At 40.1% G+C, this 72089-nt stretch overlaps 1 protein-coding gene and 1 long non-coding RNA gene across 2 annotated transcripts; one reads left to right on the top strand and one right to left on the bottom strand.

Moving 5' to 3' along the window:
- The first annotated feature begins 888 nt into the window (after nt 1–888).
- On the top strand, nt 889–16964 carry LOC126442676 (uncharacterized). Its single transcript, XR_007581598.1, has 4 exons — nt 889–1016; nt 2952–3038; nt 7559–7621; nt 16678–16964. It is a non-coding gene; the product is annotated as an uncharacterized LOC126442676 (long non-coding RNA).
- A 45263-nt stretch (nt 16965–62227) lies between these two features.
- On the bottom strand, nt 62228–63604 carry LOC126442688 (mucin-3A-like). The gene has a single exon (XM_050090741.1). It carries the CDS (start codon nt 63602–63604, stop codon nt 62228–62230), a length of 1377 nt encoding a protein of 458 aa, XP_049946698.1.
- Nucleotides 63605–72089: the final 8485 nt, after the last annotated feature.

Below are 72089 nucleotides of genomic sequence, written 5' to 3'. Positions count from 1 at the left end.
CTGTATACTTTCAATATCTCCTGTTAGCCCTTTGTGGGACAGGTCACACACACTTGAACAATATGCTAGAACCAATCACATGACTAATTTGTAAGCAATTTCCTTTGTAGACTAATTGCACTTCCCCAGTATTCTACCAATAAACTGGAGTCTACCTTCTGCTTTTGCACCGACTGAGCCACCTCATATCCCTACAAAGGGCTATACCCAGGTATTTGTATAGCTCGCCTCATTGGTATTATAGTCATAGGATACTACACTTTTTCGTGTTCAAGTGCACAGTGTTATGTTTCTGATCAGTTAAAGCAAGTTGTCAGTTATTACATGCCTTTGACATCTTATCACGATCTGGCTGAAAATTTACACAGCTTCTTTCAGACAGTACTTCATTATGGATGACTGCATCATCTGCAAAAAGTCTGAAGTTACTGTTAATATTGTATGCAAGGTCATTAATATACGCTATGAACAGCAAGAGCCTAACACACTTCCCTGGGGCACATCTGAAGTTATTAATATATATATATATATATATATATATATATATATATATGCATGTTTCAGTTATTCTTTGTACTCTGTTAGTCATTTGCTGCCACAACCATATCACGTTCACTGATGTGGACATCCTCAAAGAGGTCAGGTCTATTTGTTGCCGTTAGAAACAACATATTTTCATTATGAGTGAGGTTCCTAACTGTCTGTTCTAGTTAGTTTTCAGAGACGGCAACGGGACCGATGACCTCACTGTTTGGTCTCCTCCCCAAAATTAACCAACAAACGACTTTAATTTTTTTCCTAGCAGATATGCAGCTCTGACTCCAAGAATGTTAGAACGACCTCCGTGGTAGGTTCTTTCTTCCGCATTTATTGACTTTGACCACAGCAGCAGACGGCTGTAGAGTTTAGTAGTTCGTGTCATGCGTTTGTAAGGTATTATGTGGCGTTTTCTGTGTAATATATGAGTGATTTGATGGTGGAGACAGGACATCACGGAAAGACGCATATTGAGTGTGGTACTAAGTCAATACTTAATTATCATTACAGCTAACTGCCTCGAATGAAGTAGTTAGCCAATGCCTTGTAATGATGCTATAGTAACTGTTCGTACAGTAATTATATAGGTTTAATATCATTTATTGGGCCCATTTGAATGATAAGTTTGTTCCACATTTAATTCTTGTATCATCTTTGGCGCCTCTGGTTATGGTTTGAGATATCCTTAGAATTTCGTAAGTAATTATTTCAGGTTATGTGTATCAGTACCAAACACTTGTTATTTTCAGTGAGCTTGTGTTTCCGCATTGCGAGCAGGAGGTGACTAGTGTTTAGACAAACATATTAGTGCACATTACGTACCTGTGCTGTTCGGCAGTTACGAAAAATACCAGATCGACGCGTGGGTATGTAATATGCTTGCTGTTCTCGTTCTGTCCGATAAAATTGCAAAATGTTTCCCGTGATGTGGCAAAAGAACCGCCAGAAATTTTGATGTGTTGTCTGTAATTACCGGAAAAGTGTCTATATGCTGTGGTGGTTAGAGAAAGTGAAGGTCAATGTGAAATACTTTGTCATGGACGAAAAAAGGCCCTCATGAAGTTCACACACACGCTGCATTCATATTGTTATATTTACTTGCGTTGTGCATGCGAAGTTCGGTAACAATATTTTTGAAGGAAAGAATAGGGACAGTAAGAGTTTACTGTAATCTGATTTGTAGTTCGCCCGGGTTGTAGCGCAAACAGTTGTACTGCCGATACATCAGATTCGTTAGCACACGTTAATACAGAGTAACAGGGATTGGTTATGTTGGTATGAAAGAGAATGCTATAGAGGGAATTCATTGTGTTGCGTTTTCCATGGATTTTCAATGTGCCTATGTGCTCCATAGTTTAGTAAATAGTGTTAACTGCTGTTTGTAGTAATGTGCACGTTTCAATCTATGGAAGGATATGGGAAATGTAATTGACTCTGTAAGGCCTAATGGGTGTGTGTAATTGCCATCGACAAAGCATCCCAAAACCACAGAACATTGACATGGGTCACTTATGAGAAAGTAATTTCACTAAGTCTTGTTAGAGGAATTTAATCGGTGTTAAATCTTGACAGTCAAGAATCATTTATTTTTCCACGCGACGTTCAGGCAGCAGTGTGTGTTTTTTAGTGACTGGGTACAGATTGCAGCATTGCGCTATATTGATTTGATAATGTTGCATATAGATGACTGTATAAGGAAACAGTTGTTAAAAATACGTACTAAACTGACTGAAAAAGAAGAAAGTTCTGTCTGTATGGGTGGATTTTCGTGTTCTGATTTTCTGAATACCATGAGCAAATATGGGTTTATAGATTGATTTAAAGTGCAGCCAGTATGATTGAGAAATAATTCTTTTCTGTCCTCGCATACGTTGTTAAGAACATAATTATAAACCTCTTACATTATTCTATATATTAAGGAATTTGCAGGATACATTGACAGGCTTCGATATAGCTCGAGACTCATTTTAATCTTTTATTCTTCATATGTAAAATTGTCTACAGTAAATAGATTTGTCTGGTAAATTAACTTTATCTTAGTTGCTTCACATGACACTTAGAAATTTATGTGGAAAAAGCAAGATATGTCAGCTACCATATTCAGAATAGGGTTGTATACTACAAGCAAATGCTACTAAGTAACAGCAGTAACTGTAAGTCATTTGTTTCCATTGTGTGTGATTTTTGTTTTCTGTCAAATTGAGTTGTGTTTTCCATTAATGACAGTGAGGCTTCAGAGTCCTCATAACCAGAAAGTTGTAAATCAGTTCTTTTTATCAGGTTCTTTGTTCCTCAGCCAGTTTTAAATTTTTAATATGCATTGACTCGTTTGCTGCAGCCAGAAAATGCTGCCTGTTAACTATGTTGAATAGTAACAATTTAAACAATATCACTTTCGCTTTCTTGTTTTTCAGTGGATTAGGAGAGCACTCATGGACTCAAAGGGAACTAGTTGGCTGAAAAAAGAGAAGAATGAAGTATATGCTGAACCAGTCTCCTTGGTAAATAGCTTCTTGTGTTTTTTACCATTGTTTCATTAATTTCTCTGTGCAATGTGGTGTGTAAACAAGCAGATTACCTTCCCTGTTGTTTGTCAGAAGAAATATTTGGGGGTCGACAGAAGCGTCCGATCCCACGCGTCGGCTTTGACCCGTGACGTAAGGGTGTTGTCGTGTGACGTCATGACGGCGCGGAGTTTGGTTTGTGAGTGTGGCGTGTTTGTAGATGTCATCGTGTTGTGGTTTGTTGTGCTCTCTGGTGATATGTTTAGGGTTTTCGTTTGTGTGGTGTAATGGGCTCAGTTTGCTTTTGCTCATTATCCGGAATTGTTAGTGACGGCTGTGTTTGTAGTGGAATTCGTTTCAGTGAGTTAATGATTTTGTGTGAAGGTTAATTTAGTGTTGTTCGCTGTACATTGTGTGGCAATTTTAGTAAAATTAATCGGTTGTTGTTTTTGTTCAGGAATGGATATGACGCATAAAATCAACAGTGCGCAGGTCAAGGGAAGTGTTCGATCTGGAGATGTTTATGAGCTATATAGACCAAGGGAAGTGTTTGAGCCTAATTTATGGGATCGGGAGCTGCTGTTGAGCTGTATAGGTCAAGGGAAGTGTCCGATTCCAGAAGATGTGTTTAGTGGTATTTGGGGAGTTTTGTGATGTAGGTTTTTTCGTCCTTTTGTGTGGTTTCGTATGGGGGTGGGTGTCTAAATTTGTTTATATTTAGTTTGACCCCACCCCAAAACACTCCATTTCCCGCGCTTGTCCCGTTAGTGTCGTTAGGCTTTTTGTGGAAAGTGTGTGTGTTTGTTTTTCGATGTATTTGCGTCCTCATTATGTATACGTACCGACTGTATATGCGCCATATTGGAATCGTGGTTTATGGTCGTTTCCGCCATATTTGTGACGTCATGGGTCAAAGCAGACGGGCGGGATCGGACGCTTCCGTTTGGCTGTTGGTTTTGATTCTTGACCAAATGAAGTTGTGACTCTTGGCTGTGCAACATATTTGCAATGGATTGGTATCTTGTAGTATATAATGCTGCTCTCCAATATTTAATTTGTTTTAAAATTTCTGTAGCTTATTGTTAGTGTGATGTTGGCATGCCAGTAGTTAATGATTACAGGTTTGTTGTCTACTAGGAAATTGTCACATGTTCTTGAACTATTGTGGTGTTTGCAATCACTTGTTACAAATTAATTTTCTACTTCGAGATTTAGTTTGGTGTGTTGTTAATGTCTAGATCTGTTCCTTTCTTAGAAAGTGGTATTATTAATGGATATGAGTAGGACTTTACTTGCTAGAGTGCAGATGATTCAGCTGCTACTGTAGATCAGTTGCTGGATGAATTGATCAGATGCTCTATTTGTGGTCAGTTTTTAAGTTGACCATAGTTGCTTTCTGAGACAAGAGGGGATATATATATATATATATATATATGAGGACTTATTGCAAAGATAATAGTTGGTAGTCTATTTGTCATGGTGCCTGATGGTGAAATCTAAACTCATGACGTACAATATTGTTTTCCTGGTGTATTATTTTTGCTATTGCTCATCTAATTGGTTTTATGCACTCAATGTTCTTGTTAGCAATATTACTGTTCGTGATCAGTTTTTGATTTGGGCGTAGGTATTCAGAATATATTAAATTTAGGGAAGTGGTATGTGACAAAGAGCTCTTATTGAAATCCTTTGAGGAGCTTAAATACTATTAAATGAAAGAACAGTTGGTAGTATAATTTACAACCCTAAGAAGGAAATGGTGGTAATGCTGATACTAAAAGAGTAAAGGAGTGTTACAGTTTTAACTACAGAATGTTTGCAATGCTCTTTAACGAGTAGATTTTCACATTACCACTCTAAATATTTGGTAACACATAAATTACTTAAATATTAGTATAATCACAGAGTTCAACTATGTGGGCTGAAATATGACACATCTGTAACACACAACATATGCCTACGGATTTGGTGCTCATAAAAGAAATAATTATAGCAGAATGTCACTGTCAGCTTCTGGCAAATTAAAACATGCTAAAGCTACTGTTAGAGCTCACTTCTTGATTCAGTATTTCTGAGATCAGCTGGATTTGAAGTTCCCAGTGTGTGGCCATCAACATTCTACGGATAATTCTCTCCTCATTGAACTTGTTTTGAAAATATGTTGTTCATTTTTTACTTCATCAAAGTGCTGTAATTTGTATTTTTGTAGCTAGATCAAAACACTGGTGACCCTATAAAGATGTCTTTGCTCTGCATCATTCATCTTGAAAGTTTATCTAGAAGCAGTGAAAACACAAATGTATACCCATGCTAGACAATGTCATGTTATGAAAGTAGCCTTGACAGGTTTTATAAGTGTCAACTGCCAAAGTCTGGGTCAAGTAGGACCCTTCCTCCCCCCCCCCCCCCCCTGAAGGAAGAAAACCTTTGTACTTTCAATGTCTCACTTAACTTTCTTTCTACGAACTTGGTGTTTGTAGTGTCTTGCTCATATTCAGGGTGTTCATTCTTTTAGTGGTACTGTAGGTCTAGCATTGATCTCAAAATGTAAGCAGTTGGTAAAGGCAAGTCATCGTAGATTTAGCACACGTGCCTTCTTATCACTTCTTTTTGGAACAACTAAAGAAGTGATGACTACAATGCACTTTCATATCATGTGTTACATCTATATTGTAAATGTATCTGTTTTTCCATTAGCTCAAAGCTGTAGGACTGTGTGACTGAACAGTCGCTGTTCCAGCTTTTCATGTGACGTTGTATCTGAACTAGTCCAACGGTGAAAAGCAAAACTCAGTTGCCGATAACTCAGGTGCCTCAGTTACATTTTCCAAAGACCAGAGAAAGTAAAATCAAACACAGAAAATGTGGAGGTGATGCTGTGCTGCCTGTGGAATTGGTCAAGGACATAGGGTGACAGAATAGGGCTTCTAGGTGCAGTGTTGGGAGGCTGTACGGGGGGTGGGGGGGAGAGTTGTGGGGTAGGTGTGTGCAGTGCTAGAATGAGAGCAGGGTAGGGAGTAGGTGGGGCGGAGCATACAGACTAGTGAACATTGATGCTATGGGGGGTTATGGGGATGAGTGATATGTTGTAGGAAGAGTTTCCATTTTGTACAATTTAGGGAAGTGCTGTCACCCTCTATGATCACATCCCCTAACACACATGACTTTGTCACTGAACAGTACCTTCCCCAGTGTCTGACTGTCTCCTAACCTACAGCCCATTCCTGGTTGCCATGTCCAACTACATTCTCACACACAATTACTTCTCTATTGAAGGGATTGCCTAGAAACAAATCTGCAGTACATCAAAGGCCAACTGTGTCACCATGTTCTGCAAATTTATTCATAGGCCACCTCGAGGATTCCTTACTAACCACCCAGAATCACAAACCATTCACCAGATCAAGATTCGTTGATGACATTTTTGTAATCTTATTGGTTTGTTTATTGAACCTGATCTGATTAAGTCCATCAGACCCTCTATTAAATTGGACCATGGTTTCCCTTTTTATATCATATTTTTCTGAAACTAAGTTTTAATATGGCAAATAGTATTACAATGATTTGAGTGTCTGAAGTTGCAGTGTCAGTGAATAATACTATGAACTAAAAGTTAATACTGGCAGTTCTTCTACTACTGCAGTTGCTACCACTAGTGGTTCTGGTAGTGGCGGTGATGAAAGAATTTCTAGGTGTGCAAGGTAGACTTTTTCTGATGCACAGTGTTATGGGGAAAGGAAATGTAAGGAGACTCCACCAGCTAAGAATATTGGGAAACAATGTGGTTTGAAGGAAATGCTAAGGGTCACACTGAGGTGTGCACAGCCTAAAATTTCCTTTACAGGCTTTTCCTAGAAACGGAATTCCCATGCCTTGTCTTGTCAGTCACAAATACAGAAGCGTCAGATTCCACCCATCTGCTTTGACCCATGACGTCACAAATATGGTGGAAACGAACATACACTAAGACTACAATATGGCGCCTATGATGTCATTACATAAACATGACCACTAACACGAAAATACAATTAAAAACCAACACACACGTTCCACAAAAACCTAAGGAAACTAACGGGACAAGTGTGGGAAATTGGGGGTTTTTGGGTGGGGACAAAGTAAATACGAACAAATTTAGACACACACCACCATACTAAACGACACAAAACGACAAAAAAGATGGCACAAAACTACTCAAATTCATATAAAATACTTAATGATGAGTAAATAAAGATTATGGAAGTAGGAAATATGATCGAAAAAAAGCAGCATAGGAAAATGAAGTGCAAGATGCTAATAAATTTTCAAATATGTTGTCACTGATAATTCATATAACTTTTTGATCATTACCATTGAAATGCACCTTACTCACTGTCACTGAGAAAGCCATTCTCTGAAAAGAATGTCATTTATTCTTTCGGAGTGTCATAGACTTACAATATGTGATACTTGTTTGTAATATATCTAAAATTGTCTTCTTAAAGAACTTCTTGCAGATATTTTTTTACTATTCACCACAGGTTCAGTTACACACATCTACCATGAAAGTAAAAGAAGAATTGGATGAGCAAGTGAACCAACAGGTAAGTCTAGAATTTGTGTGACTGTATGAAATTAAGCAGTGTTATGTTACGGCTCAGTTTTGGTGAATATAATATAGATTGGCTTGATGCGCTTGTCCATGGCAGTCTACCCTCTATAAACCTCTTAATCTCTGATGACTGTCACCTACTACATCCATTCGAACTTGCTTCTTGTCTTCATGCCATAGTCTCCCTCTACACTTTTTACCCTCACATACCCCTCCATTACCAAACTGACTATCCCTAGATGCCTCAGAATTTGTGCTATTAACAGGTCCCTTGTGTTAGTGAAATTGGTCCCTATGTTCCTCCCTCATTTGTTTCGTCTACCCATCAAATCTTCAGCATTCTTCTGTAGCACATTCCAGATGCTTCCATTCTCATCTTGTCTGAATTGCCTATCATTTATGTTTGACTTCCATACAGGGCTGCACTGCAAATATCTTCAGAAAATACTTCCTAACACTTAAATTTATATTAGATGTGAACAGTCCTCTTTATTAGGCACATGTTCCTTGATATTCCTAGTCTTCACTTTATTTCTTTCTTACTTCAGCCATTGTCAGTTACTTTGGTGCCCAAATAGCAAAAGTTGTCTGCTACTTTTAGTGTCTCATTTTCTAGTTGAAACTCAACATTGACAGATCTATTTCAGCTAGATTATATTGCTTTTATTGATGTTTGTTGTACAATCTCTTCTAGTAGTACTATACAATTTTACTCTTCCAGCTTTTACCTCCCACAAATCCCTTCATTGACAATTGATGCTGGTTTTGTTGATAGAATTACATTGTCATTGGTAAACACACAGTTTCCTTTATCTTCCAGATTTCCTTCATGTCTTCATCGTACAGAGTGCATATCAAATGTGTGCTACAAGCCTGTCTCATTTCCTACTCAATGCTTCCCTTTCATGTCTTTCAGCTCTTACAACTGGAGTCTGGTTTCTGTGAAAGTTGCAAACAAACTTGGGCTTCCTGTCTATTTATTCTGCTGCTGTCCAAACTCCAAAGAGTGCAGTCAACTCCACATTCTCAAAAGTATTTCAGTAAATCTGCAAAAGCTGTAAACACAATTTTGTCTTTCTTTAACTCTTCTAAGGTGAGCCATAGTATCAGTATTGCCTTGTATTACATGTTCCTGGTACCCAAAGTGATCTTATGTAAGGTTAACCCTCTAAAAGCTTTTCCATTCTTGCAAGCATGTCCTATTAATCTGATAATATTCACACCTGTTAGCACCTGCCTTTCTTCAAATTTGAATTATTGCATTCTGGTTGACGTATGACTGTACATCAACTATCTCATATCTTGCACAAAAGTGGAATAATTTTGTCATGGATGGCTTTCCCAAGTATCCCAATAATTCTGAGGGAATGTCAACTGCAATGGCCTTGTTAAGACTTTGCTCTTTCAGTGTTTTATCATTCTGGCCATATTATGATATCTCCAGTCTTGTCTACAACTACTTTCTTTCCCCTTTCTGGAGCAAGTTTGTTCCCCTTTGCCGTACAACCATTCTTGTTTAGCCATATTGCATGTTCTGTTAAAATCATTCCAGTAATGTCTGTATTCCCTTTTGTCTGTTTTAATAGCCACATGTTTGTATTTTCTCTTCTCATCAGTTAAATTCAGCATCTCATGAGTTGTTAAGGTATTCGTACTAGGCCTTACTTTTTACCTATGTTTCCTCCTGCCTTCACTGTTTCATCTCCCAGTGTATAATTACCCTCTATGTATCACTTGTTGCCTAATGCTAATTTTCAAACTATCAATGATTTTTGGTTCATTCAACTTACCCAAATCCCATGTACTTAAATTCTACTTTTACCATTTCAACAACATTACTCTGCAGTTAATAAAAACAACTCTATCCAGAGTCCACATCCATCACTGGAAATGTTTTGTAGTTTACAATCCTGTTTTGAAATCTTTGTTTTTGACATTACATAATCTGCTTGAAACCTTTTGATTTCTCCACGTTATTCCACATACACAAGCTTCTTTCATGATACTTGAAACACGTGTTTGCAGTGACTAATTCATGCAATGTGCAAAATTCTACCAGGCAGCTTCCCCCTTTCAGTCATTTATGCCATTGGATGTTCTCGTAACTATTGTGCATCCTGTTCCTACTATTGAATTTCATTACCTTCTAGAATTGGCTTTCATCTTCCTTAGCTATTGAATAATTACTCATCAAACTTTTTCCTATTCCATTCTTCTCCTGGTCTGGTTGCCATACAAATTTCTACCACTGTTGTATTTCCTTCGTGCCTATTTCAGCTATGGTAATTCATTGACATTGCTGTTGATAATAGCTTACTCATGTTCCTATTTTCTTGCTCATTACTAGAGCTCTCCCTGCATGACTCCTATTTGATTTTTTGTAGATAATCCTGTACTGACCTGACCAGAAGTCTTGTACTTTCTGCCACTGCACTTCAGCTCTTACTACAACTGAATACAACCTATCAATGGTTCCTTTTTAAAGTCTCAAACCTCCCTAGGCTGTTGTCATCATCGTCAGTTCAGAGACTGGTTTCGTGTAGCTCTCCATACTACCCTATCCTCTGCAAGCTTCTTCATCTGAAAGTACGTACTGCACTCTACATCTTTTTGAATCTGCTTAGTGTATTCATCTCTTTGTCTCTCTCTCTCTTTGACTTTTACCCTCCACATAGCCCTCCTATACTAAATGGGGGATCCATTGATGCCTCAGAACATGTCCTACCAACAGATACCTTCTTCTAGTCAAGTTGTGCCACAAATTCCTCATCTCCCCAATTCTATTCAGTACCTCCTCATTAGTTACATGATCTACCTATCTAATCTTCACCATTCCTCCGTAGCACCACATTTCAAAAGCTTCTATTCTCTTACACACACACACACACACACACACACACACACACACACACACACACACACACACACACACACGCGCAGGGAGCTGAGATCACACTGCCAAGCTGTGCTCTCAGCTCTGAGACCGCGTGCGAATGAGTGTCTGCTGCTGACAAAGGCCTTAATGGCCGAAAGCCTTAATTGTGTGAATCTTTTTATTGTGCCTATCATGACTCAGCATCACTGCTGTATCATGAGTAGCGACTTTCCTTCTCTGCTATTGTTACATTCCATTCTGGATTTTCCATTGTTTGATGTTTGCTTCTATTCTCTTCTTGTTTAAACTGTTTGTCATCGATTTCGTCAACTTACATACAAGACTACACTCCAAACAAATACTTACAGAAAAGAATTCCCAACAGTTAAATCTATACTCAATGTTAACAAATTTGTCTTCTCGAGAAAAGCTTTACCTGCCATTGCCACCGTACATTTTATATCCTGTGTACATTGACCATCATCAGTTATTTTGCTCCCCAAATAGGAAAACTCATATACTACTTTGTGTCTCATTTCCTAATATAAATCCCTCTGCATCACTGACTTAATTCGACTACATTCCATTATTCTCATTTCGCTTTTGTTGATGTTCATCTTATATTCTCCTTTCAATACACTGTTCCTTCTGTTCAACTGTTCTTCCAGGTACTTCACTGTCTCTGACATAATTAAAATGTTGTCGGCAAACCTCAAAGTTCTTATTTCTTCTCCATGGATTTTAATTTCTGCTCCGAATTTTTCTTTTGTTTTCCTCACTGCTTGCTCAGTATACAGATTCAATACCATCAGGGCTAGGCTACAACCCTGTCTGACACCCTTCCCAACTGCTCTTTCCCTTTCATGCCCCTCAACTCTTTATAACTGCTGTCTGGTTACTGTACGAATTGTACATATCCTTTTGTTCACTGTGTTTGATCCCTGCAACATTCAGAATTTGAGAGTAATCAAGTTAACATTGTCAAAAGGATTCTTCAAGTCTGCAAACGCTAGAAATATAGGTTTTCCTTTCCTTAATCTGTGTTGCAAGACAAGTTGTAGGGTCAGTATTGCCTCATGTTTTCAAACATTTCTATGGAATCAAAACCGATTTTTCCCAAGGTCAGCTTCTACCAGTTTTTCCATTCATCTGTAATGTATTCGTGTTAGTATTTTGCACCCATGACTTACCAAACTAATAGTTTGGTTATTTTCATGTCTGTTAAAACTTTCTTTCTTTGTGATTGGAATTATTATATTCCTCTTGAAGTCTGAGGGTATTTCACCTATCTCTTACATCCTACTCACCACATGGTAGAGGTCTGTCAGGGCTGGCCTTTCGAAGGCTATCAGTAGTTGTAATGGAATGTTGTATACTTTCAGGGCCTTGTTTCAACTCGGGTCTTTCATGGCTTTGTCAAACTTGTCACACAGTATCATTTCTCCCATTTCATCTTCATCTACATCATGTTCTATTTCCATATATTGCCCTCCAATACATTGCTCTTCTATAGACACTCTATATAATCCTTCCACATTTCTGCTTTCTCTTCTTTGCTTAGAACTTGTTTTCTGTCTGAGCTCTTGATTTTCATCCAAGTGCTTCTCTTTTCTCTAAAGATCTAATTTTTCCTGTAGGCAGTATCTATCTTACCCCGTAGTGATATATACTTATCCTACTAAGGTATGTAATACTCCACACTCAGACATATAGACTGCCTGGCCTGCTTTTCTGACAACATCCTCCTGAGTCAACTCTGCCTGGAGATCTGAATGGGGGACTATTTTACCTCCTGAATATTTTGCCTAAGATAATTTCGTGCAGTAGAGCTGCATGCTCCTGAGAAGAAAAACAAAGAGACCTACAGTTTTGCATTGCTTTCAGCCATTTGCATTATTGGTACAGGAAGTTGGTTAATGCTACAAGGCCAGGTCAGTTGATAATCCAGACCATTGCTCCTGCAACTGCTGAAAAGTATTTTGCCCCTCTTGAGGATCCATGTCTAAGTTTGACATTTCCTCAGATAATACTTATTTGTGTTTGCACCTAACACTGTTTTCAATGTTGTTGACATGCAAGCAACCCTGCCTCAACAGTGTCCATGGTTCATTTGGGGTGCAGACTGTGAACTATTGTTTAAAGTGCTGTCTTTGAGCAGGAGCAATAGTTCTAGCATGTATATCTGTAGAATTACTTCATTATCTATATGAAGATAAATAACAATTCTGTATGACTGCATTGATACACATACAAACCAACAGATGAAAACTGTTGCTAGGTCTCAGATTTGAGGCTGTAACTCCTAGTTTCAGGATCAGTTACTTAAACAATTATCCTAACCAAGCATGCCTCCAGGGCTGCCAAGGGGATTTCACTTGGGTGTCCTCATAGATTTTCGTCTTAGGTTCAAGATTGGAAGGTCAGTGGCCAGCCAATTATTTGGTATAGCAGTATGATGCCGTTCTCCATAAAAGTAGAAACAAAAAATGCATTTGGCAATTGGGTGATTTGTGAGTGGTGGCAAGTGTAAAAAAATTATTGTATAGTTGTCTGTAGCTGAGTGCATAGGATAATATTATAATCATAAAACTAGTGGTTCAGATCACACTAAGTGCTACCATTTCTTTTAGTTTTATTTAAATTCCATATGTAAAACAAATGGTAATTTTAATTCATGCTGAGTCATACTTTTCTAATAGTTATTTTTAGTTAAAAGTTACATGAAAATGCGAGTATTGTTAAAAAACTACATTTTGGTACAAAAATGGAGAGCATCAAATTGAAAATAAATAAATCTCACATGAATGTATCAAAATTTTTGTTTTAATATGTTGAATGATGAAAAAATATGTAATTTTTACCAAACCATTACAATTCAGTATTTGTTAAATTTGCGAGTTGTTAGTAGACTTGGAAGTTTTTAAAAAGTAGTAGTTCCTACTAAGAGATCTGAACCAGCAACTTTTTCATTAAGGCACTTTTATGCTATTCTTCCAATTACCAGCAATTGTGTTAATAAATAGGAAATGTTTTGTAGTAGGCAGCACTCAGAAGTCTTCTGATCTTCAAAGTCAATTTTTTTTAGTTTGGTTACTGCCTAGTGCTGGTTTAGGAAATAGATGTTCCAGCACTAAACTCCAAATACTGTAAATCTGAATGAAATTGAAGAGGATGATCTGCAAGATACCCTTTTCAGTCAAGTTCTTATTGTCACAGGGATGTGTCCATAATGGTTAAGGTGGCAGCCCATAAAATGCAAGAAATCCAGGTATAACTTATCAGTGCAGCCAAAATAAATTTTTACATCTGTTGTTAGACAAATCTCTAATATTAGACAGTCAGTAGATCACTATGTGAACGTTTGTGATTAGCTTAAATCACCCGGTATTCAAAATTGTATTGGCTGATTGCAATCAGCAGAACAGTGAGTGAATAGAGCAGTCAATTTTACTTGATGAATGACTATAGGATTCATTTTTATTCATGCAGACGAACTGTTTTCTTCCCAAAATCATATAGGAGAACAAAATTATCTGCTGTTTAGGTCTTTAGCTCCAAACATGTTTGCTGTGCCTCTTCTTACAACTTGAAATGAACTGTGCATTTTTCTATTCCCATGACACACCACTTTTCCATAAAATAACAGTTCCATTGCCAGAGGTGATCCTGCAACATCCACTTGTTTTATTTCATCTGATGGCTTCCTCTTCAGGTCTAGTGGTAAATTGTGTAGAAAAAGTTTGGTTTTTCCTTCTCCCTCCTGCCCCCACATTAGTCAATTATGTATGTGTAATTTTAGTATCTGTGCTGTAGCAAGAAATGTAAAATGCATTTTTATCTTCTTTAGTGGAGAAAATTTCTAAGGCAAAGCATTGTAATTATGTCTTTTCTGTTACTGTCTTCCGTTTTGCTACAATCTGCATCATTGTCTACTATCTACTGTAGAGATGTCTTTGATCCCTTTCCTAACATTTTTGTTCAGAAGTTCTGGGGTTTTCGTTTTTTGTTTCATGTTTTGCAAGATATGATGTTGCTTATAAATTAATGGAAGCTTCTTATATAAGCTGTCTTGGTGGTTCTCATATGTTCAACTTGTGGTTGGCCATGGGGATTCAGGGGATTTAGCTTCATTTGAAGTTGCTGTACAGATATCTGCTGTCATGTAACTATGTAATGTTGTTAACATTTGCAGGTCCTCACTGTATTCCCCATGCTGAGTGTATTGGCTGTTTGGTCATGTCTGATCACTTTATCAGGTTTGTTAGGCAGAAGTATGTTCCTGTCTTCCAGAGTTTGTTTTTAACAGTAGCAATCTGTGATGCTTCAGTAGTCCAGTGCTCATGTTCCAATCTCTGTAATTAGAGAATTTATTATTTTGGGCATGTCTATTACTAACAGAATAAATATTTTCCTGTTGTGTGGTTTTTCTAAACAGTTACACAGGCTAATTTTGGGAAAACATGTTTTGTAGATTTTCACAGGAATTTTTGTTTTCACAGCTGTGCTAATGTCACAGGACATCATTTTGAGATGAGAGTTCAGTTTGTCCTCTCAAAATTTAGATCTACATTTTGCATGGATTCTCTAAATCTCTTCAATGAAATGGATGGACAGCAGGGGTCATGTCTATATTTGGTCAACCTCATGTCATGTTGTACTTTATTGATGTAATTTTCCTCCAAATCTTTTTCACTGTTTGAATTCATGCATCTTCAATTATGTAGCTGACAAGTATATATATATATCCTGTCACTGCAGTATGATAGAGGATTTTGATTTGTATACAATATTTACCAGACTATTTCTTAAGCATTAATGTACTATGGTGGGTGGATGTTGGAACTCAGTTACTTTTTCCACATCACATTTGACACTTCAGAATTATTTTTTCCTCACATTTGATACTTACCTGCATGCAGATTCCAAATTTCAGTAACATTCAATGAGATAAATGCAGATTTATCTTATTGTCCAGTGCTGATTTTTCATGATAATGTATTACTGCCTGTGTTCTGTGGTGCATCTTTCTAGTGGGTCCTCGGCATGGAATATCTGATTTTGTAGCTAATTATTTCTAGTTTTCCTTCCAGTGTTGTGTACAATGCCACTGTTAGTTAATGAAACTCTGGATCTTGTCTTGAATGCATATACACTTTTCTAAGAGTAAGAGGATTGCCTATTGAATGGGTGTGAGGCTACAAATTCAAGTGTTCTGGGTTCCATCCCAGGCATCATCTGTCACTTTTTCACATGGAAATTGTCTATGTGGAAAATGACAGTTTCCATTCCATTGTGAAGCTCTAGGTCCTCACGTAACTTACTGTGTCAGTGAGTTCAAAAGTTGGAGGAAGCCAGTGGTGTACCACATCCAGTAAGACAATGTCTAACAGAGCACTAAGGTGTCCATAACTAACTCCAGGTTGTTGAAAGCTTTACTTTTACTTCAGGTTTGCATTAGTTTTTGTGACATTAGACATGTATTTTCCTCAGTACCAAAATTTGGTGACCCACACTTAGATCTGCATTTAACTGCTTATTGTCTTTACAGGTGGTTTTCTGACCTAAAAAATGCATTCTGCATATAACCTGCTAGTTGCTTAGTTTCTTCTTGACCATAGTGCCCTCATTGGCTTTGCAGAGGTACCCTATCATCTGCCACTGAATAACATAGGTCAGAAAATAGGGAGCTGAGATCATCATAAAATCAAATGCTCTTATTGGAGCCTGCACCTTGGCACATTCAGAGGGGCAGGGGGAGGGGACAGAGAGAGAGAGAGAGAGAGAGAGAGAGAGAGAGAGAGAGAGAGAGAGAGAGAGATTGAGAGAGAGAGAGAGAGAGAGAGAGAGGAGTAGTAGTAGTAGTAGTAGTAGTAGCTCCTTGGCAAGGATGAAATAATCTCTGCTTGGTTGATATCTGATGTGTCTACCTCCAAGGCAAACAGAACTTTGATTTCAAATGTTCATCATGTTTTTCTGACATTTCCTACGTCCTGTAGGACCTCCTCAGTATGAATCAATTGGAATGAAAGTAAATCTAATTTAATGTGACACATTTTCCTGTTACCTAATGCCAGTAAGTGAATACATGTGACCAATAGCTTTTTAGCCCCACTTGATGTGTAACACAAGCACAAGAACAGAAGCTTTGAATTTGCCATTCTTTCTTTTTCCAGTTTCTTCAAGATCCACCAAGGATTGTAATGCCTAGTCTTCGTATAAAGCAAGACCTAGAACTGAAACGGGATTTAGATGGCGTTGAGCATGATGTAAGTTTTCACATCGGTGATGCATTGTGCTTGAAGTACTGTATGAATATCATGAAATGCATTGGGTGCAGTAAATTCCAGTGATCATAAATGATGAATCATTAAAACCTAGGATATTAGCACTTCTCCAGAATTTTTATAGTATTTCAATTGACTGTATGTATATTGTTCTGTTGTATGTAATGGTATTTGAATGAAACTCGTAGGAAACATAAGTTTATTAACTGTAACACATCGTAATTTTATTGTACATGTAAATAATAAATGTCTCAAATTCATTCTTGGAACAAATGTACCAAAGAAGACTTCTTTGCAGCAGCTGTCAATTTGTCTGGGTCACAGTTCTGTAATAGAAAATATGTAAGATGTAAAGCAATCAACTGTAAGCAGTATGTTATCAGATAAGTATGGTATTTGTCATACTATTTCTTTTCTCTGAAGTATTTAATGAAAAACATACTGCATTACTGAAATTATGTTTGCTCTGTGTAAAGACAATCGGTTTATCCAGTATGCATGACATAAATGTACAGTGTAATGGAACATTGCTTATCCCAAACTGCCTGCAAGGAGAAAACATTGTGATAGCAAGAATTCTTGTAAAGAGCATTAAATTTAGCACATTACAGTGATAGTGTGTGAAATTCCATATTCATTTAATTATCACCATAGTGTATTAAATTTAATGCTGATGAAGGTTTCTCAGGTCTTCAGCTGCATGGTAGTGTTAATATCTTGCAACGTTTCAGGAATTGTCATACTACCCATCTTCTGGCGAAGTGTTCAGATTGGTGGAGAGCGGGTTATTTATATGTGCAGTCACCCCTCTCAACTAGACCTTGGGTAGCCACGGTGGACCAATGGCGGGCACGCAGTGATGATGACAGTCGCCCTTGGCAGCCATGTTTGGTTCTCGGTGTAAGTATTCTGTCTACGTCCGTGGCAGAGGACGTTGACGGGTAAGCTCCCAATGGACTGCTGCTATCGCAGAGTTCCATGCTGCGCCGAGTTAGGATCCCTCATCTCTGTTGACCAGATTGTTGTGAAACCTTATTTATATGGATTCTTTGATGATGCTTTCCCATAAGCCAGATGCTCGGCACTGTACCTTTGTGTTTTCGAAGTGGAAGGTGTGTTTTTCATTTATGCTGTATTTTGCTTCGGCTGATTTTTCTGTGTGGCCTAATCGCACACATCTGATATGTTCTTCACAGCATTAAATGTACAGTGCTGTGTTTGCCCAATGTATTGTTTTACGCATTTGCATGGTATGCTTTATACTCCTGGTGTGTTAAGGATCAGCGGGTCTTTGGCAGTACCTAGGAGCTCCCTGTCTTTGGTGGTAGTTGGAGAACGGTTCTGGTATTATATTTGCCAAGAAATAGTGCAATTTTGGGTGAGAGCGGAACCGTGTACGGAAGGAAAGAGAGTCATTTGTCTCCTTCTACTTCATCATAATCTGGGGTTCTCACTGCTTCCTTCTTCCTTTTAAGTGCCCTGTTGATCTGCGTTTCGCTGTAGCAATTTTGGAGGAAGACTTCCCTCAGGTGTTGCAGCTCGGATGGTTGGCTGTCTTAGTTGCAGATGGCGTGCGCCCTACGTACCAGCGTGGTAAGTACTGTTTGGCTGGCCGGAGTGGCCGATGGTTCTAGGCGCTGCAGTTTGGAACTGCACGACCGCTACGGTCGCAGGTTTGAATCCTGCCTCGGGCGTGGATGTGTGTAATGTCATTAGGTTAGTTAGGTTTAAGTAGTTCTAAGTTCTAGGGGACTGATGACCACAGAAGTTCCATAGTGCTCAGAGCCATTTAAGTACTGTTTGTCTTTGTGCTGGATGGTGGCAGCTTGTTGCATGAAGGTATAGGTCTGTGTGTATCTTCTTCCTATGTACTGCATGGCCTAGTGAACCGTCTGCCTTCCTCTTAATTAAAATATCAAGGAAGGGGAGGCATCCATTTTCCTCCATTTCCATTATAAATTTGGTGTTTGGATGGATGCTGTTGAGGTGTTCCTGAAACTCATCTAGCACCTGTTTTGCATGTCCGCATATAACAAAAGTGTCGTCGACATAGCATAAGAAGTGCTTTGGTTTCTGTCTGGCACTTTGAAGGGCCACCTCCTCGAAATGTTCGATATATAGGTTTGAATTCACAGGAGCCAGTGGGAAGCCCATAGCCACTTTGTCAATCTGTTCGATGAATTCCCTGTGGTGCTGAAAGTAGGTTGTTAGTGCTTGTTCGAAGAGGCTGACTTTGTGGTTGTGCTGGGCTAAAAGTGTCAAGGAGTCTTGAAGGACACTTTCGTGAAAAGCGACGTCATGTTGAAGCTCACGAGTAGGTCCTCAATTTGTAGTAGCATGTCCCTCAGTATTTTTATGAATTTGGCTGAGTTTCTCACATGGTGGCTGCAGTGTCACACAAAGGGTTGGAGCAGTGTTGCTAGGCATTTAGCAAGTCCTTAACTATGAGAGTTGGAGTCTGCAATCTGTCGAGAGGTACCCCTTTCTTATGGATCTTAGGGAGTCCATAGAAGTGTGGTATTGCTGGCACTCTAGGATACAGCCACTTCTTCATTGGCTCAGGTAAGCCAGATTTCTTCAGCAGAGCTATCATCTTTCTACTCAACGTCGGAGTTGGATCCTTCTTCAGCATCTTATAGGCCTCGTGTTTTGGCAGCAGGTTTATTTTCTACCAGTACTCGGCAGTGCTTAATAGCACTGTAGTGTTCCCTTTATCTGCTGGTAGGATCGTTATATCACCGTCATCTCTAAGGGACAAGAGAGCTGCTCGTTCTTCTGCAGATACATTATTTGTAGGCAACTGAGATCTGTCAATTATTCTGGAAGTTTCCCACCTGACTTCCTCTGCTTCCTTCTTTGGAAGCCCTTACTGCTTCTTCCACACCACTATAATGTCTTGTTTCGGGTTTGTTCTGGGGATAGGGCCAAAATTCACTTCTTTCTTGAGGACTGCGATTGTGGCGGTGTTCAGTTCTTTTCCAGCCAAATTGATCATGGCTCTGATGTCATTCATCTCCTTTTTTGTCAAAAACGTCGCAAGATATCAATGCTACCACCCGGCTGGAGACCCAAGAAACCTTCAACAGTCTTTGGTGGAAAGCAAACAGTCAAATTTAATGCTGTTTACAAAAATTTGTAACACATAGTAGAAATCTATTCTTTGTAACAGTATCCAGCTCTGTGGACTAAGATCAGTTGTGGTGAATATTGGAATTTTTACTGGGTAGACGTGATTGGAAAATGAAAAGAAGGGAACTGAAACATTTCATATGTGGGATTAGAGAATGCCACTGAAAATTAAGTGAACTTACAAGGAATATGGAGTCCTCAGTAGAACTGTTAAGGTAAGAAATGTACAGAAAATGCTGACTAAAAGAAGGGACAGGATGATTGGATAAGTGTTAAGACATCAGGTAGTGAACTAGTCAGATGTGTTTCCATCTCACTTGGGAAAAAACGCTACTATTACACATATAAAATAGGAACTTTAAATAGAGTGTAGTTAATTTTTATGTTAGTTACATAGTCAATAGTGGAACCTCATCACGCACTTGCAACTCTAAACTAGTAGATAAAGAAGTGCTTTTTTGGGGAGGATATAGTGTAATTCAGTACACAGCAAGATTTGGACAATGTACTATTTATTACAGTATGTGTCTTGCAAAATAAGTGTGTCAACAAAATAGGAGGCATTAGAGCTAATATAGATGCTTCCTGGCAATTGTTCTCCCACAAACACCACCTTGATATGGAGTAGGAAAGGGTGAAGTAATGGATGTAGTGGTACCAGTTGTACCCTCTTCCATGCAACATTGGGTGACTAGTCTGGTGTAGATGTAGGTGTACAAAGAATCGAATATTAATAGGCAGGGATATGGACTGTAATCACACATTTCTTATGAGAGAATAAGGAACCCGTTTCTTAAAGATCACAGTACTCACAGACAATGATTACACATGACTGTGAGGGTGTTGAAAAACATCGTCATCGTTTTTCAAGTGTGTTCAACATAATACTTGACAAATTAACAGTAATACATTGAATGGTAAAATCTGTGCTTGGCACTGTCATAGCAAATTCCAGAGCTAAAATGGTTGTCCATAGCATGCATGAAAGTTGGTCTGTAGAGCATTACCCGAGAAAACAGGTTGAGAACTGTTGACAAATGGGTACAAGCTACAGCTGAATTTAAAGCACTAGAGCATTAGTAGATCAATAACATTGAAATAACATTAGTAGATCAATAACATTGAAATTATGAAAATGATTGTGTGTAAAATCACAATCTACAGTAAAATTAAAACTGAGGCTTGTGATCTATACTGTCCCCAAACGTACTTTGGTATTGACATTAGAGCAGGAACACATGGAGATGCAAAATGCAGTTGCCTCATTCTTCCTTGACTGTTGGTATGATCTGACATTTCATTGAACACACTCTAATTTGCATACTAATCAGTGTACAAAGGTGGAAGTGGGTTCTGGTAGAGTTGCACTACATTCTCATTTTAGATTTGTTTGTGGCAATAAATTTTGTTTTACATGCAGAATATTTTCGAAAATCCATTATCTAATGTTCCTGAAAATTTGATTCATAGGGGAACTTTGTTACTGAGTTTAAATGACCAAATTGTGTTAACAAAATATTTAGAATATATCTTATTTTCAACAGCTCCAAATTCTGTAAGAGATGTCTAACATAAGATTAATTTAAATTAAATATTATGTGTGATGCTCTGCTCATGTGATAAGGTATCAGTAATCTGTTTTGTTGAGAGAAACACAGCACAGGATTTACGGTTAACATGACATTACATTTTCTGATCAAACATTACAAATCCATGTAACAAGAAAGTTACCCATTTTGGTAGAGGTATGGGAATTTAAGTTTGAAAGTAAGAAGAGTAGTGATAACATCATTCACTTCCTTCAAATTACAACAATTATGATTCAAAAAATTAAGATTTTGTTAGTGTCACTAGTGCTGAATTCCTGAGGTGCACTTCATTTGATTGTAGTTGCCAATAAAAGCCTTCTTAGTAATGAAAATACAATCTGCTCTGCAGGTAAATACACCACACATTCTGTGGTAATTCTCTTAACAGCTTCATTACTGAGTTCCCCAACTGGACAGTGTACCTTTTTTACATGTTTCATTAATGTTTTGCAACATAATCCTCAATTTAGGTCCATATCAATTCTGTTGGGTTGAAGTGCCAGTGAGAAGTTGTCAGCCTAATCATTTTATGCCTGTATGTTTTTGTCAACCTGTAAGTTTTTGTATGTGGCCAACAGGTTTGTTGAGAGGTATTGGATTTATATGCTCTCTTTTCAAATTTTTCACTTCCACTTACGGATGCTGAAGCCAATAATTTCCTCTTTTTATTTTAGCATATGTTTCTCATCAACAACAGTACATTCGGCAGCACTATCAACAAAAGGTGTTGATGATGTAGGCAGGTTATGCACAAACTATTTCACTCAACTGATTTTATATCGCAATGCCTTGAACAAGAGTGATATTGATATGTTGTTGTTGTGGTGTTCAGTCCTGAGACTGGTTTGATGCAGCTCTCCATGCTACTCTATACTGTGCAAGCTTCATCTCCCAGTACCTACTGCAGCCTACATCCTTCTGAATCTGCATAGTGTATTCATCTCTTGGTCTCCTTTTATGATTTTTACCCTCCATGCTGCTGTCCAGTACTACATTGGTGATCCCTTAATGCCTCAGAACATGTTCTACTAACCTATCCCTTCTTCTGGTCAAGTTGTGCCACAGACTCCTCTTCTCCCCAATTGTATTCAACACCTCCTCATTAGTTATCTGATCTACCCATCTAATCTTAAGCATTCTTCTGTAGCACCACATTTCGAAAGCTTCTATTCTCTTCTTGTCTAAATTATTAATCATCATGTTTCACTTCCATACATGGCTACACTCCATACAAATACTTTCAGAAACGACTTCCTGACACATCTATACTTGATGTTAACAAATTTCTCTTCTTCAGAAACGGCTTCCTTGCTATTGCCAGTCTACATTTTATATCCGCTCTACTTCGACCATCATCAGTTATTTGCTCCCCAAATAGCAAACCTCCTTTACTACTTTAAGTGCCTCATTTCCTAATCTAATTCCCTCAGCATCACCCAACTTAATTCGACTACATTCCATTATCCTTGTTTTGCTTTTGTTGATGTTCATCTTATACCCTCCTTTCAAGACACTGTCCATTCCATTCAACTGCTCTTCCAGGTCCTTCGCTTACAATGTCATCAGTGAACCTCAGTTATTATTTCTTCTCCATGAATTTTAATACCTACTCTGAGCTTTTCTTTTGTTTCCTTTGCTGCTTGCTCAATATACAGATTGAATAGCATTGGGGAGAGGCTACAACCTTGTCTCACTCCCTTCCCAACCACTGCTTCCCTTTCATGTCCGTCGACTCTTATAACTGCCATCTGCTTTCTGTACAAATTGTAAATAGCCTTTCGCTCCCTGTACCACCTTCAGAATTTGAAAGAGAGTATTCCAGTCAACATTGTCAAAAGCTTTCTCTAAGTCTACAAATGTTAGAAATGTATTGATATATCCACTGAATAACATTTGCTGAAGTAGCTTTTAGCATTAAGCTCTGCACAGTCCACAACTGCTAACAGTAATGACAGGTAACATTGCAACTAGAAGTATATGAAATGAATGCTTCCATAGGACAGCGAGCTGTGTAAAACTGAACTGTACTGCACTTGGGAAATATATTGGCAGTGTGGTGAAGGTATATCCCTTGGGATAGACTGAATGTATGCATGTATCACCACACTATTTCATTTCTAGTTGCCAGTCCTAAAGTAATTCTAAGTAGAGTTCAATTAAATTATCCTGTTGCTTTCTAGAACCAGGTCCTTGACTGTCACACAGGCAGTCAATGCAAAATAATTTTTGCAGGCTGAAAATCTTGTATGTTATCTTTGGTCCAGTGCAAGACACTACTGTTGATTGGAGAGGAGGAGAAGTCAAAGATTACCAGAACAATAATAAATTGTCCAGAAATGGGTGTCAAGTGCCTGAACTCGTTTGCACTAAAGCTGTGAGTGTGAGAAGTTAAGTTGATAAATGCGGGCAACAACAGGCAGGTGAAGGCTGAAGACGAGTGATAAAAGGTGTGTGGATAGGAAAAGCACAACACTGCAACGTGAGGCAAACTTTTGGGTCACCAGATGATGGTCAGGGTCAGTATGTGCTGTGCTGTGCTGTGAAGTAACAGTGTAGCAGAGATCTGTTACTGTCTCTGCAAAGAGCACTGTGAAATGTACCACAAGGTGGAATCGTGGGAATGTGGGTTAGAAAAGCTGATCAGCAAATTATATCTTTGTATTACAGATTTGCACAAGCTGTATTAATTCGAACATATTTGTCATTTTCTTGAAGTTCTGTTGGGATTATCTTGTCACAGTGATTGTATCAGTGAGGATCCCAGACTAAATTTGGTGTGGGATGATCTTGAGAATATTGCAAGCATTTACATCACTAATATTGCATGTAGATTGAGAAAAGTTATCTGCTAGTGGAAAGCTAATTGAAATAATCATAGATTGTGAGTTTTCTAGAGATCAGCAGTATATTAGTAACCAGCAGAGTGTGTGGCATTGCCGGGGTAGGTATTTATTCCAATCTGTTAGTCCATCTTCTCCTTCCACGTTCATTCCATCTCCTTCTTTGCCACTCTTTGTCTCCCCCTCGCCCACTATTTTTCCATCTTGTCACCTACTCTCTCTCTCTCTCTCTCTGTCTGTCTCATCCTTGCCCTTTCTCTCTGCCCCTCAACTTCTCCTCAAGGTGTGCAGTACACCTATGAGCTCCCTTGCAGGCAGAATGACATACCTGTCTACTTACAGTGTCATGTAGCAATCGTATTCCAGCTACCACCTTGAAAAAAAATGTTAGTGCCTCTCATAGTTCGCTCCATATCCAGGAGAAGGGGCTCCCACAGGGCGATGTATTAAGTGTTTCTCTGCTTTTGGTGGCCATTAATTGTCTACCAGCAGGTGTTGAGTCGTCCATCTCACCTTCTCTGTATGCAGACGACTTGTGCATTTTGTACTGCTCCACCAGTATGGATGTTGCTGAGTGGTGCCTAAGGAAGCAATTCAGAAGATGCAGTCATGGTATCTAGCCCACAGTTTCCAGTTTTCGGCCACTAAGTCATGTGACATGCACTTCTGTCGGCATCGTAGCGCTCATCTGCAACCAGAACTTTACCTTCATGACGATCCAGTAACTGTAGTGGAGCCATATCGATTCTTAGGAGTGGTTTGTGACACCCGATCGACTTTATATCCTAAACTTCATCAGCTTAAGTGGAAGTACTGGCAGCACTTCAATACTCTCCACTGCCTAAGTAACACCAACTGGAGTGCTGATAGCTCTAGGCTGCTGCAGCTCGACAGAGCCCTCATTGAATCCCACCCTGACTATTGGAGTCTGGTTTATGGTTTGGAGGCGCCCTCAGCGTTGCATTTACTCCACCCGGTGCTCTACTGTGGCCTACACTTAGCGACAGGAGCTTTTAGAATGAGTCCAGTGACCAATGTCCTTGTGGAGGCCAGAGTACCTCCATTTCAGATTAAGTATGCATAACTGCTGGCCAGTTATATTGCACAAACTCATAGTTCTCCTGCACATCTAAATTACTGTCTCCTTTCCCCACCCATGGTGGTTCATCTCCTGCATCGGCAGCCCAGGTCAGGGCTAATGATTGTGGTTCGTGTGTGGTCCCTTCTCTCCGAACTGGAATCATTCTCTTTACTACTTCCACTTGCAGTCTATTCACGTATGCCTCCATGGTGTACACATCGGCTGCAGCTTTGTCTGGACCTTTCAGGTGGCCACAAGGACTCCGTTAACCCTGCAGCTCTCTGCTTTCACTTCCTCTCGATTATTGACATGTTCTTGGGCTCTGAAGTGGTTTACATCAATGGCTCGATGGCTGATGGTCGTGTTGGCTTTGTCTACGTTCAACTCAGCCATATTGTGAACAGAATTCGTTACCAGATGGCAGCAATGTATTACCTGCAGAGCTGGTGGCCATTTATCATGGACCTCAGTGTGTCTGTTAATGCCCTGGGGAGTCATTTCATTTATGTACAGGCTCTTTGACCAGCCTGAAAACTGTGGACCAGTGCTACCCTCTTCATCCATTGGTATCATCCATCCAGGATTCCATCTATGCCCTGTAACGGTGCATTCGTTCAGTGGTGTTTATCTGGACCCCTGGTCACGCCAGAACACCAGGAAATAAACTTACTGACAGGCTGGCCAAACAGGCTACACGGAAACCACTTCTGGAGATAAGCATCCCCGCAACTAACCTGCTATATTTATTCTGTCACAAAGTTTTTCAGCTTTGGGGGACGGAATGGCAAAATTTCAGTATGCACAACAAACTTTGAGCCATTAAGGGGACCACGAGTGGGTGGAAGTCCTTGATGAGTGCCTCTCACAGGGACTTGGTGGTTCTCCACCGGCTCTGCATCGGCCATGCCTGGGCGACCCATGGCTACCTCCTGCTCTGTGAAGACCCACCTCAGTGTCAGTGCAGTACCTGATTGACAGTGACATAAATTCTTCTGCTTTGTCCTTCTTTGGCTGCCCTGTGACTTCATCTTCGGTTGCCAGGCTTATCATTGATTTTAGCAGATGACGTCTCATCAGCTGATTCTGTTTTACATTTCATCTATGAGGGTGGGTATTACCATTTGATCTGAGTTCAAGTGCATGTCTGTGTCCTCCACCCTAGTGCTTTTAGGGTGGATGTTTTAATGTGTCGCAGAATGGCTGCTTTTCCTTTTTACTCTCGTGGTCTGGCAGCCAGTTGTTCTTGATTGGAATTCAGGAATACTTACTACTTCTTCTTTGCTGAAGGAGTTTCGAAAAACCGTGTTTAATAACTCTGCTTTAGTGGCACTGTCATCAGTGACTTCACCGTTATCACGCAGTGAAAGTATTGATCGTCTTGCCACTGGTGTGCTTTATGTATGACCAGAATCCTTTTGGGTCTTCTGCCAGATTTCGAGACTGAATTTCGTTGTGGAAATTATTAAAATCATCTTGCATTGAAGAGAGCGCCATATTTCAAACTTCTGTAAAACTTTGCCGATCTTGGGGATTTTGTGTTCTTTTAAATTTGACATGCTTTTTTCGTTGCTTCTACAACAACGATCTGACCCGTTTTGTGTACCATGGGGGATCAGTCCCTCACTTACTAATTTATGTGGTATATATCTCTCAATGGCTGTCGACACTATCTCTTTGAAAACATTCCACAACTTTTCTACACTTGCATGATCAGATCGGAAGGAGTGTAGACTGTCTCTGAAAAAGGGTTTAAGAGCATTATCAGCTTTTTTAAATAGATGGCGTTTCTTTTTGATGATTGTAGGTGTTACAGTATTCAGCATAGCAGCAGCTGTCTTGTGGTCGCTAATTCCTGTATTTGTCACAATACTCACTATATGTCGATTATTTGTTACTAAAAGGTTAAGTATGCTTTGGCAACCATTTACGGTTCGAGTGGGCTCATGAACTATTTATTCAAAATAATTTTCTGAGAAAGTATTCATTACAATTTCTGATGACGTTTTATGGCTGCCACCACCTTTAAATGTATAATTTTTCCAGCATATTGAGGGTAGATTAAAGTCGCCACCGACTATAATTGCATGAGTGGGGTACTTGTTTGAAATGACTCTAGTTTTGTTTCAACTGTTCAGCTAATATATCATCTGAGTCGGGGGGGGGGTCGGTAAAAAGATCCAATTAATAGTCTAGTCCGATTGTCAGGTATAAGGTCTTTCCATACTATTTCACACGAACTATCTACTTCAACGTCTCTACAAGGCAAACTACCTCTGACAGCAATAAATACACCACCAACTGTATTTAATCTATCCTTTAACACTGTTAGATCGTTCGAAATAATGTCGGCTGAACTTATTTCCGGCTTTAGCCACCTCTCTGTACCTACAAGTATTTGAGCTTCAGCGCTTTCTATTAGGTCTTGGAGCTCTGGGTCTATCCGAACACAGCTATGACAATTCACAACTACAATACCAATCTTTTCTAAAACTACCTTACAGTGTTTTTTTTTACCTGCCTACTTTTAGATGGATGTCCCTTCTGTGGTTCCCTGAGACCCTCTAACCTAAAAATCAGCCCAGTCCGTTTCACACAACTGCCAGTACCCGTCTAGCCACTTCCTGTGTATAGTGGGCTCCTGACCTATTAAGCAGAACCTGGAAAATCACCACCCAATGGCACAAGACAAGGGGTCTGCAGCCTACATGGTCACAGAACCGCCTGAGCCTCTGATTCAGACCCTCCACTCCGCTCTGCACCAAAAGGACCACAGTTGGTTCTATCGATGAGCTCCACCTTAATCTCAGAAGCAAGACTGGCAGTCTTTACCATTTCCACTAGCCGGCTGAAACCAGACAGTCTCCTCCAATCCAAAGTGACAAACGTCATTGGTACCGAAATGAGCCACCACCTGCAGCTGGCTGCACCCTGTACTCTCCATGGCATCCAGAAGCACCCTTTCCATATCTGGAATGACTCCCCTGGACTGCTCACTGGCTTTCTTCCCCTCCTTGGCAGCCATGTTCCTAGGGGGCCCTACTACACACCTAACATTGGAGCTCCCAACTACAAGCAAACCCACCCTCTGTGAATGCCCAGTCCATGTGGGCCAAGAAACTTCATTTGGAACAGGGTGGATGACTGCATCCAGGTCAGAGACATCATCAGCCACTGAAGACACCTGAAACCTGTTCATCAAACAAACTGGGGAGGCACTACAATCGGGTCCCTTGGAAAGTTTTACACTGCATGCAAGATGTTAGAATGATCTCCCACTCGACGACAGGTGAGGGGTCAATCTCAGTGCAAGCAGTACACGGGGCAGCCACAGCAGTGGACCGATCGGAGGACATGTGGGACGTGCTCGACGACCCTCATGTCCCTGCATTTGATCCCCCATAGTAACGCACCTGGGCAGCAGCCTCAAGTTGTGTGATGTAAGCCAAAGCAACCTGGAGCTGTGAGTGAAGGGTCGCCAACTCAGCTCACATCTGTACACAACAATCACAGTTTCTATCCATTACTGCAGTCACTGCTGTTTGAAGCTGGTAAAAATATGTAAGACGCAAGTGGTTTACTTGCATTATTAGTAGCAGGAACTAGTGGTGCTGCTCTCACTGACTAACTGAACTTATGACCCGCCACTTGACCATGAAATGCAAGTATTCTCACCTCCCACCTAACTGACATGGTACATGAAGCGGATCCTGATGCAATTTGGGATTCCTGTGTGATGGTCTAGATAGGTGTATGCGTATTACACATTATGACCCTCCTTAACTGTCGGCAGTCTGTGTCAGTCAACAGATGAGGTCGGCCTGTATGCTTTTGTGCTGTACACGTCCATTCACCTTTCCAGTTCATTATCACATCAGGAAGAGTGGACCTAGGGATGTTTAGGAGTGTGGAAATCTCGTGTAAAGACGTATGACAAGTGACACCCCATCATCTGACTAAGTTCAAAGTCCATGACTTCCGTAGAGCACACCATTCTGATCTCTCACGATGTCTGATGACTACTGAGGTCGCTGTTATGGACTACCTGGCAGCACAATGCACCTAATATGTAAAACGTATGTTCTGGGGGTATAGGGATACTTTTGATCACATAGTGTACGTGTGGGGTAGTCCAATGTTTAACCAGTATCTCAAAATATAAAGTTGTGAAATAAAATTTTGGTTGTTCACAGGCACATCTGCTGGTATTTTGTGTCAGGGTGTAAAAACATCTAGGATTATACACACCCATGTAAAAACTGAAACATGGAGAAAAAGAGGAGATAACAATTGCCACACATTAATCCCAATCGACTGAAGAGAAGACTGCTAAACACAGGGACATTGAGAAATGTCTACAAAATACATTAAAGAGAAACAGAGGTCCATAACTAAAAATTAAATGGGGTTTGCCATATCACTATGATGGATAAGTATAATGCAGTCGACAGCCTGCACCTCATTCACTAAGAAAAAAACGGCCAAAAACTGAGACAGCAAATCCAAGCAGGTACATGAACAGTTACAAAAGGGCATTCCTCGGGAAATGGCAGACAGTAACAAGTTGGGCGCAAAGTGCACAAATTGGTGGGGAGCGCCACTTACGAAATGCTGATGGCTAAAAAGGCAGCACCCAATACACATCGAAATTAATATTACCTGTGTGCAGCAGGGGGAAGGTCGAGAGGAGATTGTCCAAGCCGATGCTGAAAAACCTGGAGCTTATTCCCATGAAATGAGGACATGTGGCAATGCTGAAGTGACACCACCTCCTGCCAGACAGCAACACACAGATCACCAGAGGGAATGTAAGAACTAGTGGGCTGAGGTACAAGGATTGCAGCCTTGGCAGCAGCATCAGCACCCACATTTCCTGTCAGACCAACACGACTAGGAACCCACAAACATCACAGTGGCTCCATCAGGAGTGAGCAAGTGACAGTTTTCCTGGACCCACTGCATTAAGGGATGGGCGGTGTACAGTGCACAGAGGCTTTGAGGGTCACTGATAGAGTGAGCAGATGACAATTGAAAAGGCTGTGTCACCAGATGTACTCCAGCATTGATACAGGGCGCGGAGCTCTGCTGTAGCTACTGAGCAGTGTGCTGGAAGCTGATACTGAAAAACATCGCCAATGATGAAGGTATACCGACACCATTGTCAGTCTGAGAAACGTCAGTGTACACAAAGGTACTATCATGATGTTCCATACGCATGTCATGCAACAATGGAATAGAGAAAGGCTGGAGTAGTGTCCCAAGGAAGCAAATAAAGGCCAAGGTGAACGTGGGCCACCACATGAATCCGAGATTGCCAAGGGTTCACGCCTACAAGGAAAGTTGCAGGTAGTGTGAAGTTAAGCTGCTGGAGCAAGAGCCGTAAGTGTAGATGCATGAACAAAGCACTGGTAGTGTAATTTCAAACATACAAGGGATCAGTACAAACAGAAGATGGTGGCGTACCATTGAGGATGTGTAGAACATTGAGGGATCGCATACAGTGGGCTGCAGGTGAGACATGGGAGGACCAAGAAACTTTCCTCCCGAGCAAGAGACCTAGGTATTTCAGTTTCCATGAAGAGAAGAGCAACAGGGCCAAGATCTAAAGACAGTGAAAGGAATCAACTGCATGCTAGAAATTCATACCAACTGTTCTGTCAGTGGAAGAGCGAAAGCCATTGTCGATGCTCCATGAGATAAGACGATCGAGACATTGCTGAAGATGAAGATGTTACTCAATGAGAAAGGTCCTTGGATAACTGCAATGAATGGAAAAAACAACAAAAAGAGAGCTGGATGTACCAGGAGGGAGACAGGGCATTATAGGGTTAATGGCAATAGCAAAGAGGACGATGCTCAGGACAGAACCCTGAGGCACACCATTTTCCTAGATAAAGGTGTCCGACAAGGCAGAACCCACACATACCTTGAAAAGTCTCTTTTAAAAATTCCTCACGGAAATTGGGCATGTAACTACGGAAGCCCCACATGTAGAGACTGCAGACAAGTCCTCCAGCACACGATGTAGGCTTTCTCCAAATCGAGAGAGACAGCCACACCCTGGGGTTCGTGCAGAAAATCATTCATGACATTGGTGGGCAAAATGACAAGATGGTTAACTGCTGAATGGCACACTCGAAATCCATAGTGTGCAGTCATAAGCAAACTGCGAGAGACTAGCCACCATACCAGCTGGCCATGAATCGTATGTTCCATTACCTTGCAAACACAGCTCGTGAGGGAGATGGGGTGGTAGCTAGAAGGAAGGTGATTGTCCTTTGCAGGCTTAGATATGGGTATGACTGGCTTCACATCAGTGCCTGGGAAACGTGCCCTCTGCCCAGGTGAGGTTGTACATACTAAGCAGAAAGTGCTTGCCTGCAAGACAAAGGAGCTAAAACATCTGAATGTGAACAGATCTGGCCCTGAGGTGGAGGATCGGGATGAAGTGAGAGCATGAACTAGCTCCTTCAAAGTATCAGCGTCATTGTAGAACACTCGATTTTGAGAAGGGTATTGTCCGAGTCTCCTCTGCTCGTTTCCGGTGGAGGAAAGGAGAGGGATAGTGGGAAAAGATCGAAATTTCCGCAAAATGGCTGCCCAAGGCATTACGAGATCACAGTGGAGTCCACAACAGCATCATCTGCTACCGTCAGACTGGAAACCGGAGAATGGATCTAGGCACCAGAGAGCTGTCATAGGTTGGCCCACATTACAGTGGGAGTGGAACTGTTAAAAGAACTTGTAAATGAAATCCAGCAAGCTTTTTTGCTGTCCCGAAAAACGACACTGTGCATGCATTGCTGTACAATGAATGCAATTTGCCTTCGTAGGATGATGGTTGAAAACGCAGATAGCACATCTACATGCTCCAGGACATGGCATGGTAAAGAGGAAGCGTGAGGAATGGAATGTTCTGCAGCAGTAAGGATAATGTTTGTGAGATATTCCACCTGGTCATCACAACTGGTGAAATCATCTTCGTCAAAGGCCACCAGGGAGGAGTAAAGCCCCCAGTCAGCCTTAGTAATCTGTTACGTGGGTGTGCATGCAGGTGTGGTAGGAGTCAGCATACGGATAGCACACAGGAAATGGTCGCTCAAGTAGGTGTCGGAAGTAATGGACCACTTGAGAGCATGGGCAACCTGGGTGATGCGGAAGTATATGTCCAAATAGGAGTAGGTGTGTATGGAGTGGGAAAGGAGTGTGGGTGCTCCTGTATTAAGATAGAAGTGGTTAAGTTGGTCAAGGTCAGCTAAGTGGGCACCTGTCTGAGAGTTTGTGGGAGAAGCCCAAAAGGGATGGTTTGTGGTATAAAAGAGGGGGAGGGGGAAGGGACCAAACTTCGAGGTCATCAGTAAAGGATTTAGGCAATGGAAAGAAGGAAAAGGAGGCATACACCAAAATGACTGGAGAAAGGCAGAACCAAAATAACAAGTCGGACAACCAACACTACTATGGAGGAAACAGGAAAAGAAAACCACAGAGAGAAGCAAGAAACAGGTACAAGGGGTAAAAACAAGAGAGAAACAAGATGAGAAACATAGAAGCAGATATCCTCAGAGTAACAAAGCAGTTTAAATCACTTACTAAAGGCAAGGCCTCCGGTCAGATTCCTCTCAGATAATCCTTATGAAATAGCTCCATATTTAGCAATTGTATACAACCACTCTCACAAAGATGCGTACCTAAAGACTGGAAAATTGCTGAAGTCACTCGAACACCCAAAAAGGGAAGTAGGAGTAATCCGCTGAATTACAGGCCTATATCACTAACATCGATTTGCAGTAGGGTGTTGGAACATATTCTGTGTTCAGACATAATGAAGCACCTTGAAGAAAACTTTATTGACACATAGTCAGCACGGTTTCAGAAAATATCGTTCTTGTGAAACACAACTAGCTCTTGATACTCGTGAAGTAGTAAGTGCTATCGACAGGGGATGTCAAATAGATGCCATATTGTTAGATTTACAGAAGGCTTTCGACACTTCCTCACAAGCGTTTTCTAACCGAACTGTGTGCCTACAGAGTATCGCCTCAGTTGTGCGACTGGATTCATGATTTCCTGTCAGGATGGTCACAGTTCGTAGTAATGGATGGAAAGTCATCGAGTAAAACAGAACTAATATCCGGCGTTCCCCAAGGAAGTGTTACAGGCACTCCATTGTTCCTGATCCATGTTAATGACAGGAGACAATCTGAGTAGTTGGCTTAGATTGTTGGCGATGATGCCGTCATTTACCGTCCTGTAAAGTCATCAGATGATCAAAACGACTTGCAAAATGATTTAGTTAAGATATCTGTATGGTGCGAAAATTGGCAATTCACCCTGAATAAGGAAAAGTGTGAAGTTATTCACTTGAGTACTAAAAGAAACTAGCTAAATTTCGATTACGTGATAAGTCACACAGATCTGAAGGCTGTAAATTCAACTAAATACTTAGCGATTACAATTACAAATAACCTAAATTGGAACGATCACATAGATATTGTGGATAGAACAAACCAAAGACTGCGATTCATGGGCAAAACCCTTGGAAGGCGCAACAGGTCTACTAAAGAGACGGCCTACACCACACTTGCCCGCTCCATTCTGGAGTACTGCTGTGTGGTGTGGGATCCGCGTCAGGTCGGACTGACGAATGACATCGAAAAAGTACAAAGAAGGCAGCTTGTTTTGTATTATTGCGAAATAGGGGAGATCGTGCCATAGACATGGTAGGTGAATTGGAGTGGCAATCATTAAAACAAAAGCGTTTTTCGTTGCGATGGGATCTTCTCATGAAGTTTCAATCACAAGTTTTCTCTTCCGATTTCGAAAACATTCTGTTGGCACCCACCTACATAGGGGGAAATGATCATGACGATAAAATAAAGCAAATCAGGGCCCGCACAGAAAAATTTAAGTTGTTCGTTTTTCCCGCATGCCGTTCTGGAGTGGAACGGTAGAGAGACAGCTTGAAGGTGGTTCATTGAACCCTCTTCCACGCACATAATTGTGAATAGCGGTGTAATCACGTAGACGTAGATAAGCCACAAATCAAGCCAGTGAATGCCAAACGACACCTTGCTTGGTGTAAGGAGCTTAAACATGGGACGATTGAACAGTGGAAAAACGTGTGGAGTGATTAATCATGGTACCGGGCACACAATGTGGCTATCCGATGGCGGGGTGTGGGTACAGCAGATGCCCAGTGAAAGTCATCTGCCTGCATGTATAGTGCCAACAGTAAGATTCGGAGGTGGTGGTGTTATGTTGTGGTCATGTTTTTCATGGAGGGGGCTTAAACCCATTGTTTTGCGTGGCTCTATCACAGCACAGGTCTACATTTATATTCTAAGCACCTTCTTGCTTACCACTGTTGAAGAGCAATTCAGGAATGGCGATTTCATCTTTCTACATGATCGAGCACCTGTTCATGATGCATGGCCTGTGGCGGAGTGGTTACGCGACAATGACTTCCCTGTAACGGTCTGGCCTGCACAGAGTCCTGACCAGAATTCTACAGAAAACAATCGGGTTGAAACTTCCTGGCAGATTAAAACTGTGTGCTGGACCGGTGGGTAGGAGACGAGGTACTGGCAGAAGTAAAGCTGTGAGGACAGGACGTGAGTCGTGCTTGGGTAGCTCAGCTCGTAGAGCACTTGCCCGCGAAAGGCAAAGGTCCTGAGAACGAGTCTCGGTCCGGCACACAGTTTTAATCTGCCAGGAAGTTTCATTTCAGCTCACAATCCGGTGCAGAGTGGAAATCTCATTCTGGAAACATTCGGGATGTTTTGGAACACGGACTTCGAACCAGGCGTCGACTTCGAACCAGGCGTCACCAACCGACATGGATACCTCTCCTCAGTCCAGCACTCCATGAAGAATGAGCTGCCACTCCCCAAGAAATCTCCCAACATCTGACTGAACATATGCCTGCGAGAGTGGAAGCTGTTACCATGGCTAAGGGTAGGTGAACACCATATTGAATTGCAGCATTACTGATGGAGGGCGCCATGAACTGGTAAGACATTTTCAGTCAGGTCTCTGGATACTTATGATCACATAGTGTATCTTTACTATTGTTCTGATGTCATGTAGCTGGAGTCACTGTAAAAGTCTTCATGTCTTAGGTAGTTCCTCACAAGCATGAGGTCATGTTAATATTGCAGCCTGCATTTTGTCACTACATACGAAATGTGGGACCCAGCTACTGGAACCAATGGTGAGTTCCTACATTATGAAATACCTTAAAGAAAATGATCTACTGGCACATAATCAGCGGAGATTCAGAATATGTGTTTGTGAAACATGACTGGTATCGTATTCACATGTGATAAATGCTAGTGATAGCGTATCTCAAGTTGATACCATAATTAGAGATTTTCAGAAGGCTGTTAACCTCATTTGTCATAAGTGGCTTCCAGTCAAATTATGTGCCTTCAGATTGTCATACTCACGGCACTAGATTCCTGATTTTCTATCAGTAAGGTCGCAGTTCATAGGAACTGACAGGAAGTCTTCTAATGGGATTGAAGTAGTTAGTTGGTTCCCCAAGGAAATGTTTTACGGCATCTTTCGTTCCTAATTTATGTAAATGATATAAGAGACAATCTGAGCAGCTGTCTTTGTTTACAGATCTTTATTTTCTAGTAAACTCATCAGATGAAGACAAATCCAAAATGATTTAGAGAAGATAACTATATGGTGGAAAAATAGCAACTTACGAAAACTATAAAGTGTGGTCCCCAACATGAGAGTAAGGAGCTTGCACAGAAAGACAGTGTTCATATTTCCCCCACATCGTTTTTGAGAGTAGAAGAGGAGAGAGATATTCTGGAAGTGGTTCTGTGAGCTTTTGTCAAACACTTGTGCGAATTGCAGAGCTTTGTAGATGCAGATTTAGATGTAGAAGCACTTATACTACTTGCTGCTGCACCATTGGTCAAGGAGTAGTTGTTAGCATGTCCATAATGCTGTCTCACGGCTCAAATTAACCAGTGTCCATTTCAGCTGCTCTTCATGGTATATGTTCAGTATCTCATGTCAGTCCTCTATCATACAAGTGCTGAATGCTTCAGGTTTGTACTAGAATGGGTCGTAAGAGTTAGTAAGCCATCTCCTTTGAGGCGCATAGTGTTTTTCCTGTAGTCTACCACTGAACTGATGTCTGCCATTGGCTTTACCTATAGCTAAGCCTGTGTGATTGTTGGCTTCCAAATTCCTAAAAATTGCTACATTCAGATATTTGTATGAGTGGACCATTTCCAGCAGTGACTCAATGATACTGTAGTAGTGGGATCCTACATTTTTTGTGAAGTGTAAAATTTTACATTCTGAACACTTACTGCAAGTTACCCATCTTAGCACTACGCAATCCGATGAAGATGTGACTACTTCTGCAGAACTTTCCTTGTATAGATTGGCAAAATATAGACAATGTTCGGCTTGTAGTAGATGAGAACCCGCAAGCAACAAAGAAATTAGAAATTCCTACACTCGAGGTATGAATTAAAAAACGCCTTTAGTCATAATTTGTCATGTTTTATTCAGTGCACACTGCGTTTCGGATCCTGTGGTCCGTCTTCAGGTGTAATTCGTATTAATTCCATGTTTTATTTGTTCTCTTGAATGTGATGAAGTGCATATTCCTATGAAGAAAAGGTTTGATGTTAGGTTACGAATTTCATAAGTCACACGCGGAAAATATATGCGAAATAGTGCTAAAGATGGTGTACACTTGCAAATAATCCAAGAAAATGGTTTTTAACGATTTAGTAACGGCATAAGTTGTTTCCTCCATCGTTTTCAAGCACATCATTTCATTTAAGAGAGACCTTCACAAACAGATGTTCGTAAACACTTCAGACTTTTTGTGCAAGGTGTGGTTAAAGATGCATTTTTCATAGTGCTAAAGATTTAATAATTAAGCAATTGATACATGTAGGAACAAATTTTCAACAGATCTTTGAAATTACAGAAAAAGCTGTGGCGTCGAAATCTCTTTGTTCATTTAATATTGATTATGGTTTTTTGATTTTGTGGAGGTGTATCTCCAGTTGTTCTAACAGATCCAGGGTCTTCCATTGGCTTCCTTATGTAATACTACCAAACGATTTTCTAGATTGTTGATGACATGGTTCGTTTCCAACTTATGTTGTGCAATGACTGATTTTTCAAAATGGTTGAGCCTGAAAGCATTTACATGTTCTAGAAAACCGGTTTTGTAGTTCCTGCTTGTTTTCCATACATAGTAGGCAGGACAACTAGGGCATAATACTTCATGCACTCCACTGTTGTATGTTTCAGTATCTGATTTTGTGTTATGGATGAGTAAGTTTCCTAATTTATTATTAGTTGAGAATGAAACTGTTATATTTCTTTCTTTTTAAAGGTCAGCTATTTTTGTGAGATGGGGGTCCAGGTACAGGAGACTGGCGAATATATTTTCTTTAATAGTGTTGTCATTTGTTGTCGTGCTTTTGTGTATTTGTCTCTCTAAATTGTCGATTGATATCGTTGTGTAGCCATTCCTTATCTCAATGCTCTTCATTGTATCCATCTCATTCTTGAGGGTGTTTCCTTCTAGAGCGAGGTAGTGTACTCTGTGTAGCATGGAACTAAATGCGGCTTGTTTCTGTGTGGTGGATGACATGATGAGTTGTCCAGTGTAATATCTGTGTATGTGTGTTTTCTGTGTATGCTAAAGTTATGTTTTTGTTGATGGTTGGTAATTTTAAGGTCTAGGAAATATATGCTCTTGTTGTCCTCATGTTCTACTGTGAATTTTATGTGTTCGTGGAAAGAATTGAATACTGCTAGTAGTTCTTTGGACTCAATTTTTGTTCCATCAAATAGAAGCAAGGTATCATCAAAATATCTCCAGTAATACCTTACTTTAGTTTTGAATTTATTGTTTTCATTAAAGAACTTACTTTCCAGATGATTGAGAAATATGTCTGCAAGAACAATTGACAGGGTACTGCCCATGGCAAGACCTTCATTCTGTTGGTGAACTTTCCCATTGAATGTAAAGTAATTTTGAGACAATATTAGCTGCAACTTGTCCTTGACTTCTGATTTTTCTGCAGTTAACATTTGTTATATGATATTAAATTTTCAAAAATTTCGTCTATTGTTTCTTCAGTTGGTAGATTTGTAAATAGGTTAGTTACATTAAAAGAGGCAAACCTGACACCTGCAGGAATATTTATCTCCTTAAGGAATTAGAAACTAAAATTAATGTTCTTAACTGAGTGTGATTTATCAAATGTATAGTACTGCTTAAGAATTTTGTTTAGTAATTGGGAGACTTTGAAAGCAGGTTCATTCCCAGAATTAACAGTAGACCTCAATGGAACTTGAGATTCAGGTTGAGGAGGAGGAAAGTAGTGCTTAATGTCATGTCAACAATGAGGTCTTTAGAGAAGGAACTCGAGCTCGGATTTGGGAAGGATTTGGAAGGAAATCGGCCATGCCGTTTCTAAGGAACCATCCCAGCAATATCCAGAAATTCTTTAGGGAAATCACAGAAATCTAAATCAGGATGGCTGGAGATGTGTTAGAACTGTTGTCCTCCTGAATGCAAGTCGAGTGTGCTAACCACTGCACAACCCTGCTCGGTCTCTCAGGTTGACCTCTGCCTTTGGGTTGTGGGATTCATTAAAATTCATGTTTTTGCTTCTTTTTCTCTGAAGAAGAAATTACATTTATTAACAATTTTTCTGATTTTGTTTTGGAAATTTATAATTTGTTCTTGTTTGAGCTCTGTTACGTTATTTTGAGAAAAGAAAGTGCTTTAGAGATGTATTCATCGTTTTTTCATAATTACTACAGAATTGCTTTCGTCATCTTTCAGAATCATGCCATTGTTGTTGAGTTTCATGATTATGCTGTTTAATAGCTTTCTCCCTTGATGCACTGCTTTGGGGGTTTCATAAAGGTTACTTAAGCTTTCCTGAATAATTGTATTTGTTGTGTGCTAGGACAGTCTGTTCAGTGTTGTTAAGATCAGCTAAATCAGCTGCTTTTTTAATGTCTGTGATGAGGTTTTATGGGTGTTAGTACTTAATCTTGGTTCTATGTGTTACTTTAGCGCTTTCCTGAGTAAATGTTGTTCTTTTTCACTAAATGTGATAAGAGTTTGGTTAATGACACTTTTGTAAAACTGTTTTGTTGGTTGGTTGGTTGGTTGGTTGTCCTGCTGCTGATGCAGCATCAGATCACCATTCGAGTGTGGATTCGATCCAAAAAGATCAGCATGAATACAGTTCTCCTTTCGATTCTTCCTAATCGCAGTAATTTTTCTAATCTATGATATAGAAATGTCATTAATTGTCCAATTGTAATTATTTTCAAAGCCTCAGACATTATAATCTGAACAGTATTAACAGTATTTTTTATTCTAGTCCTATTACGCGGACTATACCACGAATGAAATAAACGAGCCTTTCAATGAGCAGAATAAAGGGTTGTAGTTAACTATAACATTTGGATTGCATTCAAAAAGTATTGATATAATCAATCAACCTTAAATAGAATAAGAAGCGAAATATTGCAGTCATTTTCGACCTCAAACATTGGTAAATAAAATACCCTTATTCTTATTAATTGAAGCCAAAAACAGGTGTATTACTGTTAATAGTATAATTGAACTCTAAAGTTTCAATTAAGGAGATGTAAAGCCAATATGAAAGCTGCTAACTTTTTATATTAGCAGTTAAACTCCGTTAACACTTCTAAAATTTATATAGTTTAAATTAAACATTACATTTTCACTGTAAAAATAATATTCATATTTGTAAATACCTAAAAGTAAAAATACTTTCTTAACATCTTTAGTGTCACTCTAATTGTAAGCTATTTAAGTATAAGAAAAATATCATTCTTAAAATTAACATTCAAAAAATAAAAGTTAAAAGATAAATCTTAAAGTTAGAATCGTATCAACCTTGGATATAACCAATCAACTAAATAAATAATCTATATAAACCTTGGCCAACAAATAACTTATCCCAGTCATATCAAATGATTTTGATGAATAACAACCCAACTTTAAAGGAACATATCTAACGAACTTAGTTGAAAGAAAAGGTATAAATCATATAGAACCAGCAAATCTAACAAAATAAAGCATACTTGCAGAAAATAAATTATGAGAACAATCAAACTTAGGAACAAGAGAACCCAAATAAGCACCTAAAACAACTATAATCGTCAAAAACTTTAAATAATAAGGCAAAGCAGTCACATCAGGAATAGGGAAAATCAATCAAGATAAGACTACCACCAAAAACAGCAACAAATAATAAACGAATCATACCAAATGAAATATAATAACCCTCATCATCAAAAGAAAATCCAGAATAAAAATTATCTCCAGATATTGAATAATAAATGAAAGAATAAGCAGCTGTTAAACCAGTAGAAAAAATAAAAAACTTAAACAATTAATTCAACTTAAACAAACCATTTCAAGAATAAAGTCCTTTGAATAAAATCCTGCCAAAAGAGGTATACCGCACAGATACAAAGTAGAAACCTTAAAACAAACAGAAGTTAAAGGTATAAAATTAACAATTGAACCCATAAAATGACTATTTTGAGAATCCTTTAAATTATAAATTATTGAACCTGTACACATAAATAATAATGCCTTAAAAAAGCATGACCCAATAACTGAAAGAAATCTAACTCTGGATAACATATAGCCAAAATTCTTATTATTAAACTAAGTTGTCTTAAAGTAGAAAGAGCAATAATCTTCTTTAAATCAAATTCAAAATTAGCACCCAATCCAGCCATAAATATAGTTATACAACCAATTAAAAGTAAAAACCAACAACAATTATAAGTATCTAATATTGGTCTAAAACGAATCAATAAACAAACTCCAGCAGTAACAAGAGTAGAACTAAAGCAGAAACATAAGTAGGAGCAAACATAGCAGCAGGAAGTCAAGAAGAAAAAGGAATTCGAGCTCATTTGGTTATAGCTGCCAAAACAATTAATATAGTAATAACTTTTATTTCAAAACAATTAGAAATAAAATCATAATATAATTTCAACCACCAACATTTAATATTCAAGCAATAGAATTAAAATAGCAACATCACCAATACTGTTAGAGAGAGCAGTTAATATACCAGCACTATAATATTTTACATTTTGATAATAAATAACTAAACAATTACAAACCAAACCTAAACCATCCCATCCTAAAAAACTAATTCTAATCAAATTAGGACTAATAATTAAAAACAGTATAGAAATAATAAATATTAAAATAATAATAATAATACGATTTATGTTTGCTTCTCCTGATATATAATCCTCCCTATAATAAATCACGTAAGTAGAAATACACATAACAAGACACAAATATAAGATATTCAATCCAAAATTAGTTATAACTACTGTAGAACCATTCAAATTAAAAAGCACTCATTCAACAAAAACTCTATAATCAATTATTAAATAATAAATACTTATAATAAAAATTATAGTTGCAGAGAAGAACAAAGAAAAAACTCAAAGAACAATTATAACATAAATTCAAGGCCCAAGATGAAAAACTTCATATCATTGATTCCACAAAACAATACTTTAAATTGATATACTTAAGCAATGTATACAAAGATATACTCACCCTTTAAAGAAAGAATATTCAAAGGCAATCAAAACAAAAGTAAAAGATATTCACGAATATAACCAAGAGAACAAGTACAGAATAATTATTTCCATGCTGAGAATAAGAATATATATACAAAGTATAAACAGTTCCAAAAACGATAAAAAGATTAAAGCAAAAAATCTAAAAGAAGGTAAAGACATAATTCCATTTAATAATCTAAGTTCACCTACCAAATTCAGTGATGGAGGATCAGCCATATTTGATCATCTTAAAAGGAATCACAATAATACCATTGTAGGTATTAAATTAATTAAACCCTTTTTAATTAATAATCTTCGTTTACCTAAATGTTCATAAATATTAGATAAACAAAATAATCAAGAAGAATATAAACCATGACCAAACATTACAGAAAGTGAGCCCATACAACCACATCAATTTATAGTTACCAATCCACCAACAACCATTCTTATGAGCAACAGAAGAATATTCAGTTAAAGACCCCAAATCAACTTGACGAAAACAAATAAATCTAATAACACCACCAGATAAACCTAAAGATAATAAAAAATAATTAAACCTTAAACCCAAAAAAGAAATAACCTTAATGAACCAAAAATATTGGCGTCTTAACTAAAAAAGCCAAAATTACAAATACATAAAATATAAAATCAAACCATAAAGGGAAATACAAAGTGTTAGAAAAATCATAAACCTTAAATAAAACCAACAACAAAGGTAATCTAGCAACCAAAGTATAAAAAATTAAACACCAGCCTGCAAACGCTCAGGCTGATAACCTCAACCTAAAATCAAAAGCAAAGTAGTAACTAATATAGCCTCAAAAAATATATAAAAACAAAGAAGATCCAACCTAGCAAACGAACAATAAAGCATAATTATTAAAATTAAAACCATAAAAGCAAAAAATTAGAATGAAGATAACTCAAATAAAGTGAATCTCTAGCAGTAATTATTAAAGAACAAATTCAAAAACTCAACAAAATTAAACTAAAAGAAAAATAATCGTACCAAAATAATATGTAATTATATTTAAATCAGGATATGAATACACTCACATAATAAAAACAAAACTTGACTGAAACATTAAAGAATCATTTAATAAACAAAGAGGGATCAAAAATAGTTACAAATAAATACTTTAACATGAAGATAACCCAAAAGAATTAAAAACATCATTATCATGAGACCGAATCATTGAAACCAAAATAGAAAGACCCAAAGCACATTCACAAACAGAAAAAACTAAAACAATAACAGGAAAGAAATAATCGTAATCAAATTCAATAATTTATATAAAGAAAGAAAGAACAATATACTCAAATCTCAAAAGAACCATTAATAAAGGCTTACATTTAGAAGAAAAAACATAAACACCAGCAAAATATACCGACAAAGATGTAAAAACAGAGAATGTAAACATTAGTTTTAATAGTTTAAAAAAAAAAACACACCGGTCTTGTAAACTGGATATAAGTCTAGCCCCCACTTTTAAAACTTCAGCGGTAGAAAGCTTCCATTGTCGGTCCCCAAAACCGATATTTTAAATAAACCAACCCCTGAAGTGATTAAAATAATAATTATAACACTATCAAACGTAGTAAATATTAATTTTATTAAATTAAGACATCCAATATTAATAATACTTTTCATTATCATTCAAACTTCCTTAATTGGATTAGTAACAGGAACAATAATGGAAAGCTATTGACTATCATATATTTTATTCTTAACATTTCTTGGTGGTATATTAGGTCTATTTATTTATATTACAAAAATTGCATCAAACGAAATACTTCAACCTAAATCAGTTACCGTAATTATCACCCTAACAATATGTGTATTTATTATATCAATATTAATTATTCTACACATAACAATATTTATAGACTTCTTCAAAAATACTGAAACAATAAACATTGGTAATTCAAGCAATTATCAAGAAATAACAATATCATTAGAAAAATTATATAACAGACCAACATTAATTTTTGGTGCCTGTGTGTGATTTCAGTCAGCATATTATTTACAATTCTTTCTACATACTTCTTAGCAGCTTTTAGTTCTAATGGTGTAGAGTATTAGGTAATTGTAAATACGTGTTACAAAAGCACTTAACAATATCTTCTTTCTTCTTATACTACGATTTTACTTCTGACTTCTTCCACATTATCTCACATTTCATTTTGGCAACCTGGGCTGCAACATACTTGTCTTTGATCTTCACTTTGACATAATTGGGACGAAATCCACATGGTAGACATTCTTTGGTGAACTTAATACTACCACTTGTTTCATGAACTTTATTTTGTAATTAGTGTATGAGTATACTGCTTTCAGTGCCTGGCTGGTCAAATTCAATTTCATCTTATTCATATTTTGCAGCTTCAAACGTGACTGTAGTCAACACACTCGAGGTATGAATTAAAAAAACGCCTTCTGTCACAATGTTTCGTGTTTTTTCAGTACATTATGCATATCTGACAGTGCGGGGCCATCTTCAGGTGTAATTCGTCTTAATACCTGCTTTATTTATCCTCTTGCACGAGATCAAATGCATGTTACTGTCATGAAAATGTTTCGTGTTAAGATCCGAGTTTTCGTAAGCAACACGCAAAAAATTTGCGAAATAGTGGAAAAGTTGAATAGTGTAAACTTATCCAAGTAATCGAAGAAAAGCGTTTTTAACACTTTAGTATTAGCGTAACTTTTCTGCTCCATCGTTTCCAAGCATACCATTTGATTTATGAGGCACCTTTCCGAACACATGTTTGGGGACACTTCACAGATGTTTTGTGCATGGAGTGGTCAAAGGTGCGTTTTCCGTTGTGCTAAAGATATAATTATTAAACAATTGACGTACGCAGGAAATAACTTCAGAATTACAAAAGTGACTGTGGCTTGCGAAATCTGTTTGTTCATTTAACATCAACTCAGGTATTTGTTTTTCTGGAGGTGTATCTCCAGTTGTTGAAACAGATTTCGGGTCTTACCATTGGCTACATTATGCAGTACTACCAGATTGTTTTTCTGGATTGATGATGACATGCTTCGTTTCCAACATATGTTGTGAAATGACAGATTTTTAGAGTGATTGAGCCTGAAAGCATTTACATGTTCCTGAGAAATAGTTTTGAAGTTTCTGCTTGTTTCCTAATTTATTATTAGTTGAGAATTAAACTGTTACATTTTTCTTTTTCACTTTTTGCACGTATTTTCTGCGTCTGGCTTTGCAAATTCATATACTAATATCAAATCTTTTCATGACAAGAATATGCACTTCATCCCTCTCAAGAGAACAAATAAAGCAAGTATTAAGACGAATTACACCTGAAGATGGACCCACACGGTCAGATATGCATAATGTACTGAATAAAACACGAAAAATTGTGACGGAAGTCGTTTTCTAATTCGTACCTCGTGCATGTTCAGTACAGTCACGTTTGAAGCTCCAAAATATGGATAAAATTAAATTGAATTTGCCCAGCTGGGCACTGCAAGCAGCGTACTCATACAGGAATTACAAGCTAGTGTTAAATTCACTAATGAATGTCCAGAGCTCAAGCAAGATCCAACTATAAAATTCCTAAACAAAGCAGAAAAATGGTTAATAAATGCAATTTCTCCTTCACATAAAAAGAAGCAAAAACTTGGATTTTAATGAATCCCACAGACCAAAGACTGAGCTCAACCTAAGACCCATAAATACCAAGTTACATTGAGGTCTACTGTTAATTCTGGGAATACACCTGCTTTCAAAGTCTCCCAATTACTAAACAAAATTCTGAAGCAGTTTTATACATTTGATAAATCACACTCAGTTAAGAACATTAATTTTAGTTTCTAATTCCTTAAAGAGGTAAATATTCCTGCAGGTGTCAGGTTTGCGTCTTTTGATGTAACTCACCTATTTACAAATGTACCAACTGTAAAAACAATAGACATAATTTTTGAAAACTTAATCACATTAAATAATTGTCCACTGCAGAAATATCAGAAGTCAAGGACATGGTGCAGCTAATATTGTCTCTCAATTACTTTACATTCAATGGGAAAGTTCACCAACAGAATGAAGGTCTTGCCATGGGCAGTACCCTATCAATTGTTCTTGCAGACATATTTCACAATCATCTGGAAAGTAAGTTCTTTAATGAAAACAAGAATGAGATGGATACAATAAAGAGCATTACCTTAAGCAATGGCTACACAACCAAATCAATTGACAATTTATACAGACAAATACACAAAAGCAAGACAACAAATGACAACACTATTAAAGAAGAGAATATATTCGCCAGTCCCCTGTACTTGGACCCCATCTCACAAAAATAGCTAACCTTTTTAAAAAAACGACAAATGTAGCAGTTCAATTCTCAACTAATAATAAATTAGGAAACTTACTCATCCATAACATAAAATGAAATATGCATACAAACAACAAAAACAGTTGGGTGTACAAAGTATCACGCCCCAGTTGCCCTGCCCACTACGTAAGGAAAACAAGCAGGAACTTAAAAACCCATTTTCAAGAACATGTATTTACATGCTTTAAAGTTCAACCACTTTGAACAAATCACTCATTGCACAACACATGTTGGAAACGAAACATGTCATTAACAATCTAGAAAACAATTTGGTAGTATTACATAATGAAGCCGTTGGTAAGACCCTAAATCTGTTAGAACAATTGGAGATACATCTCCACTGACTCAAAAAACCAGAGTCAGTATTAAACGAACAAACAAATTTCGCAAGCTACAGTTACCCTCGTAATTTTAAATACCTGTTCTCAAGTTTTTTCCTGCGTATGTCAGTTTTTTCCTGCGTATGTCAATTGTTTAATACTTGTATCTTCAGCACTATGAAAAATGCACCTCGGACCACACCATGTGGAAAAACATCTGCAAAGTGTTTACAGACGTTGTTCGCAGAGGTGCCTCTTGAATAAAATAATATGCATGAAAACGATGGAGCAGAAAACTTACGGTGTTACTAAAGCGTTAAAAACGCTTTTCTTACATTATTTGGTAAGTTTAACTATCCATCTTTTCTAATATTTCGCACATATTTCTGCGTGTGGCTTTCGAAATTCTTAACCTAACATCACACCTTTCTATGACAGGAATATGCATTTAATTGCATTCTAGAAGAAGAATAAAGCATGTATTAAGACGAAATACTCCTGGAGATGGACCCACAGGGACCGATATGCATCTTGTACGGAATAAAACACGACAAATTGTGACTAAAGGCGTTTTTTAAGTCATAACTCGAGTGTATTGAGTACGTGTTTGAAGCTGCAAAATATCGATAAAATTAAATTCCTAGCTTTTTGGTTGAAATATTAAATTATGCCACACTGATTTTTCTCTGGTGTGGTTCTTTCTTTCTTAACACAGCATAATATAAACATGAGAACGAAATGGGAACAGCTTCGTGTTGCTCTGGGATAAGAAAATGTTTGATACCCACAGCAGGTGTAGATTTAATATTAGAAGAAACTGAATTTGTGAGTACTACCATTTTTCCTTCCACGTGGGTTAGAGTATGAGTTTGCTCCTAGAGTGACAGACAGAAAAATCAGTGAATTAAATCTTAAACAGCTTGTATGCTTATGCTTAGTTCAAGATTTAAAGCAATCAACCACACGATAATGAAGGCACACTATTCTGGATCAATAATTAGAAGGTGGTTTCTTATTCAGCAGTTGAGTACTGGGTGAAAACGTCCTGTCTCATCAAGATTAATGTAAAATATTTATTATGTAACAAAAGAAACCTTTAATATGCTTATAAATTTGACCATTCATAAAAAAGTGGCTAAATCTATGCTAAAAGAACTTTTATCCACATGTTAAGCAGAGAAAGAACCGTATGTGGATGTGCATTTAAAATGTAATTAAAAAAACTGAGTATTGAAAATTTGTTCATTTGTCTTTACAAAAAACCCACATGTTTCCTGGAAGTCCTGCAGTCACTGGCAACTGGCATGGCAAGTCATGTGGAATTGCCAGCAGGTGGACTAGTTACACTTCATAATTGCCAGCATGTGTCCGGAAAGAATTACCTCCATTGGTATAATGTATGGGAAACACCACGTGGATCCCCCCCAGGGGATCCACAACTCTTTTGTGGATATGTACGTGGCGAGCACGAGACCCCGAGCTAATGTGGCCCTGTTTCCTTTCTGGACTGCATACCTTCCTATTCCACATCCCTCCCCATCCCCAATGTCCCTCACCACGCCTCTGCCTCTGCCTCTGCCTCTGCCTCATCCCTTCCCCTTCTCCCCCTCTGGGAGTATGGATTGTTCCCATGTCTGAAGATGGACGCTCGTAACTGTAAGACAGTCTCTTTTCTTCACTTTCTATGCTGGAAAGTCTGTCTGTCCCTTGTCCTTCTTTTCTCCTTGCCTCTTCTCTTTACCATCTTATCCGCTGTGGCGTTTGAGACTTTCTTTCCTTTCCTTTCCATTGTTCCTCCCTTCTCTTTTTTCCTCTTTGTGCATATCTGAAGGCCGACCTAGGCATTCTCGCGTGTAGCCGGTGACGGGGTAACGCGTAATTTCCCGCCCCGGGTAGACAGGTAGGACACGTACGTACCCCTAGGTAACGGCCAGGCCCTGGGAGGGGTGATCACCCGAGCTCGTACCTTCCGAATGTGCCGATTGGTCCCTCCGTCCGTTTTTCGGGAGGTGTGACCTGAGGTGTGGACAATCACCTAAGGCGGGAAAGCCCACAGAGAGGGGCCCCACAAGGAAGGAGCGCGCCAACGGAGACGTTGGTAATCATGGGGGATACTTCCGCAATGGTTTCCGCTACGACTACAATTTTTGCTCACAAGCGAAAGTTAAATGAATCTCGGTCTCAGACAATTCTTCCATCAGTGCCACAGTTCCTTGTTGTTTCTCGGTTGGACGGAGGTCACGACTTCTCCACAGTAAAGCTTTTCATCATTCAGAAAGGTGTCGACGCAGTTGCAGGTCCTGAAAGTCTTGTTCCTGATAACGAAATAGCACCTTGTAGTTAGAAGCAGTCAGTGCGCTCCTGGCACAAAAATTGCTGCGAACTTCTCTGTCCAGGTGGAAGCGCACCGCACACTAAATTCAGCTCCCTCCACGGATTGTCTGACAAGGAAATTCAAAACTACCTGTCTGACGAGGGTGTAACGGCTGTTCATCGAGTCTTGAAAAGGGTTGACGAGGACTAGGTTCCAACCCTTACTATCTTCTTGACATTTGACAGAGGTCAACTCCCATCGAACATTAAAGCGGTCTATGAGATAATTTCAGTTTTCCCTTACATCCCCAACCCTATGTGTTGCTATCGGTGTCAGCGGTTCAATCGTAGGAGCCAGTCGTGTTCCAATCTGACCAAATGCATTACATGTGGCAAGGCTGCCCATGAGGGTGCTTGTCCACCTCCATCCCCTCGTTGCATCAACTGTTTGGGTGACCACGCTGCTGCCTCTAGATTGCCCCATTTTCTAAGGTTAACGGTTTATTCAGGAAATCTGAGTGAAGGAAAAGGTGTCGACATCTGCTGTTCGTAAGTTATTCGCCAGTAAAAAGCCCACTGTGCCTCTCACAGGTAAATATAGCATTGTCCTTGCATCTCCTCAGCCCAGTAAGGTGGCCTGAGCTCCCAGTTGGTGCACATCGACAGTGCAGGAACATACGTATATAGCTTCTTTTCTGTGTTTACTTCGTAGATTCTTACTTATATTTCGTGTGAGTTTCGTATAGGAGGCGTAATTTCGAGTTTTAGTTTCTGTAATCGTAAATTCAGGCAGATTGTAGCGCAGTCGTTAGGCATTTGTTTTGTAATGGGGCCCCTAAGGGATATGGCGGCTAAGGAGGGGAAGAAATCCAGTGTGCACTCCGTGTGCATTCCCGGTGAAGTCATTCCTGATGTGGAAAGGGTCCTTCCGGATGCCATGAAGAGCACAGGGTGCAGGCAGCTGCAGGTGGTGGCACATGTCGGCACTAATGACGTGTGGCGCATTGGATCTGAGGAAATTCTCTCTGGATTCCAGCAGCTATCTGATTTGGTGAAGGCTGCCAGTCTTGCTTAAGAGATGAAGGCAGAGCTCACCATCTGCAGCATCGTTGACAGAACCGACTGCGGACCTTTGGTGCAGAGCAGGGTGGAGGGTCTGAATCAGAGGCTCAGACGGTTTTGCGACCGTGTTGGCTGCAGACTCGTTGACTTGCACAATAGTGTGTTGGGGTTTCGGGTTCTGCTGAATAGGTCAGGAGTTCACTACACTCAGCTGGCAGCTACACGGGTAGCGGGGGCTGTGTGGCGTGGACTAGGTGGTTTTTTAGGTTAGAAGGCCTCGGGAAAGTACGGGGTGGGCTGTAATCTCAAAGGGTGCATGGCAAATACAGGACGTGCTTGGATCGAGGAACAGTCGGAATTGTAGTTGTAAATTGTTGTAGTTGTAAATTGTTGTAGTTGTAAATTGTTGTAGTTGTAAATTGTTGTAGTTGTAAATTGTTGTAGTTGTAAATTGTTGTAGTTGTAAATTGTTGTAGTTGTAAATTGTTGTAGTTGTAAATTGTTGTAGTTGTAAATTGTTGTAGTTGTAAATTGTTGTAGTTGCACATTGTTGTAGTTGCACATTGTTGTAGTTGCACATTGTTGTAGTTGCACATTGTTGTAGTTGCACATTGTTGTAGTTGCACATTGTTGTAGTTGCACATTGTTGTAGTTGCACATTGTTGTAGTTGCACATTGTTGTAGTTGCACATTGTTGTAGTTGCACATTGTTGTAGTTGCACATTGTTGTAGTTGCACATTGTTGTAGTTGCACATTGTTGTAGTTGCACATTGTTGTAGTTGCACATTGTTGTAGTTGCACATTGTTGTAGTTGCACATTGTTGTAGTTGCACATTGTTGTAGTTGCACATTGTTGTAGTTGCACATTGTTGTAGTTGCACATTGTTGTAGTTGCACATTGTTGTAGTTGCACATTGTTGTAGTTGCACATTGTAGTAGTTGCACATTGTAGTAGTTGCACATTGTAGCAGTTGCACATTGTAGCAGTTGCACATTGTAGCAGTTGCACATTGTAGCAGTTGCACATTGTAGCAGTTGCACATTGTAGCAGTTGCACATTGTAGCAGTTGCACATTGTTGCAGTTGTGCTGGGAAAGTCCCTGAGCTTAAAGTGCTAATAGAAAGCACAGAAGCTGAAATCGTTATAGGTACAGAAAGCTGGGTAAAGCCTGAAGTAAGTTCTGCAGAAATTTTTACGAAGTCTCAGATAGTGTTCAGGAAAGATAGATTAGGCAGAATTGGTGGTGGAGTGTTTGTGTCTGTCAGTAGTGGTTTATCTTGTAGTGATGTCAAAGTAGATACTCCGTGCGAATTGGTAGGGGTGGAGGTTATACTTAACAGCCGAACTACGTTAATAATTGGCTCCTTCTACCGACCCCCAGACTCCGATGATATAGTTGCTGAACAGTTCAGAGAAAATTTGAGTCTCGTAACAAATAAATACCCCACTCATACGGTTGTAGTTGGTGGGAACTTCAACCTTCCCTCTATATGTTGGCAAAAATACTTGTGCAAAACCGATGGTAGGCAGAAAACATCTTCCGAGATTGTCCTAAACGCTTTCTCCGAAAATTATTTCGAGCAGTTAGTCCACGAACCCACGCGAATTGTAAATGGTTCCGAAAACACACTTGACCTCTTCGCCACAAACAATCCAGAGCTAATAGAGAGCATCATGACTGATACAGGGATTAGTGATTACAAGGTCGTTGTAGCTAGGCTCAATACCGTTTCTTCCAAGTCCACCAGAAACAAACGCAAAATAATTTTATTTAAAAAAGCGGATAAAGTGTCACTGGAAGCGTTCCTAAGAGGCAATCTCCATTCCTTCCGAACTGACAATGCTAATGTAGACGAGATGTGGCTCAAATTCAAAGATACAGTAGCAACAGCAATTGAGAGATTGATACCTCATAAATTGATAAGAGATTGAACTGATCCCCAATGGTACACAAAACAGGTCAGAACGCTGTTGCAGAGGCAATGGAAAAAGCAATGGAAGTTCAGAAGAACGCGAAATCCCGAAGATTGGCTAAAATTTACAGACGAGCGAAATTTGGCACGGACTTCAATGCGAGATGCCTTTAATAGGTTCCACAGCGAAACATTGTCTCGAAGTTAGGTTAAAAATCCGAAGAAATTCTGGTCGTATGTAAAGTACACAAGCGGCAAGACGCAGTCAATACCTTCGCTGTGCAGTGCCGATGGTACTGTTACCGACGACTGTGCCGCTAAAGCGGAGTTACTAAACGCAGTTTTCCGAAATTCCTTCACCAGGGAAGACGAATGTAATATTCCAGAATTTGAAACACGAACAGCTGCTAACACAAGTTTCTTAGAAGTAGATACCTTAGTGGTTGTGAAGCAACTCAAATCGCTTGATATGGGCAAGTCTTCAGGTCTAGATTGTACACCGATTAGGTTCCTTTCAGATTACGCTGATAGAATAGCTCCCTACTTAGCAATCATATACAACCGCTTGCTCACTGATAAATCTGTACCTACAGATCTGAAAATTGCGCAGGTCGCACCAGTGTTTATGAAGGGTAGTATGAGTAATCCATCGAACTACAGACCTATATCATTGCGGTCGGTTTGCAGTAGGGTTTTGGAGCATATACTGTATTCAGACGTCATGAATCACCTCCAGGGGAACGATCTATTGATACGTAATCAGCATGGTTTCAGAAATCATCGTTCTTGTGCAACACAACTAGCTCTTTATTCGCACAAAGTAAAGGCCGCTATCGACAGGGGATCTCAGGTTCATTCTGTACTTCTAGATTTCCGGAAAGCTTTTGACACCGTTCCTCACAAGCGACTTCTAATTAAGCTGCGGGCCTATGGGGTATCGTCTCAGTTGTGCGACTGGATTCGTGATTTCCTGTCAGGAAGGTCACAGTTCATAGTAATAGACGGTAAATCATTGAGTGAAACTGAAGTGATATCGGGTGTTCCCCAGGGAAGCGTCCTGGGACCTCTGCTGTTCCTGATCTATATAAATGACCTAGGTGACAAACTGATGAGTTTTCTTAGGTTGTTCGCAGCTGATGCTGTAGTCTACCGTCTAGTAAGGTCATCCGAAGACCAGTGTCAGATGCAAAGCGAGTTAGAAAAGATTGCTGTATGGTGTGGAAGTGGCAGTTGACGCTAAATAACAAGTGTGAGGTGATCCACACGAGTTCCAAAAGAAATCCGTTGTAATTCGATTACTCGATAAATAGTACAGTTCTCAAGGCTGTCAATTCAACTAAGTACCTGGGTGTTAAAATTACGAACAACTTCAGTTGGAAAGACCACATAGATAATGTTGTGGGGAAGGCGAGCCAAAGGTTGCGTTTGATTGGCAGGACACTTAGAAGACGCAACAAGTCCACTAAAGAGACAGCTTACACTAAACTCGTTCGTCCTCTGTTAGAATATTGCTGCACAGTGTGGGATCCTTACCAGGTGGGATTGACAGAGGACATCGAAAGGGTGCAAAAAAGGGCAGCTCGTTTTGTGTTATCACGTAAGAAGGGAGAGAGTGTGGCAGATATGATAAGCGAGTTGGGATGGAAGTCATTAAAGCAAAGACGTTTTTCGTCGCGGCGAGATCTATTTACGAAATTTCAGTCACCAACTTTCTCTTCCGAATGCGAAAATATTTTGTTGAGCCCAGCCTACATAGGTAGGAATTATCATCAAAATAAAAGAAGAGAAATCAGTGTTCGATCAGAGACGTTTAGGTGTTCATTTTTCCCGCGCGCTGTTCAGGAGTGGAATGGTAGAGATATAGTATGATTGTGGTTCGATGAACCCTCTGCCAAGCACTTACATGTGAATTTCAGAGTAATCATGTAGATGTAGATGCAGACTTGTGATGTCACCTTTAGTGCCACGATCGTCGGATCGGCCAGCGCAAAGGTCGTCCATTCGACCTCCCCACTACCACCTGCTCACTCTACGACTCGCCCTTCATCCTCTGCTGAATCGTGAGTCCCAAAATCAGATATCCGGCATTCAAAAAGGAGCCTACTCGTGAAGATTTTTTATGTACCCTGACTTTCCAACCATCGATTCCTCCCTCATCTCAACGTCCCATTTCCAAGAAGGCTCATAAGAAACGTAGTTCCTCTCCTCCTCCGCCACAGCGTGTCTCATCTACAGCGCCACCTGGCGGTAACCGCCCTCGGCCATTTTCCGTGTCGCCAGAGCCGATCAACCGGCCGATCGCTGGTGGCAGGAGCTGCTCCCAAACAACCTATGGATCAGGATCTTCTGCCTTTGGCTGAATGCCGTTCCATGCTGTTGGCCACCGGCCCTAAGCAGTCGTTGAGTTGAGAGCCACCATGATAAGATGCTTCCGTTTCCTGTCCCCCCTATGTCCATTATCCATTGGCATATCCACGGCATTAGAGCCAATCTGGATGAATTGTCGATCCTCTTACGATCCTACTCGCCGGTCATCTTCTGTCTTCAGGAAACGAAGCTGCATCCCCATGATAACTTTTTTCCCCTCATTTCCAGTCAGTCCGGTTTGGTCTCTCCTCTGTTGATGGCACTCCAGCACATGGAGGAATCAAGATTCTTCTCCATTATACTGTCCATTATCACCCAATCCCCTTAAACAGTTCCTTCCAAGCTGTTGCTGTCCGTCTTTCCCTTTCTGGATACTTCTTCTCTCTTTGTACCGATACATTCCATCGTCCACACCGATGGCAAGAGGTGATCGCCTTCATATCCTTGGTCAGCTCCCGCCCCCCCCCACCCCCCCTATTTGCTGGTTGGGGACTTCAATACCCACCACCCGATTCGGAGATCTCCGCGTCCTTGTCCACAAGGCTCCCAATTGATTGATGTCTTCCACCAAGCGGATCTAGTTTGCCTCAACACTGGGGACCCTACGTTTTTGTCTGCCTCCACGACAAATGTCTCTCATTTGGACCTTTTGGGCGGTACTGTTCAGCTAGCTCAGCGCTTGGAATGGTTCGCTCTTGCTTATACACACTCGAGTGACCATTTTCTATGTGTCCTTAAACTGCAGCCACAACTGCCATCTATGTGCCCGAGACGCTGGAAGTTTGCCCAAGCCGATTGGACACTTTTTTCGTCTCAGCAACATTCGATGACCGTCACTTTCCCAGCGTCAACGAACAGGTCACTCATATTACAGAAGTTATTCTTACAGCCACGTATCATTCAATACCTTGCACCTCCAATTTGCCCTCGGGCCTCCTAGTTCCTTGGTGGAACGAGTCATGCAGTGACGCTATACGTGAGCGGCGACGCGCTCTTAGCGTTTCCCGCCACCATCCTACTTTGGCCAAGTGTGTCCACTATAAGCAGTTACGTGCGCGATACCGTCCGCGATAGCAAGAAGGCAAGCTGGGACTTTTTTTACTCGCTCTTTTATCACCTTCACTACCTCCTCTGAAGTTTGGAGTTGAATTCGACGGTTGTCTGGCGCACCTAGTCTCTCCCTGATCTCTGAGCTCATTGTCGTGCATGATACCTTGGTGGACCTCGTCGCAATTTCTAACTCATTGGGTCAACACTTTCGAGCTCTTCAAATTACCCACGAGCCTTTCTCCAGAAGAAACGTGCAGCGGAAGTGCGACCTCTTGCTCTCTCCTCTCAAAATAGCGAAAGCTATAATACTGTTCTCTCCATGCGGGAACTCCAACACACACACTCTCTTCTTCTCGCACCTCCGCCCAAGGACTGGATGGAATCCACATCCAAATGTTGCTCTATTTATGATACCTTAGTCTGCGCTACCTCCTTCACCTTTATTATCGAATTTGGACCGACAGTACTTTTCCCAGAAGATGGCGGGAAGCTATCGTCGTTCCTGTTCCGAAACCTGGAAAGGATAAACATCTCCCATCTAACTATAGCCCCATTTCTTTAACAAGTAGTCTACGTGAGGTTTTGGAGCGTATGGTGAATTGCTGTTTAGTGCGTTGGCTCGAGTCCTGAAGCCTTTTAACACCTGCCCAATGCGGTTTCCGAAAGCATCGATCTGCAGTCGACCATCTTGTTTCTCTCTCCACTTACATCATGAACAATTTTCTCAGGAAACGCGGAACAGTAGCAATATGTTACGACCTGGAGAGCGTATATGATACCTCTTGGAGGATAGGCATACTCCGCACACTGTTCTGTTGGGGCTTTCGAGGTCGGCTGCCCCTTTTTATTCGTGAATTTATGGGAGAGCGCACATTTAAAATGCAAGTTAACACCTCTCCCGTACTTTCTCTCAAGAAAACGAGGTACCCCAGGGCTCTGTGCTAAATGTTGTGCTGTTTGCCATTGCCATAAATTCAATTATGGATTGTCTGCTTCCCGATGTCTCGGGCTCCCTCTTTGTGGACGATTTTGCGATTTACTACAGCTCTCAACGGACTAGCCTTCTTGAACGATGTCTTCAAGGATGTCTCGATGGTCTCCACTCTTGGAGCATCGAAACCGGCTTCCGCTTTTCTCCCAGTAAGACCGTTTGTGTCAATTTTTGGACTTGTGCAGAGTTCCTTCCACCTTCCCTACATCTAGGCCCTGTCAACCTTCTGCTCGCAGACGTCACTTAATTATTGGGTCTTATGTTTGACAGAAAACTGTGCTGGTCCTCCCACGTTTACTATCTTTCAGCTCACTGTCTGCGATCCCTCAACACCATTCGTGTCCTGAACGGTACCTCCTGGGGAGTGGACTGAGTGGTCCTTCTCCGCTACTATCGCGCCTTAGTGCGCTCGAAATTGGTCTATGGAAGCATAGTTTACTACTCTGCACGGCAGTCTATTGTTCGGCATCTAGACTCTGTCCACCACCGTGGATTGCGTTTAGCATCTGGAGCTTTTTACAACAACCCTGTGGAAAGCCTTTATGCTGAGACTGCTGAACCTCCACTGTCCAATCGGCGCGCTGTCCTTCTGAGTCGCTATTCTAGCCATCTGTCTTGCATGCCTGCTAATCTGGCCTATGACCTTTTTTCGACGCCGCCCTGGATTTAGGATACGCAGGCCGCCCTTCCTCTCTACTACCACCAGGAGTCCGCTTCCGTCAACTGCTACGTTCTCTTTCCTTCCACTTTCCTAAGACTTTCTTGACAACTTGGTGTACAGCACTGCCTTGTTCCGCCCACAGACCTGCCTGCTCTGAGACCTTTGTCAGTTTCCCAAGGATGGTACACCTTCTCTCGTTTATCGTCGGGCATTTGCCGCTCTGTGTGCGCAAATGAAGGATGCCACATCTATTTACACTGATGGATCGAAAACATCATTTGGTGCTGGGATTGCCTATACTGTTGGGGACATGCCTAATCGATTTCGGCTTCCCGACTAGTGTTCGGTTTTTACTGCGGAGGTTCACGCTGTTCTCCAGGCTGTCTAATACATCCATCGCCATCACCGTGTACAGTACATTATATGCTCAGATTCGCTCAGCTCTTTCCTCAGTCTTCAAGCTCTCTACCCTGTCCACCCTCTGATCCACCAGATTTAGGACTGCCTCCACTTGCTCCACTTGGGGGGGGGGGGGGGCATTTCTGTGGCGTTCCTCTGGATCTCAGGACATGTTCATATCCGTGGAAATGAGGCGCCCAATATAGCGACCAAGGCTGCAGTCTCTCTTCTTCAGCCTGCTGTTCGCATGGTTCCCTTCGCTGATCTACAGAGTGTTTTATGTCGTCGTGTTGCTCTTTTATGGCAAGCACATTGGTGTACACTTCCCAATAATAAATTGAGGGACGTGACAGCTCTTCCTTGTGCTTGGACCTCTTCCTCCCGAACTTGTCGTCAGGAGGAGGTAATTTTAACTAGACTCCGGACAGGGCACTGTCTTTTGACATAGACATCTTGTAAGTGGCGATCCTCCCCCGCTTTGGCCCCCATTGCTCTCAACTGTGGACAGTGAGACACCTTTTACTTGAGTGCCTCTATTTTACTCTGTTACGCGCCCGTCTACAGCTGTCGCCTGATACATCTTCCATTTTAGCAGATGACATGCCCTCAGCCGATCGGGTTCTCAAGTTCATTACCTGTAAAGAGAAATTATGTTGATCTAATACATTAGATTGTGTACAATGCACTACATGATTCTTCCTTTTGTTCTTCTCCCATCATGTGTTAGGTGATTTCACCTCTGCTGGTCAACATGTTCTTGCAATCCCTTCTGTTATCTTCACCTCTTTCTTGTCCCTTGTGGTTTGTAATCATGAATTAGTTTAGGAAGTTGCTTTCAGGCATTCTATCTACATGTTCCCACCATCTATTTCCATTTCGTGTGCATTGAATCAACTTCCAATTTATTCCTAATGTCTTCATTTCTGCAACTATGTTCCCTGCTCATATCCATATGATTCATAAAAATAGAAGAAAATGAATAGAATCTTCAGAGGGCTGTCTATCATCTTGATTTGTTGGCTTCTGAATGTCACATGAAAATCTCCACTAAGAAAACAAGTGTTAAGGTAGTCAAGGGAAAAATCATATATCAGATCAAAAATTGTTATAAATAATGTAATACTGGAACAGCAAACTCACTTTCAGTGTCATGGTTGTGGCATAAGATGAAATTCTTGCAATGATATTGAAAAGATCCTGAAATTTGAAACAATGTGTCTCCCATGATAAAAGTGAAACCACACATGTGAGAAACAATCTTACTGTAAAGTGTATGTTTCTGTGTATGTTTATATATTTTGTGAGATAGGAATCGTACTTTTAAAACACACATCAGATCTGTATTGTTCTGATGCTTCATTTCTTAAAACACAATTGGAAGAACTTATCCTTTTTAGAATAAAGGATTATTACTTGAAAATCTGATTTAAGTAGGAAACGGAATCTGGTTATAAAAACAGCTGTGTTTTAGAGAATAATTACAGTACGTATTGAGACAGTTGCAAGATAATAGTGAGGGGAAAGAGAATGGCCACAGAGGTGTACTACATGCCACAGCAGTTTGTGTGACAAATCGCACCTGTGTGTTTATGCAGGTCACAGTCCGCACCAACCACCACCTTTCCATGGCTGGCAGACATGCAAAAAATCCACGTTGATGGGAGTAGTGAGCCACTGGAGATAGTATGTTTACTGGAGAACATTGTCATAAATATAAATAAGTGGTGTAGGAAAATATGTTTTGTTCATTAATACTCTTTTCTTTTGGAAGTATAAATTTGCTGCTCTTCAAGCAATCGAGATACCCCTCTTTCCAGCTACGTAAAATCATCTTGTTGTTATTGTCAGTACTTCTGATTTTATGGTTGTTGACAAATGTGTATCTTGTGCAGTTTTACTTTGTGTAACACTGTTTTATGTTACATTTTTAGCACCAGTGACAAACTACACCTGGCTGAAACAAGAACAAATAATTTCATGTTTTAATGCCATTTGCAGTATAATTGTAAGAGTCAGCGTTATAGTGGTACTCAAATAATTTTTTGTATTGTTGCACGTCATTCTTCCATACACCAACCTAGATCTGGAGATGACCTGCCATTTAATCCAAAACTGGCCGTTTTTAATAAAAATGTAGTAAACGAGATAATGTTTTTCATTGATTAAAACAGCAGTCGATATTGCCATAACATTAGTTTAGTGTTACCAGTTTCATATTATGTTAAAGCCATCCTCAAATTTTTTGAACCGCTATGGCTGGTGCTGTGCATGATCATGGTATTGTGAAGAACTGATCAGTTGCCAGCACCAGCCATAGGGGGCGTTAAGTCTGAAGATGGTTTTAACAAAAGCCGAAACAGATAACAATAAACAGATGTTAATGTGATATTGATAGTTGTTTGGATCAAAGTTAGCATCAGGTTGCTGCACTGCATAAGCAACGCTGTCTAAATTTATCATGTTTTTCATTCATTAGGCAAGTTATTCACAGAAACCTAACTGGTTGCACCATGTGTGGTGACTCCTGAGTGGGTCAATGCTAACTCATGTCAAAAGTGATTTCCTTTTGAATAATCCCAGGTGCAGACCCCTTGAGTAAGTTTGTGAGTTTTGAGAGGGTTATAAGCCAACCTAGCTTCAATCCGGCTAGCCAATATATGATGCTTTTAGTCACTATTTGGTAGAGCCCCCGAATCTTCACATTTATCTACAACTAGATATATATTTCTTCAGCCGACATACAGTGCATGATGGATGATACCTTAGGCCACCAATGATCATTAACATTGTGTCTCACTTGCAACTGGAATGATGGAGAATTGACTGGCTATATGCTTCCATAGGAGCCCTCATTTTTTATCCTGTCTTCTTAAGCCTTCTGAGATGTATGTTGGTGGCAATGTATCGTTGTACAGTCTGTTGCATAAGCAGGTTATCTGAATTTTCTCACTAGCAGTTTGTAAGAACACGTTCCTTCCACAGGAACCTAAAAATACTGCCCAGTTCCCTTCACACAGGTGCCACTTCCTGTGTATAGTGGACTCCTGACTTATTAAGCAGAACCCAGAAACCCACCACCCTATGGAGCAAGTCAAGGAATCATCTGCGTACTTGGTTGCAGAACCATCTGGACCCTTGATTCGAGCCATCCACTGGCCTCTTTACCCAAGGACCACAGTTGGTTATGCATACGATGCTACAGATGGCGAGCTCTGCCTTCATCTCACAACCAAGACTTGGTCTTCACTACTTCAACTAGCCACTCAAAACCATAGAGAATCTCTTCCAATCCAATGCAACACATCTTTTTAGTTCAAACATGAGCCACTACCAGCACTTGGCAGCACACTTTGTTTTTCATGGTATCTCGAAGCATCAATTCCCCATCTAGGATAATGCCTTCCAAAATTCTTCCTTATATGTGCACAGTGCACAATGGATTCCTTCCCCTCCTCAGCAGCCATATCCCCTAATGTTGGAACTCCCAACTACCAGTAACACCCCCCCCCCTGGGAATGCCCAGATGTTGTGGACCTAGAAGCTTGTTCTGGAAAAGAGGAATGTCTTCACCTGGCTCAGGAATTTCGTCAGCTACAAATAGCTCCCAGAACTTGTTTGTCATACTATCTGGGGTGGAACTCTGATCAGCCCCTCAGAAATTCTTTTGCTGGAGCTACTTATGATTCGATTGCAGGTGAGGGGTCAGCTCCAGTGCAGGCAGTTCCGAGGAGGGCCACAGTAGTTGACCAATCGGGAGATGCGTGGGACATAGTAGATGTCTAGCCTTCTATAGTGATGCCCATTGGCAACAGCCTGAAGCTGTGTGGCCGAAGCCAACACCACCTGGAGCTGTTTGCTAAGTCACCAACTAGGCTCAAATCTGAACAGAGCAGTCAGTCCCTATTCATACCAAAGATGGAAAAACTGTACACTGCCCAGTTATTAGGATGCTAGACTATGCCTGGTAAGTATTCAGACATGCAAGAAATTAGAAAGTAAACTGTATCCACAAAGATAACTGAAAATAAATCGCTGCTGTTTGATGCTTGTAAATACATTTTGCAAACAAACGGTGTACTCACCTTATCTGCAGTAGCACATATGATAGGCTTTCTGGTGGTCCAGCCAAACTGACCCAATCAAAACAAAGCAAAAAACAAAAAAATGACATTATGATACAGGGATCAATAAAAGTGTCAGTCAGATACTCCACGCCACACTGTGGAATGAACAGTTCTCATGACACAATACGAACGTTAGCCCTATCTGGGACATGGCCACATGGTCAGTTACAGCAGTCAACAACTCCATCCAGATAGGGTGCCTCCCTCTTCCAGATGCTGCACCAAGCTCACTTATGTTTTATAATTTCATTATCATATCCTTTAAACCGTTTAATGACATTGGTCCTCTCCGCAGACCTTACTGTGTCAGTGCAGCACTGTAATTCCTGCTCTTAACAGAAAACTGTTTCACTAACAGCCCATGGTCTCACTTGATAGCCACACTGTTCACTCATGTTATGGATTGTCAAATGGCAGCATGTATGTCATAGTGTCAGACAAACAGTGTACAGTGTCAAATTTTGCACTGGGGTGTCCAAAGTCGGAACTGGCTTTTTCCAGTGTCATCCAGTTCCCCCATTAATGCAGCTACCAAGTTTTGCTTTGGGGTATGATGATCGAATTCCATACTGAACCTGTGCAAGTAGCTGCTCTTTAATTACAAGCACCTGGTGCTGAGGTCCCATGTGTATAGCTCCCATATGCGTCGTGTCAAAATTAGTCTCCTGGACTGTTGTGTCTCCTGGACTGTTGTGTCTCCTGGACTGTTGTGTCTCCTGGACTGTTGTGTCTCCTGGACTGTTGTGTCTCCTGGACTGTTGTGTCTCCTGGACTGTTGTGTCTCCTGGACTGTTGTGTCTCCTGGACTGTTGTGTCTCCTGGACTGTTGTGTCTCCTGGACTGTTGTGTCTCCTGGACTGTTGTGTCTCCTGGACTGTTGTGTCTCCTGGACTGTTGTGTCTCCTGGACTGTTGTGTCTCCTGGACTGTTGTGTCTCCTGGACTGTTGTGTCTCCTGGACTGTTGTGTCTCCTGGACTGTTGTGTCTCCTGGACTGTTGTGTCTCCTGGACTGTTGTGTCTCCTGGACTGTTGTGTCTCCTGGACTGTTGTGTCTCCTGGACTGTTGTGTCTCCTGGACTGTTGTGTCTCCTGGACTGTTGTGTCTCCTGGACTGTTGTGTCTCCTGGACTGTTGTGTCTCCTGGACTGTTGTGTCTCCTGGACTGTTGTGTCTCCTGGACTGTTGTGTCTCCTGGACTGTTGTGTCTCCTGGACTGTTGTGTCTCCTGGACTGTTGTGTCTCCTGGACTGTTGTGTCTCCTGGACTGTTGTGTCTCCTGGACTGTTGTGTCTCCTGGACTGTTGTGTCTCCTGGACTGTTGTGTCTCCTGGACTGTTGTGTCTCCTGGACTGTTGTGTCTCCTGGACTGTTGTGTCTCCTGGACTGTTGTGTCTCCTGGACTGTTGTGTCTCCTGGACTGTTGTGTCTCCTGGACTGTTGTGTCTCCTGGACTGTTGTGTCTCCTGGACTGTTGTGTCTCCTGGACTGTTGTGTCTCCTGGACTGTTGTGTCTCCTGGACTGTTGTGTCTCCTGGACTGTTGTGTCTCCTGGACTGTTGTGTCTCCTGGACTGTTGTGTCTCCTGGACTGTTGTGTCTCCTGGACTGTTGTGTCTCCTGGACTGTTGTGTCTCCTGGACTGTTGTGTCTCCTGGACTGTTGTGTCTCCTGGACTGTTGTGTCTCCTGGACTGTTGTGTCTCCTGGACTGTTGTGTCTCCTGGACTGTTGTGTCTCCTGGACTGTTGTGTCTCCTGGACTGTTGTGTCTCCTGGACTGTTGTGTCTCCTGGACTGTTGTGTCTCCTGGACTGTTGTGTCTCCTGGACTGTTGTGTCTCCTGGACTGTTGTGTCTCCTGGACTGTTGTGTCTCCTGGACTGTTGTGTCTCCTGGACTGTTGTGTCTCCTGGACTGTTGTGTCTCCTGGACTGTTGTGTCTCCTGGACTGTTGTGTCGGCGCCCCCGGGGCTGTCATGTAGTTCTTCACATGCCACTGCTCTGAAGGGACTGGAAGTGTGTGTGTGTGTGTGTGTGTGTGTGTGTGTGTGTGTGTGTGTGTGTGTGTGTGTGTGTGTGTGTGTGTGTGTGTGTGTGTTGAAGTGAGAGCAAGGAACGGGATATGGGTAGAGGATATGGACTAGCATAGGTTGAGTCTAGAGGGTTTAGGGGGTGGGTAGTCTACTGAATGCAAGTACAACAAACATCCTTTCAGTGCACTTGGAGTGTAGTGTAACTCAGTGGAGATGTTGTGTTGTATTATTATAGGTGAATGGAAGGAAAAATGGAAAAAGAGTGAAGAGCATTTACATCCATATCCTCATAAAAATCTATACTCTGGAATCTGCTGAATTTTATACGGCAGATAGTACTTCCTACTGTACCAGTAAGTAGGGCTTCTTCTATTCCGTTCACAAACTGAGTGCAGGAAAATGGCCTTGAAATTGACTCTGTGCAGCCGGCCTGGGTGGCCGAGCGGTTCTAGGCGCCACAGTCCGGAACCGCGCGACCGCTACGGTCGCAGGTTCAAATCCTCCTCGGGCATGGATGTGTGTGATGCCCTTAGGTTAGTTAGGTTTAAGTAGTTCTAAGTTCTAGGGGAGTGATGACCTCAGAAGTTAAGTCCCATAGTGTTCAGAGCCATTTGACTTTGTGCATGCTGTAATTAGTCAAATTTTGTCTTTATGTTCGCTGGGAAAGTGATACGTAATAGGATGTAGTACATTTTTAGGTTCATCACTTACAGCTGGTACTTATATCTCTGTAACTAGGCTTTCATAGGATAGTTGGCATCTGTCTTAAAAACATCGATGTGTCTCGTTTCTTAGCATCTCCATGACACTGTCACATGGGTCAAACAAACTTGTGAACATTTGTGGTGCTCAGATGTGATAGTCATAGGTGGTGCAGATGCCACACACCTGAGCAGGCTTGCAGTATGAATTGTACAACTGTTTTATAAGCAATCTCCTTTGTGGACTTGTTGCATTTTACCAGTGAACCAAAGTGTGTTATATAAGTGCAGTTTTACATTTCTGAACAGACTGATGACCTCAGCAGTTTGGTCACTTTTCTGATCATTTACAGGAAGTTGACAATCTCTGCACCACTTTGAACTCTTATCCAGATGTGACTGACCATTCATGCAGCTTTTCCCGGTATAGGGTGACAAAATATAAACAGCATTACAAATGACCTGCAAGCAACAAATTCGTATTCCTTGCTTTTATACAATAATTAAATTGTGCCATCACTATCCAGTACAGGTGACCCTTCTTATGCCTTAACACTGCATAATATGAGCATGAGAGAACTACAGAGGAATGTATTTGATACCTTATGAGATAGGAAAATGCTGATTTTTTTTTTTTTTTTTTTTTATGCACAGGAATCTTGTGTGGATTTTTAACACAGTGAGACCATTAAATAATGTGAGAGGAAGAAACACTTGGTTATTTGAAAAAAAAAATTTAACACCACACTAATGAGGGGAAGAGCAATGGGATGTGTTAGGAATGGCATAGGAAATATTTAATATTGGAAAACTTTTTCAGTTCTTACAAAAATCTCAAGTCATCTCCTGGAAGTGAGAAACTTCAGTCACTGGGCACAGGTTGCAGATCAACCAGATACTTCCTTCATAATTGTTTGCACCTCATGTATGCATTATCACCATTGGTATAATGAATGGAAACCACCATCTGCATCACTATTATCTGTAATAAAGATGGTCAGTTTTCATAGGAATAGCAGATTAGTCCCATATAAAAGTTGGAAAAGGAAAAATGAGAGAATACTATATAAATATTACGTGTGTGTAACACCATAAAAATAGTGATAATGTTACAAGAAATAACATCAAATCATGGTCTCATTCATATCCACTGTTGTAAGCTGTAGATTGCCAGTAATGACAATATTTCACAGAAAACTTTAAAAGGTATAGAGGATGCAATACGTGGACTGAACAGGTGTGGTGACAGAGCGAGAAATTGTGAGAACAGTATGGAAACCTGTAAATTATGGTGATAAGTTAAGGAATGCTGTGTTAATTTGTCTAATGACCACAGGTCTGCAAACTGAAGATAAAGGTGGTGATTCCCCATTCGATCTACCCCACTATGTCACAAGAAGCAACCAAACGGTGTCTCACAAAGTTATTACAACTTTCCACAATGTGTCTATGAAGAGCTCACTACCACAGTCTGCAGACATGCCTGGAGGCCATTTATTTTCCACAGAATGCGTCAAGACTTAATGGAAAGCTGATATTAGTTACTAATGACATTAACACAAGAAACACATACAGAGTCTCTGAAAATCTTTCCAGACTGTTCTACGCTGTTAGAGGGGAAATTGATTGTGTCATCCTTTATGGAAGTTGTAGCCTTCTTGTGGGAGGTGAAAATTCCTTCACCATGAGTGCTGCTTGCTTTTCAATTTAGGCAGACTATACCTCCCCAGCATTTATTGCCCAGTTCGCCTGTGTGAGTAGACAAAATAACTTCACTGTCATGTTTGTACAGTGGAGATATTTTCAGTTTGTTAAGGAAGTACTTTGTTGTAGTTGTTTGGTGAGGTATTTCGTAAAACGTATTTCAACAGAGGAGCTGTGAGTGTCCCCCACACTGAAGAGCCTGTCGAAATTGTAACACTCCATCAATATATATGTGATAATGTCAATTTCTTTCTCTTTTCTATGCCTTTCTGGGATATTTTTCGTGGCATCAGGGATTTCAAAATGCACCTCTTCAGCTTTTGCTTACCAACATCTGAAGAGACCCAGAGTCTTAAACTGCATTTCTCTGCAACAGAGATTTGTAACCTGTTCTAGAACGTAAGTTATTTCAGCATAAGACAAGCAATGCATTACAACAGACTACTGTTCTAGATGGAATATGGTCAGTCCCATTCCATCAGACATACTCACGCCCATCTTGGAAGATATAGTATGGATGTATGGTACATAGGTCCACTCAGTGCAGCCCATTTCACAACTGCAATAAGTTCCACTTACCCCTAAACGTAAAAGATTTACGCATCCTATCACTAACTCAATTAATAGTGAGAGACCTGCAGTACCTTTCTGATGACTTGTTAATTCACAAAGTGACAGCAACATAATTACACAGCTTTACAACATGCTTTCAATGGTAGACAGCAACAAGGTGACACATTTACCAATCCAGTCCCTTTGCCACCAACACTATCATATCTACAAACTAAGTACTTCTCGGCCCTAATTTCAGGCTTGTATTGTACACATTACCTCACATAATACATGCAGTGAGTATTGATTTAATAATCTGAAAATAACACCACCATATAGAGGGTTTTTTCCACCATTTACAAACTACAGGGATTGATGGATGAGGGGATACAATACAGAAAAGGTCCTATGTCCAGAAAGGCATGATTTCCCTGCTAGAGACCATTTATTAAATCACACATTGTTACGTGTCAACTTGAGTCTCAAGTGATAGTGCTACTCGTAGTTCTTGGGTATATGACGATCGTACTTCTTGTTCCGGACATTTACAAAAGAACAGATACCATCTTCAAGGCTCACTGGCCATTTGACCGTCTTCTTCTATGCGGATGCACCAAGAGTGCCTGAACTCTTACGGGGAATCGGCAAAAGCTGCGAGTAATGAGTATAATGGGCAGGGGCACTATGAGTATAGTGCGGGACAATAAGTTGGGAATGTGGGTCTCACAGTAGGCATGCCAGAGATAAGTAGATAAGTCCCTGTAGTTGCACTATCCTCCGTGTTCTCAGTGGCTCAAATGGATACAGCATCTGCCATGTATGCAGGAGATCCCAGGTTCGAGTCCCAGTTGGGGCACTTATTTTCAACTGTCCCCATTCATTTATATCAATGCCTGTATGCAGCTAGGGGTATTCATTTCATTGTAGTTCTCAGGCTCGCCACCTCTCCTGTCCAACTACATTAATGCACACGGAGTAAGCACACTCTCTCTTTTTCTTGCTATGGGCAAAGTGTGAGCTTCCCAAATGAAGGATAAGGGTCAGTAAGCACGATGAAGTACGCTATGTACTGACTTATTATGTGTAAAATTAGTGCAGTATAGCACAGTGTGAAATTATGGTGATATATGTTGGCAGAATAACTGCTATATTCATAAAAAAAGAAATATTGGGAGCCATGTCATAAGTACAGAAGGGTACAAGTAGTTTTAACTGAGATTTTCTCTCTTTCAGTGTCTTGAAGATAATTTGGTAATCTCTCGGCCAAATGATTTTATCAAGGAGGATCCTGAACTAAATTTGGAGGTGGGTGGAACTGAGAACACTGTAAGCACTCCCATCTCTGATTTATTGCATGTAGAGTGATAAAAATGTATTTGTGTAATTGATGTAAGAAATGCATTACTGTGGAACAGGCACAGATTGTGAGTTTTCTTGACCTAAGTGCAATGAATAACTTTACAGTACTCTTGTGATATTCCACTTGATGTGGATTAGCAACTGTTCTTTGCTTATTGTTCTGAATAGAATCCAAACGGAATGTGTAACAATATGTTTAACCATACTATCTGTGACCCTTCTGGATGTTAAACAGTTCGTATGAGTTTAAACCATGAGAGTGTAGATCATTTGAAAAATATTCCTCTCTCCAGTAACGTATGATTAACGGATTGCAGAATACATTGGACATGGTTTATCTTTCCAGTGAATCATTGATATTTGTCAGTTTGAACTAGAAATTTTCAAAGTTGCCAAAGGTACGAAGTGTGATACTATTTTTATGTGACAGATCACCGTTGACAGATTGATCTCAGAATAGTTACAGTATGGCTACCTCAATGGTATATGTTGAATTACTCACAGATTTGTCAGTCACAGAAAAACTCTTGGACGTATGCAGATATATCCATGTATTACCTCACCATAGAAGTCATAGCAGGTCCAAATAAATTATCTTCTTGGCACAACTTACAGCTTTGATAAGGTCTCCTTGTATGAAGCATAAAACTTAATCCAGTAAAATAAAATGTTGTTGTATTAATTTTGTCCACCTTGCATAAGAGAAAGTGGATGGTTAGATTCATAAACTTCTCACAGGAATAAAACCTAACAAACATTTGGGAATGTAAGGTAGAGGACTGAAAAACGTACGCATAGTGCTTAGAGCCATTTGAACCATTTAAACTGAAAAACGTAAATCCGAAGACATACTATGCAAGACACTGTATGGTACATGGCGGTGGGTATGTTCCACGACTATTAGTCATTTCCTTTTCTTTTTTGCTTGCAAGCAGTGTGAGGGAAAAGCAACTGTCTGTTGCCTCCATAAAAGCCCCAATTTCTCGTCTTCTTTTGTTGTCTGTAAATGACCCTCATGCACATTGATGCCTGTTGATTGTGCAAGCATACCACTCAAGGAAAAATGCTAGGGACAGCGGATATGGTACACAGGGTGTTACAAAAAGGTACAGCCAAACTTTCAGGAAACATTCCTCACGCACAAATAACGAATAGATGTTATGTGAACATGTGTCCGGAAATGCTTAATTTCCATGTTTGAGCTCATTTTAGTTTCGTCAGTTATGGAGAGTGCTACGGGAGAACCAGTTGTTTCCATACCATGTACAGTGTGTGCATGCGCTATCAGCAGCTGATTGGCCTCCACGGGTACAGTTCTCCGAATGGTTCATCCAACAATGTGTCAATCCTTATTTCAGTGCAAATGTTCTCTTTACGGATGAGGCTTCATTGCAACGTGATCAAATTGTAAATTTTCACAATCAACATGTGTGGGCTGGCGAGAATCCGCACGCAATTGTGCAATCACGTCATCAACACAGATTTTCTGTGAACGTTTGGGCAGGCATTGTTCATGATGTCTTGATTGGGCCCCATGTTCTTCTTCCTACGCTCAATGAAGCACATTATCATGATTTCATATGGGATACTCTACCTGTGCTGCTAGAACATGTGCCTTTACAAGTACGACACAACATGTGGTTCATGCACGATGGAGCTCCTGCACATTTCAGTCGAATTGTTAGTACGCTTCTCAACAACAGATTTGGTGACTGATGGATTGGTAGAGGCGGACCAATTCCATGGCCTCCAGGCTCTCCTGACCTCAACCCTCTTGACTTTCATTTATGGGGGCATTTGAAGGGGGGTTAGTGTTGTTTAACATCCCGTCGACAACGAGGTCATTAGAGATGAAGCGCAAGCTCGGGTTAGGGAAGGATGGGGAAGGAAATCGGCCGTGCCCTTTCAAAGGAACCATCCTGGCATTTGCCTGAAACGATTTAGGAAAGTCACGGAAAACCTAAATCAGGATGGCTGGAGACGGGATTGAACCGTCATCCTCCCGGATGCGAGTGGGGCATTTGAAAGCTCTTGTCTACGCAACCCCAGTACCAAATGTAGAGACTCTTTGTGCTCGTATTGTGGACGGCTGTGATACAATACGCCGTTCTCCAGGGCTGCATCAACGTGTCAGGAAGGGTGGGTGCATGTATCCTCGCTAACGGAGGACATTTTGAACATTTCCTGTAACAGAGTGTTTGAAGTCATGCTGGTACGTTCTGTTGCTGTGTGTTTCCATTCCCTGATTAATGTGATTTGAAGAGAAGTAATAAAATGAGCTGTAACATGGAAAGTAAGCGTTTCCAGACACATGTCCACATAACATATTTTCTTTCTTTGTGTGTGTGAGGAATGTTTCCTGAAAGTTTGGCCGTACCTTTTTGTAACATCCTGTATAAAAAAGAGTGAACCTGGCATAACTGGTTCCTGCATCACATTTTCTCTTCCCAAATTAAGCATTTGTTTGTTTGGCTTCATTCCATTGTATATGCATGGTGTAATAACAATTTTCTATGGGGCACAGGCATAGTAGTTTTTGCATATGGTATTCACTTTGGAGAATGTGTTCAATATTGAAATCAGTTCATTTAGCAGAAGTTTTCCTGTACTGTCACTGCTCTGATATTTTCCCACATTACATCAGTTCACAATAAGAGGTAGATCGACACCTTGGACTATTAACTTAGTTGTTGGCATTGTGCTTCACAAAATTTTCCATTAGTAAATGTGCCTCTGCATCATTTCCAAGTTGCTGCCTTCATGCTATTGTGTGGAAAATCAATCTGGAATGCATAAATTTTAGTTCCATTTTGTCCACTATCTTTAAAATCCACAGCACACCTGAAAAAAGTATTTGACTATGTTTACAAGTTCACGATCCATGACTGTATACTGCCCAACAGCAACCTTACATAATTGATCTCCTCCCATTGTTATGACAAAACTCACTATTTATTGGTACACACCTAAACTCTGTCTTCTGGAATATTACCATCACTAAATCCTATTAAACGTTTTCTATTTCAGTATACACAAACAGGTGATTTCAAAATTAACAAAAGACATTAGATGAAAAAACAGTAAACATAGAAAAATAAAACTCAGTATGTCTCTGACAGTTATGGAGGATACACAAAGTGTGATGCATTATATTATAGGCAAATATTAGTATACAAATTAGACCAACAATGTTTTATTATGTTTCCTTACAATACACGCTGATCAACAGTTACATCAGCAGTGAGCCTCAAATGCCAGTTCCTTAAATTTTCTCAACATTGACTCTCGAAAAGATCATCATCGTCCCTCCAAGGATTCCTGTCTGAGTTGCTGAACCATATCCATAACATTTGTGTGCTAATCAAAGCTAATGGTAGCAAATCTAAAAGCATGCCACAGAATTGCTTCAGTGTCTGACTGGTGGGATGTCACATTGTCAAGCATGCGTATGTTCCAACAAAAAAAATTTGGAAAACAGGAGTTCAAAAGAGAATATATAAAAATCGTGAGATAAAGCTGGGAAAATGAGATCAAAATCACTACCACATAATTTAAACCTGCGAAGAAGCTACAAAAATGGAATTTTCTGAACTCCGCTTTGTGTGTGTGTTTCAGATAGACTCTGTTGTTATAGCCAATAAGGATATAAAAATACGCAGTGTAAGAACAAGAAAGGAATTTTTTAGACATTTCAACGTCTCCCGCATATAAAGATTAGATTTCAACCTGTCGGAAAATAAAACACATATGAATAAACCAGTCATCATTAATCCATTAACACTCGTATTATGAGTAACAAATTTTTCAACAAATTATTGATACACCATAAATTGTAAGAAACTTGCAGACATACTGAAAACCATTATGAGATTATGCTAACCACAAAAGAGGAGAAAACACAGGTAGTGGAACATTGTCTATGATCACGGTCTAGTAGATGTGAGGAACTAGCATTGAAAATATTAAATAGTAACAAACCCTAGAAAATGGCAGGAATTCTTGAAAGTATAGAAAATAATGTTCAAGGCTATAAAAAAGAATGTAAACTGGTCACTCAAAACCTACATAAAAATAACAATTTTAGTCTATGACTTTCACTCAGTTCTTGACTGTG

This window comes from Schistocerca serialis, unplaced genomic scaffold (assembly GCF_023864345.2).
Source record: "Schistocerca serialis cubense isolate TAMUIC-IGC-003099 unplaced genomic scaffold, iqSchSeri2.2 HiC_scaffold_1400, whole genome shotgun sequence".
NCBI lineage: Eukaryota > Metazoa > Arthropoda > Insecta > Orthoptera > Acrididae > Schistocerca > Schistocerca serialis.
This window is presented reverse-complemented; position numbering and strand designations above follow the sequence as displayed.

Excerpts from the sequence above, each read along its gene's own strand:
- LOC126442688 (XM_050090741.1), bottom strand. The coding sequence starts at position 63,604 with ATGACAGCCCCGGGGGCGCCGACACAACAGTCCAGGAGACACAACAGT.